This window comes from Pseudophryne corroboree, chromosome 5, assembly GCF_028390025.1.
Source record: "Pseudophryne corroboree isolate aPseCor3 chromosome 5, aPseCor3.hap2, whole genome shotgun sequence".
NCBI lineage: Eukaryota > Metazoa > Chordata > Amphibia > Anura > Myobatrachidae > Pseudophryne > Pseudophryne corroboree.
This window is the reverse complement of record NC_086448.1, coordinates 536,081,397-536,153,485: the sequence shown is the minus strand read 5'-3', so window position 1 is coordinate 536,153,485 and position 72,089 is coordinate 536,081,397. Positions and strand designations below refer to the sequence as shown.

Sequence of the window (72,089 nt, the reverse complement as noted above, 5' to 3'; positions counted from 1 at the left end):
AGAGACGGTCTCAGTGTGCTGTCGGCTCCTCTGCTATGACAGGAGCCGGGTGCTGTAGCGGAATTTCACACTGCAGCACCTGGCTCCTGTCACTACGGAGGAGCTGACATTTGGTGTCACCCCCTCCAGGTGTCACACCCGGGTGCGGGCCGCACCCCCCGCACCCGCCTTGTGACGCCACTGAGGTACAGCTCTTTATCTAGGCCTCACAGTTGTTAATTTTAACAGTCAATCAATCAGTCGATCAGTTTTGTATTCTTTATGGCATCTTCTCTCCTAGTTTGCTGCAGAACAGGTACATCTCTTGATCTAGGCCTCACACATGTTGATTTTAATTAATCAAGTTTTTAATTGTATTCTTTTATGGCCTTTTCTCTCCTAATTTTTGCAAAATAGATATCGATATAGTTCACATCTCAATTTTTCTTCTATTTGTTCAATACTTTTACCTGCCTTCCACTATGTACTCCACCTCCATTTTCCAATACTTTCATCTGGTCTCTGAGCTAGTTCTTGATTAATGAAAACATTCTTGGTTACTTTCTATGGGGTCATATAGTTTATTAAACTGTCAGCATCCTGTCTGCCACTGATGTGTAGCAATGTTTATAGATGTGCTATAAAATGCCATGTGTTTGTGCTCCCTTTGCTTAGTTTAGCCAACCAGGCTTTGGCCAATTTTGGTAAAAACAATATTGTGAGCTGTGAGGTGGTCAAAATTAACTGGAAATGTCCAAGAATACAGTTGTAACATTTTTCTGAATAAAATACAGATCCAAAACCAAAACATGTGAGGGCGGTTTTGTCAAATTAGAATCAAAACACAAACTTAATAGGGATCCAAAACCAAAACCAAAATATGGGGGTTTAACATCTCCAAATTCTGTGCTCCAAAAGCTGTTTCAGATGCATCTACTTTTAATATAAATAGTTGAAGTGATTCAGGATGCATTAAAATTGAGGCAGTTTGGAAGGCTTCATTTAATTCACTGAAAGCATAGTAAAAATCTTGAAAACCACACCTTTTTAAAACGCATTGCAAATAGTAAATTCTAAGAAGCAAAGAGCTGTTTTCATATTGTGAGAACTTGACACATTTCAATAGCTTCTATATTAACTAGAGATGTGCAGTCTCAGATCTCAAAGTTCAGAGCCCACCCGAATCTCCCCAATCCGAGTGAATCTGATCAGCGGTTTAGGTTTTCCTGCCATGCCCGGATTCTAAAACATGTGCAAAATGTCATCATCCTAGTGCCAGTATCTTGTAGTTTTAGATTCTATTATCCTGTAGCAGTGATTCTGTGCCATTTCTCACTGTCCATGCTGCTGTGTTGACTGCTAGGCTGTGCTGTTTCCATTGTATTGTGTCCATATACTCCAGTCAGTGGCTGTGGATTGTACTGTCTCCATTGTGCTTTGTCAACTGTCCATTCACTCCAGTCAGTGGTTTCTGAGCAGAACGGTGTCCATTGTGCTGTGTCCATTGTCTGCTGGGCTGTGCTGTCTCCATTGTACTGTGTCCATACACTCCATTTAGTGACAGCTGCTGTGTTTTGCTGTGTTCACTGTCCATCCAGTCCAGTCAGTGGCTGCTTTCTGTGCTGTGTCCACTGTCCATCCATTCCAGTCAGTGGCTGCTGTCTGCAATGTGCTATGTCCACAGTCCATCCACTCCAGTCAGTTACTGCTGGGCTTTGCTGTCTCAAATGTACTGTATCCATACACTCCAGTCAGAGGCTGCTAGGCTGTGCTGTTTCCATTGTGCTGTGTGCAATGTCCATCCACTCCAATCAGTGGCTGCTGCTGTGTTGTGCTGTGTGAAGTAATTAAAAATAAAAAAGTAGTAAAAAAAATATTGTTCTATTGTTTGCACTAATTCTGTGTATTGTACCCCACCACATTTGTTCATGCACATATAAGCGCTGTAATACCTCGCAATGTGAGCTGTCACAAAGTAGTAAAAATAAATAAATATTGCTCTATTGTTTGTACTTCTTCTGTGTGTTCATCTATATGGATAATGATTAGTTGAGAGAAGTGCAGGAGCAGCAACCATATACTAGTATTGCAGCTGCTGTCACAAGACATTACAATACTAGTCCTTCAATATCAGCTACTAAAACCTTATGCCAAGGCATTTGAAATAAAAAACAACAACAATATTTTAATGTGGTAAAGTCAAAAACACCTCTAATAAATGGAAAACTTTAGTGCAATCAGTCAATAATTTTTGAATCTGCTTTCACTGTATTTTTGCCGCCAGGCCTCACTTCACAGAGAATATGGACCATACAGTTGCTTACCACAGTCAATCAATCAATCAATCAATCAATCAAACATTTGTTGAATTTTCTTTTATTGTATTTTTGCCACTAGGCAGAGAGAGAGGCTTGCAGAGTATAAGGACCACACAGCTGCCAATGCCTACCCGAATTAATCAATCTTTTTGTAAATTCTTCTTTTATTGTTTTTTTTTTTGCCGCTAGGCCTCACCTCACTGTCACTTAGCTTACTCAGCCAGCTAGCTCTGTGCAACCTTTTGGCCTGAACTGGATGAAAACAATTTTGTGAGCTGTAAGGTGGTCAAAATTGAGTGGAAATTAGTGTTATTAAGGTTAATGTTATGAGTAGCTGCTGTGATTCTTTCCTGTCTTTATTCCAGCTGTCTTCTAGCAACTAGGATAAGCAGCTCACCTGATTGGAATACGTCATTGCCTGACCTCAGCCTGATGACTGGTCTGTCTCCCTTTCATTAGGGATTCTGGTCAGTTCCTGCCTGCCAGTGATGGAACCCATATTAATTCCACGAGCTGACACTATATCACCAATAAATACGATACTTTCTGTTTAAAATATACTTTTCTCTAATTTAACATATTGGTTCCCAAGCATTCTAATACTCACCTGACATTACTGTTGTGCTCTGAAGTTTTTTTATTAATCAATAAAAATATCTGATAAATTGTGGTTATGCAGAGATGGACGTAAATGCACTCTACAGTGTTCTTTTCTTGACTGCATCACAGACTGCATACAGTCTGAGATGTACAGTATGTCATTTTTAAGGCTCTTTGTATTTAGAAAGGCAGGAGGTGGGGCAGAAAGGGCAGGCTGACACAGATGTGGATTTAGACCTCATGGGGCCCTAACCAAATTAGACCCCCCAATCCATAGCACTATATTTTCTTTCCTGATTTATGCTGTTTATATTATTTGTTGTTTTTCCTCCTTATATTCTATTACAGTATATTACTTTCCCTCTTCACTGATTGCACCATGTCCCCGCACCTTTAATTTTTCATTATTACACCAATCAATTACTGTATTTTTAGTAGTGATGAGCGGGTTCGGTTCCTCGGAAACCGAACCCCCCCGAACTTCACCCTTTTTACACGGGTCCGAGCTATACTCTGATTCTCCCGTATGGCTCGGTTAACCCGAGCGCGCCCGAACGTCATCATCCCGCTGTCAGATTCTCGCGAGATTCGGATTCTATATAAGCAGCCGCGCGTCGCCGCCATTTTCACTCGTGCATTGGAAATGTTAGGGAGAGGACGTGGCTGGCGTCCTCTCCGTTTATTGTTGAACTTGATTGTGCTTTATTGCTTAATTGTGGGGAGGACTGGGGAGCAGCTGTATAATATAGGAGGAGTACAGTGCAGAGTTTTGCTGATCAGTGACCACCAGTTTTATCCGTTCTCTGCCTGAAAAAAATGCTCCTTATCTGTGCTCAGTGTGCTGCATATATCTGTGCTCACACTGCTAAATTGTGGGGACTGGGGAGCAGCTGTATTATATAGCAGGAGTACAGTGCAGAGTTTTGCTGACAGTGACCACCAGTATACGTTGTCTGCCTGAAAAACACTCCATATCTGTGCTCAGTGTGCTGCTTTATTGTGGGGACTGGGGACCACCAGTATAATATATATAGGAGGAGTACAGTGCAGAGTTTTGCTGACCAGTGACCACCAGTATACGTTGTCTGCCTGAAAAACACTCCATATCTGTGCTGCATTGTAGACAGTATATTGTAGGAGTACAGTGCATAATTTTGCTGACCACCAGTATATAATATATAGGAGTACGGTACAGAAGGCCACTGTTGTACCTACCTCTGTGTTGTCAAGTATACTATCCATCCATACCTGTGGTGCATTTCAGTTTTGCACAGTTTGCTGACCACCAGTATATAATATATAGCATAACGGTACAGTAGGCCACTGCTGTACCTACCTCTGTGTCGTCAAGTATACTATCCATCCATACCTGTGGTGCATTTCATTTTTGCACAGTTTGCTGACCACCAGTATATAATATATAGCATTACGGTACAGTAGGCCACTGCTGTACCTACCTCTGTGTCGTCAAGTATACTATCCATCCATACCTGTGGTGCATTTCAGTTTTGCACAGTTTGCTGACCACCAGTATATAATATATAGCAGTACAGTACAGTAGGCCACTGCTGTACCTACCTCTGTGTCGTCAAGTATAAAATCCATCCATACCTGTGGTGCATTTCATTTTTGCACAGTTTGCTGACCACCAGTATATAATATATAGCATTACGGTACAGTAGGCCACTGCTGTACCTACCTCTGTGTCGTCAAGAATACTATCCATCCATACCTGTGGTGCATTTCAGTTGTGCGCAGTATATATAGTAGTAAGCCATTGCTATTGATACTGGCATATAATTCCACACATGAAAAAATGGAGAACAAAAATGTGGAGGTTAAAATAGGGAAAGATCAAGATCCACTTCCACCTCGTGCTGAAGCTGCTGCCACTAGTCATGGCCGAGACGATGAAATGCCATCAACGTCGTCTGCCAAGGCCGATGCCCAATGTCATAGTAGAGAGCATGTAAAATCCAAAAAACAAAAGTTCAGTAAAATGACCCAAAAATCAAAATTGAAAGCGTCTGATGAGAAGCGTAAACTTGCCAATATGCCATTTACGACACGGAGTGGCAAGGAACGGCTGATGCCCTGGCCTATGTTCATGGCTAGTGGTTCAGATTCACATGAGGATGGAAGCACTCATCCTCTCGCTAGAAAAATGAAAAGACTTAAGCTGGCAAAAGCACAGCAAAGAACTGTGCGTTCTTCTAAATCACAAATCCCCAAGGAGAGTCCAATTGTGTTGGTTGCGATGCCTGACCTTCCCAACACTGGACGGGAAGAGCTTGCGCCTTCCACCATTTGCACGCCCCCCTGCAAGTGCTGGAAGGAGCACCCGCAGTCCAGTTCCTGATAGTCAAATTGAAGATGTCACTGTTGAAGTACACCAGGATGAGGATATGGGTGTTGCTTGCGCTGGGGAGGAAATTGACAAGGAGGATTCTGATGGTGAGGTGGTTTGTTTAAGTCAGGCACCCGGGGAGACACCTGTTGTCCGTGGGACGAATATGGCCATTGACATGCCTGGTCAAAAAACAAAAAAAATCAGCTGTTCGGTGTGGAATTATTTCAACACAAATGCGGACAACAGGTGTCAAGCCGTGTGTTGCCTTTGTCAAGCTGTAATAAGTAGGGGTAAGGACGTTAACCACCTAGGAATATCCTCCCTTATACGTCACCTGGAGCGCATTCATCAGAAGTCAGTGACAAGTTCAAAAACTTCCACTGACAACTAAATCCCTTCCTCTTGTAACCAAGCTCCTGCAAACCACACCACCAACTCCCTCAGTGTCAATTTCCTCCTTACCCAGGAAAGCCAATAGTCCTGCAGGCCATGTCACTGTCAAGTCTGACGAGTCCTCTCCTGCCTGGGATTCCTCCGATGCATCCTTGAGTGTAACGCCTACTGCTGCTGGCGCTGCTGTTGTTGCTGCTGGGAGTCGATCGTCATCCCAGAGGGGAATTCGGAAGACCACTTGTACTACTTCCAGTAAGCAATTGACTGTCCAACAGTCCTTTGCGAGGAAGATGAAATATCACAGCAGTCATCCTGCTGCAAAGCGGATAACTCAGGCCTTGGCAGCCTGGGCGGTGAGAAACGTAGTTCCGGTATCCACCGTTAATTCAGAGGCAACTAGAGACTTGATTGAGGTACTGTGTCCCCGGTACCAAATACCATCTAGGTTCCATTTCTCTAGGCAGGCGATACCGAAAAAGTACACAGACCTCAGAAAAAGAGTCACCAGTGTCCTAAAAAATGCAGTTTTACCCAATGTCCACTTAACCACGGACATGTGGACAAGTGGAGCAGGGCAGACTCAGGACTATATGACTGTGACAGCCCACTGGGTAGATGTATTGCCTCCCGCAGCAAGAACAGCAGCGGCGGCACCAGTAGCAGCATCTCGCAAACGCCAACTCGTTCCTAGGCAGGCTACGGTTTGTATCACCGCTTTCCAGAAGAGGCACACAGCTGACAACCTCTTACAGAAACTGAGGAACATCATCGCAGAATGGCTTACCCCAATTGGACTCTCCTGGGGATTTGTGACATCGGACAACGCCACCAATATTGTGCGTGCATTACATGTGGGCAAATTCCAGCACGTCCCATGTTTTGCACATACATTGAATTTGGTGGTGCAGAATTATTTAAAAAACGACAGGGGCGTGCAAGAGATGCTGTCGGTGGCCCGAAGAATTGCGGGCCACTTTCGGCATTCAGCCACCGTGTGCCGAAGACTGGAGCACCACCAAACATTCCTGAACCTGCCCTGCCATCATCTGAAGCAAGAGGTGGTAACGAGGTGGAATTCAACCCTCTATATGCTTCAGAGGATGGAGGAGCAGCAAAAGGCCATTCAAGCCTATACATCTGCCCACGATATAGGCAAAGGAGGGGGAATGCACCTGACTCAAGCGCAGTGGAGAATGATTTCAACGTTGTGCAAGGTTCTGCAACCCTTTGAACTTGTCACACGTGAAGTCAGTTCAGACACTGCCAGCCTGAGCCAGGTCATTCCCCTCATCAGGCTTTTGCAGAAGAAGCTGAGACATTGAAGGAGGAGCTAAAACAGAGCGATTCCGCTAGGCATGTGGGACTTGTGGATGGAGCCCTTCATTCGCTTAACCAGGATTCACGGGTGGTCAATCTGTTGAAATCAGAGCACTACATTTTGGCCACAGTGCTCGATCCTAGACTTAAAACCTACCTTGGATCTCTCTTTCCGGCAGACACAAGTCTGCAGAGGTTCAAAGACTTGCTGGTGAGAAAATTGTCAAGTCAAGCGGAACGTGACCCGTCAACATCTCCTCCTTCACATTCTCCCGCAACTGGGGGTGCGAGGAAAAGGCTAAGAATTCCGAGCCCACCCGCTGGCGGTAATGCAGGGCAGTCTGGAGCGAGTGCTGACATCTGGTCCGGACTGAAGGACCTGCCAACGATTACTGACATGTCATCTACTGTCACTGCATATGATTCTCTCACTATTGGAAGAATGGTGGAGGATTATATGAGTGACCGCATCCAAGTAGGCACGTCAGACAGTCCGTACGTATACTGGCAGGAAAAAGAGGCAATTTGGAGGCCCTTGCACAAACTGGCTTTATTCTACCTAAGTTGCCCTCCCTCCAGTGTGTACTCCGAAAGAGTGTTTAGTGCAGCCGCTCACCTTGTCAGCAATCGGCGTACGAGGTTACTTCCAGAAAATGTGGAGAAGATGATGTTCATCAAAATGAATTATAATCAATTCCTCCGTGGAGACATTCACCAGCAGCAATTGCCTCCAGAAAGTACACATGGACCTGAGATGGTGGATTCCAGTGGGGACGAATTAATAATCTGTGAGGAGGGGGATGTACACAGTGAAAGGGGTGAGGAATCGGAGGATGATGATGAGGTGGACATCTTGCCTCTGTAGAGCCAGTTTGTGCAAGGAGAGATTGATTGCTTCTTTTTTTGGTGGGGGCCCAAACCAACCAGTCATTTCAGTCACAGTCGTGTGGCAGACCCTGTCGCTGAAATGATGGGTTCGTTAAAGTGTGCATGTCCTGTTTATACAACATAAGGGTGGGTGGGAGGGCCCAAGGACAATTCCATTTTGCACCTCTTTTTTCTTTCATTTTTCTTTGCATCATGTGCTGTTTGGGGACAATTTTTTTGAAGTGCCATCCTGCCTGACACTGCAGTGCCACTCCTAGATGGGCCAGGTGTTTGTGTCGGCCACTTGGGTCGCTTAGCTTAGTCACACAGCGACCTTGGTGCGCCTCTTTTTTTCTTTGCATCATGTGCTGTTTGGGGACTATTTTTTAAATCTGCCATCCTGTCTGACACTGCATTGCCACTCCTAGATGGGCCAGGTGTTTGTGTCGGCCACTTGGGTCGCTTAGCTTAGTCACACAGCTACCTCATTGCGCCTCTTTTTTTCTTTGCATCATGTGCTGTTTGGGGACAATTTTTTTGAAGTGCCATCCTGCCTGACACTGCAGTGCCACTCCTAGATGGGCCAGGTGTTTGTGTCGGCCACTTGTGTCGCTTAGCTTAACCATCCAGCAACCTCGGTGCAAATTTTAGGACTAAAAATAATATTGTGAGGTGTGAGGTGTTCAGAATAGACTGAAAATGAGTGTAAATTATGGTTATTGAGGTTAATAATACTATGGGATCAAAATTACCCCCAAATTCTATGATTTAAGCTGTTTTTGAGGGTTTTTTGTAAAAAACACCCGAATCCAAAACACACCCGAATCCGACAAAAAAATTTCAGGGAGGTTTTGCCAAAACGCGTCCGAATCCAAAACACTGCCGCGGAACCGAATCCAAAACCAAAACACAAAACCCGAAAAATATCCGGTGCACATCACTAATTTTTAGATCAGTGCTCTCCTCACTGAATGTAGCAGTTTCCCATACCCCATTATTACACCCTTACTCACTGATTGCATTGTATATGAATGACCCAGGCTTCCTGATTGTAGCAAGCCCCATCACCTAAAATACTGATTATTATACCCCCTTACTTACTGGCCACATTTTATAACAGCATTATACAGTATAATATCCATTATTATACCCCTCAGTCAGTGACTGTATTTATTAGGGATAGGCGCCGGCCAAAATCTTGGGTTTTGGGTTTTGGGTCTGTATCTCCTTCGTGTTTTTGTAAATGCCAAATTGCTTTCTAACAATATTTAAAATGCCCGCTCTAATATATTCTGCGGACGCCACGCGCATCTTATTACCATATACAATTAAAGTGTGCTGTACATTGCAAAACACTACATCCCTTAAGAGAAAACAATACACCCACACATTGGGGTAAATTTACTAAGGTAGGAGATTTTTAGAACTGGTGATGTTGCCCATAGCAACCAATCAGATTATATCTATTATCTGCTAGAAGCAGCTAGATAAATGGTACGTAGAATCTGATTGGTTGCCATGGGCAACATCACCAGTTCTAAAAATCTCCCACCTTAGTAAATTTACCCCATTGTCTGAGTTCCAAAGCTCATTGATGTATATATTTGTTATTAAAAGGATATGTATTCAATATATCACAATGTACAGTATTTATATAGTTACATGGTTACAATTTATACAGTAAGCAGTTAATACAAACTAAATCAAATACATACAGTTACAGGCCAGCGATACAATTACCATATTTTGCTCAATGCTTTCTACACTCCAGTTCCTCCATCTTTAGCTCACATCTCCAGCTAACAGAAGCAAAATATTACCAACACTCCATCTTGCTCAGGACCCAGGGGAAAAAGAACAGAGAGTTCTGTGTGTCTCATCAGCAATGTACTATGTAGTTTGGGGGAGTGTACAGACTAGTATAAGGGAGGGAACTTTCTCATTCATGATGAGTCACTGGCCAATTCATATGCAAACGAGGTTCAGCCTTGATGGACAAATTACAGGAGATAGCCACTGGTCAAGCATGCTGTCTTCCAGGAAATCCATTGTTCTAATAAGAGTGACTTTAGCTTTCATACATTTAATCATATCTATTTGTTGCAATGAGCTACAACTTAATAACAGGCAACAAATTGATATACACATTAATCTGGTTGCTTTAATACCAAACATGACATGTCTATCTTGCTCTGCTCCAATAATACACATACATGACGTTACTCCATTAAATACATTTAAAACATTATGAAGTCTGGCGCTTGATATGTTAAAATTATGTGTCGAATCTATCTCTGTGGCATGTATGTGTAAATGCGTATGGTACCATATATTGCTGTGTTCACTGCACGTATTTGCAAGCATAGCGACTCATAATGTGTGGAGTCTGTATGTTCTCTCTATGTAATATTTTTGACTTCGACATTTTGAATCTGTATTGGATATTGACAAAACCGCCCTTGCGGGTTTTGGTTTTGAATCTGTATTTTTTTTAAATCATAAAAACAGCTAAAATTACAAAATTTAGCCTGTTTTTGTCCCTGCAGTATTGTTAACCTCAATAACATTCATTTTCACTTATTTCCATAAAATTTTGACCACCTCACAATATAGTTTATATCCAGCATCGGATCTTGCAGGTTTTGGATTCTATATAAGGGAGCCGCAGCCGGTACTTGGTGCAATTTCACTCCCTTTCTGCCAGGATGTTTGTAATAAAGTAGGAAATAGGTTAATTAATACAAAAATTAGTTCAGTATATTGGTCATAAACATGCATAATTATTTACATGGTGATGGTACATACCTTGTGTAAAGCTGGCTGAGGCAACCTAAGGTACTCCACCCATTGTTGTCAAACTACTCCAACAAGTAGATCCTTTTCCAGGTCAAACATGCCTTTCAGAAACTGATACTACATTGAGACTGAAATTAATCTGAACAGATTATTACAGCATCTAAAAATATGTATTGTACAATATATATTTTTCATTGTACTGTGGTAAAAATTGCCTTGAAATTTATGTTATTGGGGTTAATAATACTCTAAAAACAAAAAAAAAGTCAAATCATGTGATTTTGCCTTTTTTATAATATAAAAAAAAATGAAACCAAACTCAGCAAAAATCATCTGACACAGATCTTTATCAATAAATAGATCAGGGACCAAGGGATGTAGAGTATATGTGTAGTGAAAGGAAGGATTGATTAGTAATTTAATTTAAATTGTTTGATTGTAAAAATGTAAATTATTAATTTAGGGCATCGGTGACGGTCTTTATTGCATAGACAACAATTTTAATTGGTTATTGCACTAGTCTGACTTTTTTTTTTTTACATGCCCTGACTTAAACTGTCTATGCTCTTGGGCATCAGCCTTAGTAGATGATGTTGACGGACTTGTATCATCATGACTGGTGGCAACACCTGCACCTCCTCTCAATTGTTTGTCCTCCATATCTATTAACAAACACGAACCAAGTGGGGTACAGCACACACCACAATTTGTACAAAAAATGTACCACCTACAGTGGCACAATACGTGTATGAGTCAGAGCTAATAATCTAATTCTATGGTTTACTTTCACCTGCAGTGTCACACAATACATGTATAAGTCAGAAAAAGTAATCGAACACTGCAGTTTAATTTCACAAACAGTATCACACAATACATTTATGAGTATGAAAAAAATATATTAATGTGGTACCTCCTTCACCCACAGTGTTGTACAATATGTGTATGAGTATGAGAATATATTACTGTGGTACCACAGTCACCCACAGTGTCGTACAATGGGCCTAATTCAGCATAAGTTGTAGTTTTGCAAATATTCCACTATCGTGTGTGTGTGTGTGTGTGTGTGTGTGGGGGGGGGCTGCCCAGCACAGGGCAAGGCTGCCCCGCATTCCCCCCCCCCCTCCTGCTAAAATGTGAATGCTTTGCTAAACAGCGAAGCCCTCATATCTTTAGGGTATCCCACTGTGCTGCGAAGGCAGTTGCAGGGGTACCATGTTTTGGGTCACAGCAGCTGCGTGTGACGTCACACAGTATCCACGGGCCACCCCGCAAATGGTCTTGACACGCCTCCATTGTTGCTACTAGCTGTGGCTCTCAACATCCGGTCGTCACTAAGTGACCGAGATGCTTCTGAACTTCTGCTCCCCGGCCATCGGCTCCATGTCAACCATGATGCTGGGTTCTTTCGGCGGTTGGGGTTACTAGGCAGCGGGGTAGTTGGAGGCTTCTCTGTGATGGTGAAGGCTGCGGATGTGCTACACCACAACTGTAGAGAGTTTTTTTTTATTGAAGGGAAGGTTGGCTGTGCTTTAATTGGCTCCTATCTCCTATATAGGTGTTCTCTGCCTCTCACTCCTTGCTGGTTATAGTCACTGGTCGCAGCAGGAGCCCTGGTCTCTTGGTCCTGTCTGAGCCATTGGAATTATCCCTCTGTCTTGTCTGTTTCCACTACCTGACAGTGTTCCTGTATCCAGCCCGGGTTCAGCATGATAGTTGGTTATGCTGTTTTATTTCTGTCACTTCTTGCCCAATACTTCTATTATACACTTGTGCACTAGAGTCCAGTAGAAGTTTACTGCTCCTCCATAATCAAAGGTTACTTCCCCAGACTTGGCGTACTTTGTGTTATTGTCTCCATTATTTCTTCATCCTCTCTGCCGTGTCTGTTATTCCTTTTCTCACTTTTCCATTCCAACCTGATCTCCATTGTTTGCCTTCCCTTTGCCTCGCTCCTCTCTGCTCTTCTTCTTTAGTGTTTTTGTGTTCTTTCCTTTACCAGCACTGATTCGGGTCATTCCAGGTTAAGCTTGTACTACCTCCAGTGGCTTAAATCCTGGTGGCATCCCAGTATCGGTAGGCATATAAAGCCTTAAGGGAAAAGTGGCTATTATAGGCTAGAAGACCTGCTGGAGAGTTCTACAAGCCTTAACCTGGGTGTGTACAATGGTCACTGCCCAGGAGATCTCGATGAGCTTTGCATGTCTTGGAAAAAGAACCAATGCCAGCTGTAACAGTTGTCCGGACCGCACCCCCCCAATGCAGCATCAATGCCCAAGAAACACCACAATGCTGCCTCATCACTGCCCACCACTGGCACTTAGTCTGCAATTGCAATCTAATTCCTCATGCATGCATGCATGATTAGTGATTTCCACACTTCAGCGATCCAAACTGAATCAGGGCCAATATGTGTATGAAAATATATTTTTGTGGTACCACCTTCACCTACAGTGTCGCACAATATGTGTTTGAGTACGAAATAATAATTTACTATGGTCTGACCGGTAGTGTCACAGTACTTATGAAAATAAAAATTGTATAGTACACTGGGGTACAGCACACTATTTTTTTTTTTTAAATAATTATATTTTAGGCTTTTTAGTTTTAATTGTTTTAATTTTCACACTGGGGCAGAGCCCCTGGATGGACAGAGCACCCCTTGTCAGATACACCAGCCCTACAGCAGCCCGCAGCCCCATGCCCACACAATTCAGCACTGAGATGGGCATGTCCATTCAGTGCACTCTCCACAGCCGGAGTGAAAATGGTGCTGATCACCAGGACCTTTATAAAATCCAAAACCCTGTGAGAATCCAACAGCGGGATGATGATGTTTTGCCCCTTTTGGGATCCGAGTCTGGCGGGAAACCACGAGCCGGATTTGGATCCGGACTCAGAGCATGAAGATCGGGTGGGTCTCTATTAGGAACTAATGCAGATTGGCATAAAACACATATACACACACCTGTCAAAGCCATATTATTGATGAGTGCTTGATGCAGGTGCAAATACATAGTGGTAATGATGATGAAAGTTGCCATTAACACCTAACATCTAATGATTAACTGATTGTAAAATCAATATCCATGCTGGCAGGTGCTTTCTTTGTTGCTTGTGCATATGTTATGTTTTTGAGTCTGTATTTAACAAGAAAAGTAACACGAGAGAATATTTGTGTCTGACATATTAGAAATGTTTTTTTTAAAGTTTTATTGAAGCTGATGCTGAATGTGCATTTCACAAGCAAAACAAATCGCTAAAAACATAGATGTAAGCAGAGGTGTAGCTAGGTGCCGTGGTGCCCGGAGCAAGGGTATTTTTTTGTGCCCCGTCCCCTGTACTGAATTGGGGGCCTGGCCAACATGTGATGGCATGTTATATTTGAAAATAAAAAATATTTAACAATTCTAAATTGGTGACAGGGCTGGTTCTAGATGCTCACTCTGCATCAATGGTCTAACCACATGCGGAGAAGCAGCTTACATCTGAGGGAATTGGTGCTCTTTATTTACTTTGCCGACACTATACCAATTTCCACCCCTTTTTTCATTGCTCTCTCATTGTTCATGATAACTCAGAGGACCCACTGCTCTGATTCATCAGGGTACCCGGGGTGATCTTGGAAAAAGCAGAAGCAATTTATCTTTTTCCAACCCTTAGATGCAGACGGGGCACGCTCATTTGCTGTATTAATGCATGTCACACAGCAAACAGCAGCCACCCCGCTGCACCAATGATAGGAGTGCCTTCTCACCTTCCTTTCTATTATATTGAATATATTAAACAGTCATTTTAGATCCTCTTTATTTTGTTGATCCAGGGGAGAATTATACACCTATCATATGATGTGCCAGGATGAATTACATTTTGTTACATTGAGCCTGTAACACTAACACAAGGTCGCTCCTAGAGATACTGAATATCTCTGCTCACATAATTTAGGAGAGCAATCTGTTAGTACCTGAGAGCTGAGTCAGGGTGCCTCCCTGTTCCCCGCACGGCGCCTAGCAATGCCAGGACGCCGTGCACACTTAGCCGCTGGGTCCCTGGCAATGCCAGGACGCCGTGCGTGCTGAAGCCGCTGGGTCCATAGCAACGGGTACGCCACAGGCGGACTGCGTTCCCCGTTGCCATGTAATTTATCAATCACCTGTCAGCTCCAGGTCGTGCAGCAGAGCAGTTGCACGACATTATCAATTAATTGGGTCTCTGCTGTTATTGGAGGAATTCCCTGTTATATTCTCCCTCAGTGCTTGACACAGATGCCGGTGATAGCTTCTGTCTAGCTGCTTCCTGCCTTGAAGCGTTCCTGTCCAGAAGTCCAGTGGCTTTGTCTGTTCCTGATCCCGTATCCTGTTCCTTGGTGTCCACTGGTCTGTCATTGGAACTCTGCCTGTCCTCCGGTCCTGAGAGCCTGTGTCAGCTACTTCGGGGGTTCCTGTCCATTTGCCAGTATTTGTTCCGGTTTAGTGAGTAGCGGCTTTGCCGCCTCCATCGGCCTAGGCCGTAGCTACTTGTTATTTTACTTTGGATTTATCTGCAGAGGGTTCTGCATATGCTGTCCTCGCCGGTACGCAACGGTGTTGTGTCGGCGTGTGGACAGCACTGCCTGAGTTGTAGTTTTTGTCTTGGCGGCTGCGCCGCACATACTTTATTTAAGTTCTGTAGCACCCCTAACTGGGTACTTCCTTCTTTAGTTAGAGGTTCCCCTTGTCATCACCCCGTCTCAGTCTACGCCTTGTCTCCAGCTAAGACCGGGGGGCATCGGAGTTGGGCAGACATAATCCGCCCTTCAAACGCGGCTGCCGTGGGCCCAAAAAACCATAGTCACGCAGGTGTAGGCTGACAACGAGGGTGAGACAACGGAGTTAGGGTTCCTTGGGGGTGCTTCTGAGCTCCGTTTATATTGCAGCTTGCGTTCCAGTGCTTGGGGCTTGTCCACCCTGAGTACCGAGCACTGCGAATGTAACACACTGGGCAAATTAATAGTATTTGTACTAAGATAATTTAGGAATATATTTTTTGACCTATTTTATGGATACTTATATCCGATAGATTAATAATACAATACGATTACATTATTTCGCTACTACCTCTTTAAAAGAATATATGACACGTAATCTTTGAGGAGATTGGCTGTGCTACGAAGTCTGGTGATATATTTAATACCGATGTATGATTTATATACTTTATGATAGTGGCATGAATTACAATTGGCTGAGGTATTGACAGTAGATTGATTTATGTGTATGTCCTTTTGCTAGCCAGCTGGACTGCCCCACAGTTCATTTTGTATCCTCGGGGACTGGGAAGCCAGTTGTTATTGTTGTGACCACTGTCAGTGTTGACACCATTGGCTTTGATATAATAACGCTCCCAACGTGATATTGTGCCACACGAAAATTTAGGTGTGGCTTTCTTGGTCATTTGTGTGTATATGTTTATGTCTTTCTCTTGTGGTATAATATTTTAAAGATAAGAATAAAAGTTATATTTTATGTAATAATTTTTAATGAGTGCCTCACAAAAACAAGAGTTTCTTTTTTCTCTTTTTGGTACATTATTAATCGTCTACTCAAAAGAAAGAAGGAAAGGGCTGTATTATCGGTGCACATAAGGAAGATTAGATCTGGTTATCACATCTGCCTGTATTTGATTAAAATGTAACTTTTATTGATATCTGTTTAAAAATCGTGTACATTACTTACACATAACCATGAGTATAAGCGAAACATAGAGGTTAAAATTGTGACATAGACAAAACTACATACTAATAATCTAACATAGTGCAAATGAAATAAAGGTGATTTAGAGATTAAAATGTGTGTCCACGTGTCTTATTCCAATATCCAGAAGTGTGTATCCTATTATTCCATAATGGGATCAATATTCATTCGTATGTTTAGTTATTATTAAGCTCTTAGACGAGGCATTTAGGCAAAAAAAGATGTTAATTATGATGATATCTTAAATATTGTTGCAATATGAGCTGTTGGTACCAACTTATTTGTGACAGAACAGCTGTCGCAATATCTGACTGAGTCAGATGTATAATGGAGTGTAAAATACACAGGTGGTGCTATAAATTCAATATAGATATATGATATATTCTGGGGGGATGGATGTCTTCCTCAGTTGTTTATAATCAATAACATATATGATATTATATAGGGATATATCTTTCCTTTGGTTGTTCAGACTAAACTGCACATGTTATGATCCATTGAATATTCATATTAGTATGTCCTCAGAAGGAAGGTTCTTCATTTATTGAGGACTGTGTTGCTGAAAATATGATATATGTCAATCAGCTCCAGTAGTTAGATATTCAGAGTGTTGTTATCTCTAGAAGGAAAATACCTTATTTTTTAGGAATCAATGACACCTATTTAGGTGTCAGTATATAACTTCCCAGATTATACACCACCATTAAACATCTGATATAATTATTAAACAGGAGAAGCCTTCATTAAATATATATAGGTAGCAACGTATTAAATGAAGATTTTCCTGATATGTGCCACCTAATAGAGATGGATTCCTCAGAAGGAAAGCTTCTTCATTTATTGAGGTCTATGTTGCTGATAATATGATATATGTCAATCAGCTCCAGTAGTTAGATATTCATAGTGTTGTTATCTCTAGAAGGAAACACCTTATATTTTAGGAATTAATGATACCTAATAGCTAGTGCTGCATTACTTGTATATTGACAGTCTTGTTATCCACTAATAGGAATGTAACTCTCTAAGATTCACTGTTCATGTACTCGCTGCCTCATACTAATAATCTAATTAGATTATTAGTATGAGGCAGCGAGTACATGAACAGTAAATCTTAGAGAGTTACATTCCTATTATTGGATAACAAGACTGTCAATATACAAGTAATGCAGCACTAGCTATTAGACTCATTCGGATATATAAATACTGAATTTTAGAGAGTTACACTCCTGCTCAGTGGATAGCAAAAATTGGTAATATATAATGAATGCAGCATTAGTTGTTAGATTTAGTTGAAAATATATAGGAAGCTATAAGCACTGCTCCAAGTTAAGATAAACCTACCAGGTTTTTATACCAGAAGTGTCAGTGTTATTAAGCACCTGTGATATAATTGCAACAAATGTTCATGAATTAATGACTAATCAGCGCCACCCAGTCACCATATGCAGTGATTATCACAACCACTATTAAGAGATTATGAACAGATGATTACTGAAATATAGAAAACTACATACCTGCTGATAAGATAACAATACAGTTAATTAATGAACAACGCAGCAGTGGCTGTTAAAATCCTTCAATATACATAGAGAGCAGAAGGCACTGCTTCAAGTTCAAATAGATACATTCTATCCTTTTATGTTAAATGTGACACAATAGAGCAGACTCAATTGCAACAAATGTTTCTAAATGAACTCTTCAAGTCATTGTGGCAGCTGTGAATAAAATAATGTGTTAACACTAATATCTAATGCTGTTTGGGTAATCCATCCCTATTAGGTGGTATATATCTGGATAATAAAATCTTCATTTAATACATTGCTACCTATACATATTTAATGAAGGCTTCTCCTGTTTAACAATTATGTCAGATGTTTAATGGTGGTGCATAATCTGGGAAGTTGTATACTGACACCTAAATAGGTATCATTAATTCCTAAAAAATAAGGTGTTTCCTTCTAGAGATAACAACACTATGAATATCTAACTACTGGAGCTGATTGACATATATCATATTATCAGCAACATAGACCTCAATAAATGAAGAAGCTTTCCTTCTGAGGAATCCATCTCTATTAGGTGGCACATATCAGGAAAATCTTCATTTAATACGTTGCTACCTATATATATTTAATGAAGGCTTCTCCTGTTTAATAATTATATCAGATGTTTAATGGTAGTGTATAATCTGGGAAGTTGTATACTGACACCTAAATAGGTGTCATTGATTCCTAAAAAATAAGGTATTTTCCTTCTAGAGATAACAACACTCTGAATATCTAACTACTGGAGCGGATTGACATATATCATATTATCAGCAACACAGTCCTTAATAAATGAAGAAGCTTCCTTCTGAGGACATACTAATATGAATATTCAATGGATCATAACATGTGCAGTTTAGTCTGAACAACCAAAGGAAAGATATATCCCTATATAATATCATATATGTTATTGATTATAAACAACTGAGGAAGACATCCATCCCCCCAGAATATATCATATATCTATATTGAATTTATAGCACCACCTGTGTATTTTACACTCCATTATACATCTGACTCAATCAGATATTGCGACAGCTGTTCTGTCACAAATAAGTTGGTACCAACAGCTCATATTGCAACAATATTTAAGATATCATCATAATTAACATCTTTTTTTGCCTAAATGCCTCGTCTAAGAGCTTAATAATAACTAAACATACGAATGAATATTGATCCCATTATGGAATAATAGGATACACACTTCTGGATATTGGAATAAGACACGTGGACACACATTTTAATCTCTAAATCACCTTTATTTCATTTGCACTATGTATGTTTTGTCTATGTCACAATTTTAACCTCTATGTTTCGCTTATACTCATGGTTATGTGTAAGTAATGTACACTATTTTTAAACAGATATCAATAAAAGTTAAATTTTAATCAAATACAGGCAGATGTGATAACCAGATCTAATCTTCCTTATGTGCACCGATAATACAGCCCTTTCCTTCTTTCTTTTGTGTATCTATGATAGCTGTAGTTGGTAGCACCCCCACAATAGATGGTTACTACCACAAATTTAAATAGGGGTCTGTGATGGAACTTATGTTTCAAACGTAGATTAAGAAAATACAGTGTGTGTGCAGATACAATTTTTGTTAATCGTCTACTCTCAGGGGTGCACCTCCACATGAGTTATTGTAAAAATCCTTCTCTAAAGGATACCATTTCAAATTACTGTAATTAATCAATTTACTGGTTGTTATAATCATAATATTTATATCTTACCACCTGTGCTCAAGTTTTCCCTTCCTTTCCCCTGATCCTACCCTTTACTTACATAATCAAAAAATAAACAGTAATGGCAATAATGAAATCAGATGAAGCAAACGGAACTCTGGTATACAATAAATAGCAATTAAAGCGCACAGTCTCTGTAGAAGCACACTTTCTTTAAGCCAAGCAAGGCCCAAGCAGGAGACGGCTTTAACACAGCAAGTTGTTAAGTGCTAAATGCAATGCACAATGCTGAATGCTGGTAATTAGGTGCACAGGCTGAGTAATGAAAAAACACCTGGAGAAAGTCTCTTACTGCAAGTTGTTGTGGCAGACTGTGGCTGGAGTTCGTAGCAAGCTGGAAGACTGAAGACTGAAGATGAAATGATGGAATGACAACAAGGAAACCACTGGAAACAGGAACACAGGAAACAGGAGAATTTGTACACTGAATGTGACTCGTTGTCCGAGGCAATGAGACTGAGCCACGGACTGGAACTTATACCCCTTGCTCTGCGGTGATTGGTTGCTGGGCTTTGTGTGCAAACACCTTGCAGGATTGGATGTCCAGATCAGCTGACTGCAGGTGTCATGGCGGCGCCCATGCTGGACAGACGCTGGCACACAGTGGGGCACATACTGGATGCGGTTCAGGGGTACTTAGCGACACTGAACATGATGCTCGCGGACAGTGCATTCATGCAGCCGCGACTGGGGCGTTACCTCCGGAGGCCTGCACACCAGCGTGCTTCCTGACAGCTTCACCCCTATGTGATGTGATACATTGTGACGTTACATATAGGTGGAATGTTGCGGACCTTCAGAACAGTTTACAGAGAGCTGATGCACAGATACGGCTTGTTTTAAGAAGTTCTCCTTGTGCATCAGACTACTGTTGACTCACAGACTGGTGCAGCTCTACAGGTATTGACAGTAGGAGCCAAGGGTGGGCCCCCCTCTCTGTAAGGGCCCGGGACTCCAGTCCCCACAGTCCCTCCCTGATGGCTGCCCTGTCCTAACCACTTTGACCGGTGAGATCCACACAGCAGACTGCAGCATTTTTAACTGGACTCTTTCCATCTATGGTCCCCCAGAGATGACTGCGAAATAAAGGATAAAAGCACCAGCAGCCGGGGAGGACAACTTGCAGATGAACAGTGTGGAGAGTGGTGAGATTACCTGCAGTTAAGGGCCCCATACACTAGAACGATAATGGCCGATTTCCTGCGATTTCAACCTTTCGGACCGATATATCTTATCAAAAGTGTCACATCGTATGTGTTTTCAATCCGATCTGATACAACACGCGTTCCCATGAATGTCGTGTCGGATCACCTAGGTCGCTAGTGCTGCACTTGTGATATATCGTAATCGCATGGAATCGTATGGAAAAAGGTGTGTTCTTTTGTGCCTACAATATATCACCTGCAATATATCGTAGGAACTTTGACTGGCATTCTCAGGACACTCCCATCAGCAGCAGCAGCAGCATCATCATCATCATCATCATCAGCGACGCAGCAGGAGGAGAGCTACAGATATATCCGATTTGATTGGATTTCGCATTGCCCCATGTATGTATTTAATCCACACTGACCACTAGTATCACTGTCCACCTAGCACACTGTCCACCAATGTAATCACACTGACCACCAATGTATTCTATTGTTCACATTTTATTAATTTCTGTGGGCCCAAAGCCATTTTAAAACCCCCTAATGGCCATGTGTTTTCCCCGCCATTGTACCCCAATGCTGAACCTTGGGTTTCTTTGTCCCCAAAGTCATTTTAACCCCTATATGGCCATGTGTTTTCACCGCCACTGTACCCCAATGCTGCACCTTGTGTTTCTGTGTCCCCAAAGACATTTTAACCCCCTAAAGGCCATGTGTTTTCACCACCACTGTACCCCAATGCTGCACCTTGTGCTTCTCTGGCCCCAAAGTCTTTTTAACACCCCAATGGCCATGTGTTTTGACCGCCACTGTACCCCAATGCTGCACCTTGTGTTTCTCTGGCCGGGTTCACTACGGCTGGCCGGCGGTCGGGCTCCCGGCGACCAGCATACCGGCGCCGGGAGGCCGACCGCCGGCTTACCGACAGTGTGGCGAGCGAAATGAGCCCCTTGCGGGCTCGCTGCGCTCGCCACGCTATGGGCACGGTGGCGCGCTACGCGCGCCACACTATTTTATTCTCCCTCTATGGGGGTCGTGGACCCCTACGAGGGAAAATAAGCGTCGGTATGCCGGCTGTCGGGCTCCCGGCGCCGGTATACTGAGCGCCGGGAGCCCGACCGCCGGCATACAGAAGACCACCCCTCTGGCCCCAAAGTCTTTTTAACCCCCGAATGGCCATGTGTTTTGACTGCCACTGTACCCCAATGTTTCACCTTGTGTTTCTCTGTCCCCAAAGTCTTTTTAACCCCCGAATGGTCATGTGTTTTGACTACCACTGTACCCCAATGCTGCACCTTGTGTTTCTCTGGCCCCAAAGTATTTTTAACCCCCGAATGGCCATGTGTTTTCACCGCCACTGTACCCCAATGCTGCACCTTGTGTTTCTCTGGCCCCAAAGTCTTTTTAACCCCCGAATGGCCATGTGTTCTGACCGCCACTGTACCCCAATGCTGCACCTTATGTTTCACTGGTCCCAAAGTCTTTTTAACCCCCGAATGGCCATGTGTTTTGATGGCCACTGTTCCCCAATACTGCGCCTTGTGTTTCTTTGGACCCAAAGTCTTTTTAACACGCTAATGACCATGTGTTTTCCCTGCCACTGTACCCCAATGCTGCACCTTGTGTTTCTCTGTCCCCAAAGTTATTTTAACCCCCTAATGGCCATGTGTTTTGACCGCCACTGTTCCCCAATGATGCACCTTCTGTTTCTCTGGCCCTAAAGTCTTTTTTACACCCTAATGGCCATGTGTTTTCACCACCACTGTACCCCAATGCTGCACCTTGTGTTTCTGTGTCCCCAAAGTAATTTTAACCCCCTAATGGCCATGTGTTTTCACCGCCACTGTACCCCAATGCTGCACCTTGTGTTTCTGTCCCCAAAGTAATTTTAACCCCCTAATGGCTATGTGTTTTCACCGCCACTGTACCCCAATGCTGCACCTTGTGTTTCTGTGGCCCCAAAGTCATTTTAACCCCCCTAAAGGCCATGTGTTTTCACCACCACTGTTCTCCAATGCTGCACCTTGTGCTTCTCTGGCCCCAAAGTCTTTTTAACCCCCGAATGGCCATGTGTTTTCACCGCCACTGTACCCCAATGCTGCACCTTGTGCTTCTCTGGCCCCAAAGTCTTTTTAACCCCTGAATGGCCATGTGTTTTGACCGCCACTGTACCCCAATGCTGCACCTTGTGTTTCTCTGGTCCCAAAGTCTTTTTAACCCCCGAATGGCCATGTGTTTTGACCACCACTGTACCCCAATGCTGCGCCTTGTGTTTCTCTGGACCCAAAGTCTTTTTAACCCCTAAATGGCCATGTGTTTTCACCACCACTGTACCCCAATGCTGCACCTTGTGTTTCTCTGGTCCCAAAGTCTTTTTAACACGCTAATGACCATGTGTTTTCACTGCCACTGTACCCCAATGCTGTGCCTTGTGTTTCTGTGTCCCAAAAGTCATATTAACACCCTAATGGCCATGTATTTTGACCGCTAATGTTCCCCAATGATGCACCTTGTGTTTCTCTGGCCCTCAAGTCTTTTTTACACCCTAATGGCCATGTGTTTTCATCGCCACTGTACCCCAATGCTGCACCTTGTGTTTGTGTCCCAAAGTTATTTTAACCCCCTAATGGCCATGTGTATTCACCGACACTGTACCCCTATGCTGCACCGTGTGTTTCTCTGGCCCCAAAGTCTTTTTAACACCCTAATGACCATGTGTTTTCACTGCCACTGTACCCCAATGCTGCACCATTGATGTTTGGATAATGAGGGAACTATTTTCAAAAACAACTTTATTTTAAAACCATATATTATCCAAATTGAACCATATATCAAAACATTTTGAAAGTATATTTTTAAACTTAAGTAAAACCATTTTGAAATTGAAAAAATAAATAAATTTAAAACCATATCTTAATCAAATTTAACCATATAACCATTTAACCATTTAATCATATAACCATTTAACCATATACCTTAAGTAAAACTATTTTTAAATACAAAATATATAACAGTTTGTGCACCACTTTCTTTTCATTATAGATATATCTCTGGATCAAGATATAGACTTCATCACTGGCCTACTCGAAATGTACCGTGGCCATGAATGTCTGTGGAGGATCAAAGCCAAGGGGTATTCAGATCAAAAACAGTGGAATGCGGCCTTGGAGGCGCTAGTGGAGTACAGCAGGCCCTTTGTGTCCAGTGCTGACAAGGACTGGGTAAAGAAAAAGATACAGAACCTGCGTAGGGTGTTCCTCAAAGAACACAAAAAAATGGAACAGTCCAAAAGATCTGGAGCAGGTTCCTCCTAGGTTTACAAGACCTCGCTCTGGTACTACCACATGCTGGAGTTTGTCCTGGACCAGGAGGCTACCCGGACAGGTTTCACCTCCCTCCCTCGAACTGCCACACCAGAACCTGAAGAGGGTGAACTATCTTTGTCTGTATCTGTAAGTATATTTTTTAATAAGATTTTAAAAGTTTTTACAAGTTCCATCATCAACACAGCACACTTAAATGTGGACCTCCTGCCAATCGACTGCACCCACTCCATTAAAATAGGCCAGGTACTCGTCCCTGACCTGTTTCACCCGTAGACTTGCCCTAGAATGGAGTGGAGGTGGTTCTACAGAGGGAAATGGGGAAATATCCTCTGGGTGTTCAGGGTCTGGGTCTACTGGCGCTGCTCTGGGCAGTGTCCTATGCTGGGTGGTTTTGCTGTGCAAATAGTTATGCAGGACACAGCATGCAGTCAACACCCAATCTATCTTTTCCACCTGCAAATTGATAGCCTTTAGGAATATGCGGACGCGGCTAGACAGGATGCCAAAAGTGTTCTCTACAATTCGTCATGCCCGGGATAGTCTATAATTGCAGATGCGCTTTTCCCTTGTCAGGTGCCTTTGGTGGTATGGCTTCATAATGTTCTCATGGAGTGCGAATGCCTCATCAGCCACGAAAACAAAATTGAGGCCGTGCTGGGTTTGCTCCCTAGATGACAAGTTCAGGGTCTTTGTGGTGAGCCACTCGTAGAAGGTGGTATTCTTCAGCGACCCACCATCTGATGCATGGCCATTTTTGTCAACACCAATGAAGATGATTTCATAGTTGGCATTCACCACTGCCATCAGCACGATGCTGAAATACCCTTTATAATTAAAATAAAGAGACCCCCTGTTTGCAGGAGGGTTGATGTGGACGTGTTTGCCATCTATCGCTGCCCCACAGTTAGGGAATTGCCAGGTGGTGGCAAACTCCTCTGCCACGGCTTGCCATTCAGATGTACTTGCAGGGAGCTATAAAAAATGAAAACATGTATTTATACAGTGTATTTAAAAAAAATCTACTACACAGTGGAAGTGTGGAGATTCCCACCACCTCAAACCTCAGTCTCCTGGGTACAGAGGAATCCCACACCCAAGATATGACCCCTGAAGCACCAGCTACCCCTGACACCTCTGCAGCACCAGCTCCTCCGCCGTGCCCCCGGAAGAGAAACCCCCCCAAAAAAACACCGGCCAGGAGGGCCAAGACCTCATCTTTGAGGAAATCAAATCAAGACTTGCCCAGCCCCCCGACCACTACACAAGATTTGGGGAATTCTTGGCCTCTGCCATGCGAACCTGCCAGCTGGACATGCCGAGCAGATTGAGCGTTTACATTTAAAGATGATTAACAATGCCCGAAAAGCGAAACTCCACGACAATGTCGTACTATTCAACCACCTTCCTCTCACTGGTTCTCCCACCCAACCCCATCCTATTCCGCTCACCCAACCCCATCCTATTCCGCTAACCCAACAACAGTCTACTCCCCCACCCACCTGCTCCTCAGCCATATACTCTGCTATGCCGGAGGCAGAGGAGGACATGCCCCAGTTTGAAAATTTGTATGCATCTTATAATTCCCAATAAATATGGTGCGGTATAAGATATATGGTGTTTTTGGGGAGGATACATGCATGCTGTAGGTGCATAATAGTGGGGCCGGGCCCATTCATTCTGCACTTTACAGCATGTGTGTATTCTCCCAATCAAATCTGTGCCCAAAACACCATATAGCCCTCCATCTTTTAGGAGTGAAAGTACCGCACCATATTTATTGGGAATTCAAAGTAAAATAAACTGTTAATCATTTTAATTATTTGATTACATATATATATATATATATATATCCAAATTGTGATGTCATGTTTTATATTTATATGTGTCATATTGGCAAATCATTGCATAGTTTTTGCACAGTTGTTTACAAAAAAAAACTTTTTTTCTATAAACAGTTTAAAAGTAACTAAACAGGTGTGGTGTGTATTTTATTTACTATTAAATACTGGTCCTGCAGCACCTTCACAATGGCCTTGGAGGTGTCAGGGATTATCTGACCCAAAGTCTGGGGGAAGATGAGGGTCCCGAACCTCAGATCCTCTAATGACCGCCATGTAGTCAGGAACCTCATAGTAGCAGTCAACCTTTCCTCAGCAGGGATGGCCCTCCGCATCTTGGTGTCCTGCCTCTCAATGTAGGGAGTCACAAGGCCCAGCAACTCCTGGAAGGTATCTTCATCCATTCGAAGGTAGTTGCGATAATCTTCAAGGTTATTATCCCTAATCTCGGTCAGGAACGACATGTGAGAGAGAGTCCCCCTCTTCATCATCCACTCCTTGCTCCAAACAGACCTCAGCCTCTTCCGTTTCAGATCTCTGTCACGTTTCAGCTTCAGATAGCTATAGGCTAACAGAAGTTGATACCTGTAGGAATCCATCACAGAACAGGATAAAGAGCACTTTGTTCAGAAAAACCAAACAAAGCAAAGCACAGTATCAATGTGGAATGGTCAGAAGGTGTAAACCAGCCTCATTATTCACAGAGCAGCAGTGTGCACATGGCTAAAATGGCTGCTGCTATTTATATGCCTATTTGGCCCAGCCTCCCCAGCACCCTAATCCAGCCCATCATCCAGCCCATTAGATATATCTTATGGTACATGTGAATGCATTGCGATAAATCACATGCGATATGTCGCCACGTGACATATCACATGTGATAGATCACATGCAAAAAAAGCCACACATGTACTAAATCGTATGGAATCATATGGAACCACTCCCGGGAAGCTCCCGGGAGAATTCAAGGGAAATCGCCTCCGACTTCAGCCTCAGACATATCGTTGTAGTGTATGGGGCCCTTTAAACTGTCTGGCCAGACAAAACAAACAGTATATTTTAATACAGCAGATTTCACCTTGCTTAAAGAATTTGAATGGCCTCTGGCTTGTGTATATGAACAGCACAGTAATCCAGTGGTTCCCAAACTTTTTTAGTCCAAGGCACCCTTTGGGTCTCCCTGACTTTTTCAAGGCACCCTTTCGCCAAAATAATTACTGAAGTGTCCCTTTTTTAAAGTAGTTGGGTCAAAACAATGCTATCAGCATTTAGATGATTTAATTCAGTCCCGGAATTGACGTCAGACACCTGCCCTGCGTTTGCCTGGACACGCCTGCGTTTGCCCAATCACTCCTGGAAAATGGTCAGTTGACACCCATAAACGCCTTCTTCCTGTCAATCTCCGTGCGAACAGATTCGTCGTAGAACCCTTCGCTGTGCAATGACCCGCTGTGTACTCGTACGACGCACCTGCGCATTGCGGTGCAACCATAGATCTGCCCCATTCTTACTTGATCGCTGCGAAAATCCGCAGCGTGCGATCAGGTCGGAATGACCCCACATGTTTTTTTGCAGTGCAATACTGGTCACCTACATCCATAAAAAAACACACAAAAAAAAACACAGGCTTTATATAAAATAACAGGTTCTTTTTGCAGTCAAATAAATCAATCTAAAAAGGTTCCTGTGCATCCATGCACCAAGACCAGCCCCCCACCTGCTTACCAGCTTGTCCTCATATACAGGGCCCTACATACACACTTAAAGATTTTACTGAACGATATGAATGTTCTCGTTCATTAATAAATGAGAACTCGTTCATATCTTTCAGTGTGGAGGCACCACCAATGAACGATGCGCGACCCCGCGCTCGTTCATCGTTTGTGCTGGCTTGTTCATACATGCAGGCCAATATGGACAATCTCGTCCATATTAGCATGCAGGGCTATGGAGCCGAGTGACGGGGGGGAGTGAAGAAACTTCACTCCTCCCGTCCCCCATCTCCGCCGTCAGGTCGTTTGACGGCCGTATCGGGCGTCGGGCAGCTCGGCGGTGGGTCGCCTAGTGTGTAGGGCCCTTAAGTCACAGCAGGCACCCCTCTCCTATAAACTTCCCTATGCGGCATCTCACATACTTAATATTTCAATACTCACTTTTTAAGCCAGCTCCTATGTCACGGCGGCCAGGACTTCAATAAGCCGTCAGGATCCTTGCCCAGCGCACTCCTTGGCCACTCCAGCCTGCTTACACCTGCACCCTCCACTGATTCCAGTCACAGGTTCCCCCACCCCCACACATCCCGCACAGCACCATCCCTTCCCTGCCAGGTGACTCCAGTCACCGGTTACTACCCCCCCACCCCTGCACCTGAGCCGAGCAAAACATCCCACCTCCGCCAGGTGACTACATGGCAAGTGACATCCCGAGCCGCTGGCTGACTTTGGGCACAGCCGCCAGCAGCTCTTACACATCCCGCACTCTTTCTCCCCCGCACCGCTGGCCGCACTCTCCCCCCCAGCTACTCACTGCGTGTCCGCTCCTGTCCCGTTCCGTCCCCCCGGATAACCACACACTGGTGGCCGCTCCTGCTGCCCGCACTCTCCCCCCCAGGATAGTCTCTACCTTGCTGCTCCGGCCGCCCGCACTCCCCCCCCACCCTCCCAGCTACACACAGGTGGCTGCTCCGGGCGGCCGCACTCCCCCCCCCCAGCTACACACTGGTGGCTGCTCCGGCCACCCGCACTCCCCCCAGCTAACCACACACTGGTGGCCGCTCCTGCTGCCCTCACTCCCCCCCCCCATCCCAGCTACTCACTGCCTGGCTGCTCCGGCCGCCCGCACTCCCCCCCTTCCCCAGCTACTCACTCAGCCCGGCTGCTCCTCCCGCACACACTTACCCTCCGTACCCCACCCCCTTCCCTGGCGCCGGCTAGCTTCACACTGCCCTTGCGCTCAGGTCACTCCAGTCCGCACTCCACATCCTCCCGGCGCCGGACGCTCACACACACAATAAAAAAAAAAAAGACATGAAGATGTGGCTACTAGGCTGCGGCACCCCTGTGACAGCGCTGCGGCACCCCAGCGAGCCGCGGCGCACAGTTTGGGAACCGCTGCAGTAATCCATATCAGCTTTATTAAACTGACATCAAATTGATACATTGGGGTATATTTACTAAAATTCGTATTTTTCAGAATGAGATTAAAGTTCAAACACGAATGACATCGAATGTGTAAAGTTGCAACTTTTTGAATTTATTACGACTCATTTACTAAGCTGTTGTATTTTTCAATTTCGTGTTTTCCGATGTCGATGTCATTCGTGTTTTTCAAAGTTAGCATGCGGACGATTTTGTGGATTTGCGGCCGTGTTATGAGGTTTTTTCCTGACTGCATCATTTTCCGTTTACGGCAGTGTTTATCCGTTCCCGGACGCGTTTTTTTTCTAAGTTTCGTTTTTTGTCACTCGTCCGTGATTGGTTTGATTCGTGATGGAGGAGTGTCTGTTCTCATTACTATAAAAACGCCCCAAACCGTACGAACCTCGTGGGTTTAGCTAGTGGAGAGGTGAGAGGAAGGTGTGTTAGAAGTTGGTGAGTTGTTAGGAGTTTTTTGCGGTTTTGAGGAGGTTCTTTGCGATTGTTGAGTGCTGTACCGTGTGTGTAAGTAGTCTTGTCATACTTGTTGTGTAGTTATTTAAAAGTCTGTCTAGTTTTTTGTCTTTGGTTTTTTTTTAACGTCTATTGTCATTGTTTGTGAGTGAGTGTGTGTGTGTGTGTGTGTGTGTGTGTGTGTTTGGTGTGTGGTGTGTAGTGGTAGTGGAGGAGTGTGTTTACTGTTTTTTTTTTCTCAGTGTTATTTGTTGTTTGTCCTGATTATGTCCCAGTCAGAGGTGAGTGTGGTGGAGGAGGTGAGTGAGAGGGAGGAGGTGAGTGAGAGGGAGGAGGTGAGTGAGGTGGAGGAGGTGAGTGTGGCGGAGGAGGTGAGTGAGAGGGAGGAGGTGAGTGAGGTGGAGGAGGTTAGTGAGGAGGAGGGGGAGGTTGCTGCTTTGGCCTCCAGTAATAGTGACAGTGATGGTGCTGTGGCTCCGCAGCCACGCACCACTACAAAGATGGGCCGCAATGTTAAATTCAGCTACGCTGAGAATATGGCATTGGTGCGGGAGCTGATGAGGCATCATCGACAGCTGTTTGGCCATGATGCTACAAAGGTTTCATCACGCAGGAAAACTGTTCTGTGGGGGAAGGTCGTTGCGGCTGTTAATAGTGAGGGTGTGGTGAGGCGGACCGAGGACACGTGTCGTAAGCGATTCTACGACATCAAGCGCCGTGTCAAGGCTAAGATGTCTAAGGAGGCTAAATCAGCCCGCCAAACAGGGGGTGGACACCCCTTCCGAGCGTCATATCGGGATTGGGAGGAGCCTGTGCGTACTCTGATTCCGCCAGAAGTGGTTGGTGCGACTCATGTCTGGGATTAGGATCGCCCAAGGCAGGATGGTGAGTTTTGTTTTTTTCATTTAAACATCTGTGCTTTGTCCTTAGTTGTCTGAAATGTCTTGTAGCTAATTGTGATTGTAAGTTGGTTCATTCTTCTAATGTGTTAGTGATGTAGTTTTAATCACAATTAGTTATGTTTTTATTCTTTCTATTGTAAATTTAGCAGGTTGCCTTGGGCTTTTTCTGGTGTTTTAATTCAAAAGTAAATTGTTGTAGGTGTATTTTAAAGAAGTGTGATTCATGTGTTTTATGAACAGTTTTTTTTTAACGATTTTCAATGGACTTATGGTTATTGTGTGTTGTTCTGGGTTGTCCTTTGTGTGGTTGATGTGATTTTTCATGCATATTTGGATTTGATGCTTACAATTTTGTGCAGATATTTGGGGGTAGTGTTTTTTTGTTAGCAGCAAAAATTTGAAAAATAGCGAGCAATATTCTGGTTGTGTCAAGCTACCACGTTTGGGTTTTAAGTAGTATAATATTGTGCATTATGCACCTTTGTGTATGGATTGGTTGGTGAAATTGTTTCTGATTTAAACTATACACACCCAATGAAGTCAGGCAGAAAAGCATAAGCATAGTTTAGTTTACTTCTCATCTGGTTCCACATATGTGTAACCCTGATTTAGGGTTTAAACAACACTTATACTGAGGTAGTTATAATATGGTGACTAATATGGAGTATAAGCATATATATTATTCATATATAAAAGTTAATGGATGTTGTAATACTGTATGCATGTTGTGAGGTAAATAATACAGTTCACAGATATGTAATTGTATGTACATTGATGTAAATGTAGTGGTGAATACAATTAAGGCTTATTTTATGGTTTCACAGTGTATCTAAAGGGTTAATGTCCTTGTGCTCCTAACTGTCAATCACCTAGTGGGGTGATTGCCAGTGGGCGGAGCATCACCTCAGAGTGGGTCATGTGACTACTAGAGAGGGGTGGAGAGGTGCTGTGAGTGTAGCTGAGGGAGAGACTGCATATCCCTTGGTGAGAGGACATAGTTTTTTGCTGCTCCGGCCGTCGCTCGCATTAGAGCTGAGCGGTATACATTGCGGCGGCCGGAGGGGGCTTAGTGTGTGTAGCCAGAACAGGGCTTCCTTACTGTAAAGGTGGTGACAGCAGCATTGAGACTCAGCACTGTTCACAGAACCCGGCATCAGCGCTAGTCAACTCACCCAGCAGTATTGGAAGGGCGCACCTATGACAGGGAGACAGAGAGGGTTCCTCCTATTACCGGCACAGACTCTGACAGCCACAACAAAGAAGCCAGGACCAGCAGCAGAGGCTCCATTCTGTATGGCTGTCAGTGTAAGGGAGGAGTCGGGGGAGCATCCTGCAGCAGCATCACTAGATCGTAGAAGTGTGAGTGCATAATCCAGCCATTTATATTACCCCTACACTAAGCACAGCAAGCCATAGGTGACTATTGTACATAGGCCCTCATTCCGAGTTGATCGGTCGCAAGGCGAATTTAGCAGAGTTACACACGCTAAGCCGCCGCCTACTGGGAGTGAATCTTAGCTTCTTAAAATTGCGACCGATGTATTCGCAATATTGCGATTACTAACTACTTAGCAGTTTCTGAGTAGCTCCAGACTTACTCTGCCTGTGCGATCAGTTCAGTGCTTGTCGTTCCTGGTTGACGTCACAAACACACCCAGCGTTCGCCCAGGCACTCCCACCGTTTATCCGGCCACTCCTGCGTTTTTTCCGGAAACGGTAGCGTTTTCAGCCACACGCCCCTGAAACGCCGTGTTTCCGCCCAGTAACACCCATTTCCTGTCAATCACATTACGATCGCCGGAGCGAAGAAAAAGCCGTGAGTAAAAATACTTTCTTCATAGTAAAGTTACTTGGCGCAGTCGCAGTGCGAACATTGCGCATGCGTACTAAGCGGATTTTCACTGCGATGCGATGAAAAATACCGAGCGAACAACTCGGAATGAGGGCCATAGTCAATTTCATATTGGGACTAAGGACTCCAGGGCTAGGCCGCAATAATGGCTATTAAGTCGGAGGATAGTAATGGGTCACAGTAGTCAGAGTGACCTATAATTACAGTTCCATGTATGGCTTAATCATAGTGCTAAGGAGAAGGTAGAAAGCACTGGGTATATATATGTAACAGGAGGAGTGGAGTGAAACTTGAACTGTTTAACGCTTCATAAATAGTTTTAAAGCTCCCCCATATATCAGCATCACATCAGTCAAAGGAGAGCCAGAGACATTGTTCCGCAGCGCTAAATAGAAAGTAACACCCTAAAGCTGCCACCTAATGTGTGTATTTATGCCCCTGAATTAGCAGAATTAGAGTCAAGGACATTAAAGGTAGCCATACTACAGTGACATTGGATGGATGTTAAAGCCTCTTAGCCACAAAGGATTAGAATATCATCCCGATTCAAGGACTAGCTTGTGGCACTTTAATACAACTGTGTTATATGTATATTCGTGAACCCGTAAGAAGGACTGACACGTAAGAGACTATTAGTTATAAAGTTAAAGGATTTGAGCTCGCTGTGACTATGATAAGAGAAACCATCTCTTGCAGATATATTTAATATAGACTCATCCTAAGAGACAACAATAATTTGAGGCATACAGGAATCGAAAAGCTATATATGCTCTGAAATATAGAAAGCATCAGCTACTTCAAATGGACACAAGGACGCAGCATAACAAAGGTTTATCATACCAGCTTCTTAGGAGTTTAGTTTAATACTGGACAACTATGGTAACATTTTTACTGAGGAAAGGATACAGATTCCTTGGTAATCAACTGTTGATGTTACTATCTATGAGCTAAATAGATACTTTCTGTTATCTGCCAAGGAGGAACTATAAGTAACCTTATAGGAGAAAGTAATCGCTACCATAAGTAGACTGAGCCAAACATCTTTCTCTTTAACTGAAGGGAGAACTGATAGTTGATACTAAAACATAGTGTCAAACATTCTGTATTAACTGCTGTTATTTTTAGGAAGTTTATGGGCCCTTATAGTGCACTATCATATTAAGAGTACCCGGGTCACTCTAACACCTAAGGGTGTCTTGAAAAGAAAAAGGATTTGTTGTATTGCATGCAGGTACTGTGTATAGGCCTAATTGACAGGGGGTTAGCATGGATTAATGACTTAAAGGGGAATGTGTAATTGATGAAATGTTAATGTATACTTAATCCATTTGGTACTGGTCATTAAAGTGTTATACTTTCCATGTGTGTGTGGTCCGTCTGGAAGTTGATCTGAAGATCCTGGAAGAAAGAGACAGGTATATTAGATAATATATCTATGATATAAGGGAATCATCCCCTAAGGATAGAGATCAGGCTTACTCAAGCAAGCCTTAACGGTAGTTAAATACTACACATAGCTTGAGTGGAGGCACAGCTATTAGGTAACCATCCCTTAATAGAATACATAGACAGCTCTCATTCAAGGTATTGAGGGTAGGGTTACATTTGGAGGCACCGCGTGAGATAGAAGTTACACTCAGGCCCTGTTACACCACAGGTGTCAGCTGCCATTAATTATTATTGATAAAGTCCTCACATCCCTAAAAATAAAATACAAATATGGGAAAGAAGCAAAGGAACAGGGAGAAGGTTGGACATAAAGCCATTGCTGTATCAGTTGGGAGAGTTGAAGCCATTAGAGAATGTAAAAGTATGGACAAACAAGAGTACCATAAGGGACCAGGCTTAAAGGAAGAGGTGACATGCAAGTTTGTGGGAACTTTTGTAAATAACCTAGGTGTGGAAAATGAAAAAATATTAGATGTCCCTGTAGAGTTGGAGAAGAGAAAGAAAAAATCAAAGGACAAGAAAGTCAGACTTGATCCCCACCTAAAGGATAGTGAGGGAGGTGTTAGTGACAACCTTGCTCATACTTTGGTCGCTAACATGGATTATGGAATGAAAGGAGATAAGAATGTTCTACCACTGAAAGAGAGAGTTCCAGGGGAAGTGAAGATAGATGTAGGTATACAGAAATTAGAAACTGTGCTAAAGCAAATAGCTGAGGATTATAAGAAACATGGACAATTAGTATTAGCTCTGCCAAAAGATCAACAGAAGGACCTGCTTTCCCTGTTTCTAACTTCCATTGAGGAACCAACAAGAAGAGATAGCCCAGTGGATCTACAGACCCCGATAGAGGTGATAAGACATATAGCACTGGACAGGTCTAAACATATTTATCAGTTGTTGGAGGTTCTAGATGAAACCCGATGGAAGCTAAAAGAAGAACAGATGTTTAACACCAAAATTGATGAGAGGAACGAAGAGCTTGAAAGAGAACTTTGGTTTATACAGAGAGAGATGGAAACCATGGCATCTGATGAAAGACAAACCAGAGTGGATCAGGAGCAACAAAAGTTGATAATGTACCAGCAGCAGGAAGACAATATTCATTCTCTGGAATCAAAAATAACTGAGTTGTCTGAATTATTGGAAGTGGGTAAAGAAACTGAAAAGGAGGATCATATTCGTCTGAATGAAATGAAAGAAAGACTGTCTCAGCTAGAATCTGAGAATAAAATACTCAAGGATGCCAACTTCCTAAACAACTGTCCTGAAGACCGTATCCATGAATTTTCTATGCGACCGGATACTAAGGACATAGCATTACAGACTGAGGTAGTGGATGGTATATTGCTGAGACAATCTTCTATGAATAAAGTTGATAGTAAATGGACACAGTATATGTCTCTCAAAATGACTGGCACAGTAATATGGTTCCATGTGAAGAAAGGCTATGGCTTCATTAAAAGGCATGACACCGGAGAAGACATATTTGTACATTGGACATCCATAACGAAGAATAACCCCCTAAAACTGTTGTACAGTGTAGGAGATGGAGAGAAAGTAGAATTTGAAGTGTTGGAAGGGGAAAAGGGTGTACATGCAGCAAATGTGACTGGCATAGGTGGAGTACCAGTGAAAGGGAGTCGATTTGCTCCAAACCGACGAGGATCATACAGCTATTGTTATCAACCACGAGAAAAAGCGGTTGATGAAGGAAGTGCATATTCAGAACAAAGGCAAGGGAGAGATCCAGCTCCATGTCATCCTTCTACAACCTTACATTACCGACCTCTCTCGAGATTCAATGGTAGATTAAATCAGTCCCAGGATCAAGAAACGGAAAATTCAGATGCTAAAGACTCGATAACTTTAGAAGCTTCGTTAGAGAAAGAAACTAGTCTCAGTGACAATCGTAGTGAGGTACATGATAACTTTACCCTAGCACAATCTCTTAAATCTTCCATCCGAAGTCCAGTACTAAAAGAAGTCAATAAATCAGGTGTAGAAGAGCTAGGGAAACCAGCACGATCAGAGAACACTATCCCAGGGAGGCATGAAGGCTATGTAGTTCCATCCCTCCCTATTTGGCCAACAGTTAAAATGGTTGAGATGAGGTGGCTTGCTAATGGATGTGAATGAATATATACTATTTTAGCATAGTGAGTAAGGTAGATGGTGCATTGGCACCTAAAGATGTTAAACAGTGACAATGCACCAGGGGGAGAAATGTAACCCTGATTTAGGGTTTAAACAACACTTATACTGAGGTAGTTATAATATGGTGACTAATATGGAGTATAAGCATATATATTATTCATATATAAAAGTTAATGGATGTTGTAATACTGTATGCATGTTGTGAGGTAAATAATACAGTTCACAGATATGTAATTGTATGTACATTGATGTAAATGTAGTGGTGAATACAATTAAGGCTTATTTTATGGTTTCACAGTGTATCTAAAGGGTTAATGTCCTTGTGCTCCTAACTGTCAATCACCTAGTGGGGTGATTGCCAGTGGGCGGAGCATCACCTCAGAGTTGGTCATGTGACTACTAGAGAGGGGTGGAGAGGTGCTGTGAGTGTAGCTGAGGGAGAGACTGCATATCCCTTGGTGAGAGGACATAGTTTTTTGCTGCTCCGGCCGTCGCTCGCATTAGAGCTGAGCGGTATACATTGCGGCGGCCGGAGGGGGCTTAGTGTGTGTAGCCAGAACAGGGCTTCCTTACTGTAAAGGTGGTGACAGCAGCATTGAGACTCAGCACTGTTCACAGAACCCGGCATCAGCGCTAGTCAACTCACCCAGCAGTATTGGAAGGGCGCACCTATGACAGGGAGACAGAGAGGGTTCCTCCTATTACCGGCACAGACTCTGACAGCCACAACAAAGAAGCCAGGACCAGCAGCAGAGGCTCCATTCTGTATGGCTGTCAGTGTAAGGGAGGAGTCGGGGGAGCATCCTGCAGCAGCATCACTAGATCGTAGAAGTGTGAGTGCATAATCCAGCCATTTATATTACCCCTACACTAAGCACAGCAAGCCATAGGTGACTATTGTACATAGTCAATTTCATATTGGGACTAAGGACTCCAGGGCTAGGCCGCAATAATGGCTATTAAGTCGGAGGATAGTAATGGGTCACAGTAGTCAGAGTGACCTATAATTACAGTTCCATGTATGGCTTAATCATAGTGCTAAGGAGAAGGTAGAAAGCACTGGGTATATATATGTAACAGGAGGAGTGGAGTGAAACTTGAACTGTTTAACGCTTCATAAATAGTTTTAAAGCTCCCCCATATATCAGCATCACATCAGTCAAAGGAGAGCCAGAGACATTGTTCCGCAGCGCTAAATAGAAAGTAACACCCTAAAGCTGCCACCTAATGTGTGTATTTATGCCCCTGAATTAGCAGAATTAGAGTCAAGGACATTAAAGGTAGCCATACTACAGTGACATTGGATGGATGTTAAAGCCTCTTAGCCACAAAGGATTAGAATATCATCCCGATTCAAGGACTAGCTTGTGGCACTTTAATACAACTGTGTTATATGTATATTCGTGAACCCGTAAGAAGGACTGACACGTAAGAGACTATTAGTTATAAAGTTAAAGGATTTGAGCTCGCTGTGACTATGATAAGAGAAACCATCTCTTGCAGATATATTTAATATAGACTCATCCTAAGAGACAACAATAATTTGAGGCATACAGGAATCGAAAAGCTATATATGCTCTGAAATATAGAAAGCATCAGCTACTTCAAATGGACACAAGGACGCAGCATAACAAAGGTTTATCATACCAGCTTCTTAGGAGTTTAGTTTAATACTGGACAACTACGGTAACATTTTTACTGAGGAAAGGATACAGATTCCTTGGTAATCAACTGTTGATGTTACTATCTATGAGCTAAATAGATACTTTCTGTTATCTGCCAAGGAGGAACTATAAGTAACCTTATAGGAGAAAGTAATCGCTACCATAAGTAGACTGAGCCAAACATCTTTCTCTTTAACTGAAGGGAGAACTGATAGTTGATACTAAAACATAGTGTCAAACATTCTGTATTAACTGCTGTTATTTTTAGGAAGTTTATGGGCCCTTATAGTGCACTATCATATTAAGAGTACCCGGGTCACTCTAACACCTAAGGGTGTCTTGAAAAGAAAAAGGATTTGTTGTATTGCATGCAGGTACTGTGTATAGGCCTAATTGACAGGGGGTTAGCATGGATTAATGACTTAAAGGGGAATGTGTAATTGATGAAATGTTAATGTATACTTAATCCATTTGGTACTGGTCATTAAAGTGTTATACTTTCCATGTGTGTGTGGTCCGTCTGGAAGTTGATCTGAAGATCCTGGAAGAAAGAGACAGGTATATTAGATAATATATCTATGATATAAGGGAATCATCCCCTAAGGATAGAGATCAGGCTTACTCAAGCAAGCCTTAACGGTAGTTAAATACTACACATAGCTTAAGTGGAGGCACAGCTATTAGGTAACCATCCCTTAATAGAATACATAGACAGCTCTCATTCAAGGTATTGAGGGTAGGGTTACATTTGGAGGCACCGCGTGAGATAGAAGTTACACTCAGGCCCTGTTACACCACAGGTGTCAGCTGCCATTAATTATTATTGATAAAGTCCTCACATCCCTAAAAATAAAATACAAATATGGGAAAGAAGCAAAGGAACAGGGAGAAGGTTGGACATAAAGCCATTGCTGTATCAGTTGGGAGAGTTGAAGCCATTAGAGAATGTAAAAGTATGGACAAACAAGAGTACCATAAGGGACCAGGCTTAAAGGAAGAGGTGACATGCAAGTTTGTGGGAACTTTTGTAAATAACCTAGGTGTGGAAAATGAAAAAATATTAGATGTCCCTGTAGAGTTGAAGAAGAGAAAGAAAAAATCAAAGGACAAGAAAGTCAGACTTGATCCCCACCTAAAGGATAGTGAGGGAGGTGTTAGTGACAACCTTGCTCATACTTTGGTCGCTAACATGGATTATGGAATGAAAGGAGATAAGAATGTTCTACCACTGAAAGAGAGAGTTCCAGGGGAAGTGAAGATAGATGTAGGTATACAGAAATTAGAAACTGTGCTAAAGCAAATAGCTGAGGATTATAAGAAACATGGACAATTAGTATTAGCTCTGCCAAAAGATCAACAGAAGGACCTGCTTTCCCTGTTTCTAACTTCCATTGAGGAACCAACAAGAAGAGATAGCCCAGTGGATCTACAGACCCCGATAGAGGTGATAAGACATATAGCACTGGACAGGTCTAAACATATTTATCAGTTGTTGGAGGTTCTAGATGAAACCCGATGGAAGCTAAAAGAAGAACAGATGTTTAACACCAAAATTGATGAGAGGAACGAAGAGCTTGAAAGAGAACTTTGGTTTATACAGAGAGAGATGGAAACCATGGCATCTGATGAAAGACAAACCAGAGTGGATCAGGAGCAACAAAAGTTGATAATGTACCAGCAGCAGGAAGACAATATTCATTCTCTGGAATCAAAAATAACTGAGTTGTCTGAATTATTGGAAGTGGGTAAAGAAACTGAAAAGGAGGATCATATTCGTCTGAATGAAATGAAAGAAAGACTGTCTCAGCTAGAATCTGAGAATAAAATACTCAAGGATGCCAACTTCCTAAACAACTGTCCTGAAGACCGTATCCATGAATTTTCTATGCGACCGGATACTAAGGACATAGCATTACAGACTGAGGTAGTGGATGGTATATTGCTGAGACAATCTTCTATGAATAAAGTTGATAGTAAAGGGACACAGTATATGTCTCTCAAAATGACTGGCACAGTAATATGGTTCCATGTGAAGAAAGGCTATGGCTTCATTAAAAGGCATGACACCGGAGAAGACATATTTGTACATTGGACATCCATAACGAAGAATAACCCCCTAAAACTGTTGTACAGTGTAGGAGATGGAGAGAAAGTAGAATTTGAAGTGTTGGAAGGGGAAAAGGGTGTACATGCAGCAAATGTGACTGGCATAGGTGGAGTACCAGTGAAAGGGAGTCGATTTGCTCCAAACCGACGAGGATCATACAGCTATTGTTATCAACCACGAGAAAAAGCGGTTGATGAAGGAAGTGCATATTCAGAACAAAGGCAAGGGAGAGATCCAGCTCCATGTCATCCTTCTACAACCTTACATTACCGACCTCTCTCGAGATTCAATGGTAGATTAAATCAGTCCCAGGATCAAGAAACGGAAAATTCAGATGCTAAAGACTCGATAACTTTAGAAGCTTCGTTAGAGAAAGAAACTAGTCTCAGTGACAATCGTAGTGAGGTACATGATAACTTTACCCTAGCACAATCTCTTAAATCTTCCATCCGAAGTCCAGTACTAAAAGAAGTCAATAAATCAGGTGTAGAAGAGCTAGGGAAACCAGCACGATCAGAGAACACTATCCCAGGGAGGCATGAAGGCTATGTAGTTCCATCCCTCCCTATTTGGCCAACAGTTAAAATGGTTGAGATGAGGTGGCTTGCTAATGGATGTGAATGAATATATACTATTTTAGCATAGTGAGTAAGGTAGATGGTGCATTGGCACCTAAAGATGTTAAACAGTGACAATGCACCAGGGGGAGAAATGTAACCCTGATTTAGGGTTTAAACAACACTTATACTGAGGTAGTTATAATATGGTGACTAATATGGAGTATAAGCATATATATTATTCATATATAAAAGTTAATGGATGTTGTAATACTGTATGCATGTTGTGAGGTAAATAATACAGTTCACAGATATGTAATTGTATGTACATTGATGTAAATGTAGTGGTGAATACAATTAAGGCTTATTTTATGGTTTCACAGTGTATCTAAAGGGTTAATGTCCTTGTGCTCCTAACTGTCAATCACCTAGTGGGGTGATTGCCAGTGGGCGGAGCATCACCTCAGAGTGGGTCATGTGACTACTAGAGAGGGGTGGAGAGGTGCTGTGAGTGTAGCTGAGGGAGAGACTGCATATCCCTTGGTGAGAGGACATAGTTTTTTGCTGCTCCGGCCGCCGCTCGCATTAGAGCTGAGCGGTATACATTGCGGCGGCCGGAGGGGGCTTAGTGTGTGTAGCCAGAACAGGGCTTCCTTACTGTAAAGGTGGTGACAGCAGCATTGAGACTCAGCACTGTTCACAGAACCCGGCATCAGCGCTAGTCAACTCACCCAGCAGTATTGGAAGGGCGCACCTATGACAGGGAGACAGAGAGGGTTCCTCCTATTACCGGCACAGACTCTGACAGCCACAACAAAGAAGCCAGGACCAGCAGCAGAGGCTCCATTCTGTATGGCTGTCAGTGTAAGGGAGGAGTCGGGGGAGCATCCTGCAGCAGCATCACTAGATCGTAGAAGTGTGAGTGCATAATCCAGCCATTTATATTACCCCTACACTAAGCACAGCAAGCCATAGGTGACTATTGTACATAGTCAATTTCATATTGGGACTAAGGACTCCAGGGCTAGGCCGCAATAATGGCTATTAAGTCGGAGGATAGTAATGGGTCACAGTAGTCAGAGTGACCTATAATTACAGTTCCATGTATGGCTTAATCATAGTGCTAAGGAGAAGGTAGAAAGCACTGGGTATATATATGTAACAGGAGGAGTGGAGTGAAACTTGAACTGTTTAACGCTTCATAAATAGTTTTAAAGCTCCCCCATATATCAGCATCACATCAGTCAAAGGAGAGCCAGAGACATTGTTCCGCAGCGCTAAATAGAAAGTAACACCCTAAAGCTGCCACCTAATGTGTGTATTTATGCCCCTGAATTAGCAGAATTAGAGTCAAGGACATTAAAGGTAGCCATACTACAGTGACATTGGATGGATGTTAAAGCCTCTTAGCCACAAAGGATTAGAATATCATCCCGATTCAAGGACTAGCTTGTGGCACTTTAATACAACTGTGTTATATGTATATTCGTGAACCCGTAAGAAGGACTGACACGTAAGAGACTATTAGTTATAAAGTTAAAGGATTTGAGCTCGCTGTGACTATGATAAGAGAAACCATCTCTTGCAGATATATTTAATATAGACTCATCCTAAGAGACAACAATAATTTGAGGCATACAGGAATCGAAAAGCTATATATGCTCTGAAATATAGAAAGCATCAGCTACTTCAAATGGACACAAGGACGCAGCATAACAAAGGTTTATCATACCAGCTTCTTAGGAGTTTAGTTTAATACTGGACAACTACGGTAACATTTTTACTGAGGAAAGGATACAGATTCCTTGGTAATCAACTGTTGATGTTACTATCTATGAGCTAAATAGATACTTTCTGTTATCTGCCAAGGAGGAACTATAAGTAACCTTATAGGAGAAAGTAATCGCTACCATAAGTAGACTGAGCCAAACATCTTTCTCTTTAACTGAAGGGAGAACTGATAGTTGATACTAAAACATAGTGTCAAACATTCTGTATTAACTGCTGTTATTTTTAGGAAGTTTATGGGCCCTTATAGTGCACTATCATATTAAGAGTACCCGGGTCACTCTAACACCTAAGGGTGTCTTGAAAAGAAAAAGGATTTGTTGTATTGCATGCAGGTACTGTGTATAGGCCTAATTGACAGGGGGTTAGCATGGATTAATGACTTAAAGGGGAATGTGTAATTGATGAAATGTTAATGTATACTTAATCCATTTGGTACTGGTCATTAAAGTGTTATACTTTCCATGTGTGTGTGGTCCGTCTGGAAGTTGATCTGAAGATCCTGGAAGAAAGAGACAGGTATATTAGATAATATATCTATGATATAAGGGAATCATCCCCTAAGGATAGAGATCAGGCTTACTCAAGCAAGCCTTAACGGTAGTTAAATACTACACATAGCTTGAGTGGAGGCACAGCTATTAGGTAACCATCCCTTAATAGAATACATAGACAGCTCTCATTCAAGGTATTGAGGGTAGGGTTACATTTGGAGGCACCGCGTGAGATAGAAGTTACACTCAGGCCCTGTTACACCACAGGTGTCAGCTGCCATTAATTATTATTGATAAAGTCCTCACATCCCTAAAAATAAAATACAAATATGGGAAAGAAGCAAAGGAACAGGGAGAAGGTTGGACATAAAGCCATTGCTGTATCAGTTGGGAGAGTTGAAGCCATTAGAGAATGTAAAAGTATGGACAAACAAGAGTACCATAAGGGACCAGGCTTAAAGGAAGAGGTGACATGCAAGTTTGTGGGAACTTTTGTAAATAACCTAGGTGTGGAAAATGAAAAAATATTAGATGTCCCTGTAGAGTTGAAGAAGAGAAAGAAAAAATCAAAGGACAAGAAAGTCAGACTTGATCCCCACCTAAAGGATAGTGAGGGAGGTGTTAGTGACAACCTTGCTCATACTTTGGTCGCTAACATGGATTATGGAATGAAAGGAGATAAGAATGTTCTACCACTGAAAGAGAGAGTTCCAGGGGAAGTGAAGATAGATGTAGGTATACAGAAATTAGAAACTGTGCTAAAGCAAATAGCTGAGGATTATAAGAAACATGGACAATTAGTATTAGCTCTGCCAAAAGATCAACAGAAGGACCTGCTTTCCCTGTTTCTAACTTCCATTGAGGAACCAACAAGAAGAGATAGCCCAGTGGATCTACAGACCCCGATAGAGGTGATAAGACATATAGCACTGGACAGGTCTAAACATATTTATCAGTTGTTGGAGGTTCTAGATGAAACCCGATGGAAGCTAAAAGAAGAACAGATGTTTAACACCAAAATTGATGAGAGGAACGAAGAGCTTGAAAGAGAACTTTGGTTTATACAGAGAGAGATGGAAACCATGGCATCTGATGAAAGACAAACCAGAGTGGATCAGGAGCAACAAAAGTTGATAATGTACCAGCAGCAGGAAGACAATATTCATTCTCTGGAATCAAAAATAACTGAGTTGTCTGAATTATTGGAAGTGGGTAAAGAAACTGAAAAGGAGGATCATATTCGTCTGAATGAAATGAAAGAAAGACTGTCTCAGCTAGAATCTGAGAATAAAATACTCAAGGATGCCAACTTCCTAAACAACTGTCCTGAAGACCGTATCCATGAATTTTCTATGCGACCGGATACTAAGGACATAGCATTACAGACTGAGGTAGTGGATGGTATATTGCTGAGACAATCTTCTATGAATAAAGTTGATAGTAAAGGGACACAGTATATGTCTCTCAAAATGACTGGCACAGTAATATGGTTCCATGTGAAGAAAGGCTATGGCTTCATTAAAAGGCATGACACCGGAGAAGACATATTTGTACATTGGACATCCATAACGAAGAATAACCCCCTAAAACTGTTGTACAGTGTAGGAGATGGAGAGAAAGTAGAATTTGAAGTGTTGGAAGGGGAAAAGGGTGTACATGCAGCAAATGTGACTGGCATAGGTGGAGTACCAGTGAAAGGGAGTCGATTTGCTCCAAACCGACGAGGATCATACAGCTATTGTTATCAACCACGAGAAAAAGCGGTTGATGAAGGAAGTGCATATTCAGAACAAAGGCAAGGGAGAGATCCAGCTCCATGTCATCCTTCTACAACCTTACATTACCGACCTCTCTCGAGATTCAATGGTAGATTAAATCAGTCCCAGGATCAAGAAACGGAAAATTCAGATGCTAAAGACTCGATAACTTTAGAAGCTTCGTTAGAGAAAGAAACTAGTCTCAGTGACAATCGTAGTGAGGTACATGATAACTTTACCCTAGCACAATCTCTTAAATCTTCCATCCGAAGTCCAGTACTAAAAGAAGTCAATAAATCAGGTGTAGAAGAGCTAGGGAAACCAGCACGATCAGAGAACACTATCACAGGGAGGCATGAAGGCTATGTAGTTCCATCCCTCCCTATTTGGCCAACAGTTAAAATGGTTGAGATGAGGTGGCTTGCTAATGGATGTGAATGAATATATACTATTTTAGCATAGTGAGTAAGGTAGATGGTGCATTGGCACCTAAAGATGTTAAACAGTGACAATGCACCAGGGGGAGAAATGTAACCCTGATTTAGGGTTTAAACAACACTTATACTGAGGTAGTTATAATATGGTGACTAATATGGAGTATAAGCATATATATTATTCATATATAAAAGTTAATGGATGTTGTAATACTGTATGCATGTTGTGAGGTAAATAATACAGTTCACAGATATGTAATTGTATGTACATTGATGTAAATGTAGTGGTGAATACAATTAAGGCTTATTTTATGGTTTCACAGTGTATCTAAAGGGTTAATGTCCTTGTGCTCCTAACTGTCAATCACCTAGTGGGGTGATTGCCAGTGGGCGGAGCATCACCTCAGAGTGGGTCATGTGACTACTAGAGAGGGGTGGAGAGGTGCTGTGAGTGTAGCTGAGGGAGAGACTGCATATCCCTTGGTGAGAGGACATAGTTTTTTGCTGCTCCGGCCGCCGCTCGCATTAGAGCTGAGCGGTATACATTGCGGCGGCCGGAGGGGGCTTAGTGTGTGTAGCCAGAACAGGGCTTCCTTACTGTAAAGGTGGTGACAGCAGCATTGAGACTCAGCACTGTTCACAGAACCCGGCATCAGCGCTAGTCAACTCACCCAGCAGTATTGGAAGGGCGCACCTATGACAGGGAGACAGAGAGGGTTCCTCCTATTACCGGCACAGACTCTGACAGCCACAACAAAGAAGCCAGGACCAGCAGCAGAGGCTCCATTCTGTATGGCTGTCAGTGTAAGGGAGGAGTCGGGGGAGCATCCTGCAGCAGCATCACTAGATCGTAGAAGTGTGAGTGCATAATCCAGCCATTTATATTACCCCTACACTAAGCACAGCAAGCCATAGGTGACTATTGTACATAGTCAATTTCATATTGGGACTAAGGACTCCAGGGCTAGGCCGCAATAATGGCTATTAAGTCGGAGGATAGTAATGGGTCACAGTAGTCAGAGTGACCTATAATTACAGTTCCATGTATGGCTTAATCATAGTGCTAAGGAGAAGGTAGAAAGCACTGGGTATATATATGTAACAGGAGGAGTGGAGTGAAACTTGAACTGTTTAACGCTTCATAAATAGTTTTAAAGCTCCCCCATATATCAGCATCACATCAGTCAAAGGAGAGCCAGAGACATTGTTCCGCAGCGCTAAATAGAAAGTAACACCCTAAAGCTGCCACCTAATGTGTGTATTTATGCCCCTGAATTAGCAGAATTAGAGTCAAGGACATTAAAGGTAGCCATACTACAGTGACATTGGATGGATGTTAAAGCCTCTTAGCCACAAAGGATTAGAATATCATCCCGATTCAAGGACTAGCTTGTGGCACTTTAATACAACTGTGTTATATGTATATTCGTGAACCCGTAAGAAGGTCTGACACGTAAGAGACTATTAGTTATAAAGTTAAAGGATTTGAGCTCGCTGTGACTATGATAAGAGAAACCATCTCTTGCAGATATATTTAATATAGACTCATCCTAAGAGACAACAATAATTTGAGGCATACAGGAATCGAAAAGCTATATATGCTCTGAAATATAGAAAGCATCAGCTACTTCAAATGGACACAAGGACGCAGCATAACAAAGGTTTATCATACCAGCTTCTTAGGAGTTTAGTTTAATACTGGACAACTACGGTAACATTTTTACTGAGGAAAGGATACAGATTCCTTGGTAATCAACTGTTGATGTTACTATCTATGAGCTAAATAGATACTTTCTGTTATCTGCCAAGGAGGAACTATAAGTAACCTTATAGGAGAAAGTAATCGCTACCATAAGTAGACTGAGCCAAACATCTTTCTCTTTAACTGAAGGGAGAACTGATAGTTGATACTAAAACATAGTGTCAAACATTCTGTATTAACTGCTGTTATTTTTAGGAAGTTTATGGGCCCTTATAGTGCACTATCATATTAAGAGTACCCGGGTCACTCTAACACCTAAGGGTGTCTTGAAAAGAAAAAGGATTTGTTGTATTGCATGCAGGTACTGTGTATAGGCCTAATTGACAGGGGGTTAGCATGGATTAATGACTTAAAGGGGAATGTGTAATTGATGAAATGTTAATGTATACTTAATCCATTTGGTACTGGTCATTAAAGTGTTATACTTTCCATGTGTGTGTGGTCCGTCTGGAAGTTGATCTGAAGATCCTGGAAGAAAGAGACAGGTATATTAGATAATATATCTATGATATAAGGGAATCATCCCCTAAGGATAGAGATCAGGCTTACTCAAGCAAGCCTTAACGGTAGTTAAATACTACACATAGCTTGAGTGGAGGCACAGCTATTAGGTAACCATCCCTTAATAGAATACATAGACAGCTCTCGTTCAAGGTATTGAGGGTAGGGTTACATATGTTTACATCACAATAAGGAATTTGCATAAACATATAAACATACTAGTATGTTCATAAGGACATTCTTCATATTTCTACAGTACGAAAGAGAAGCAGCACAGCCAGGCCACATCCCACACTGCCAAGAGATGCAGATGCTGGCAATGCAGGTAAGCTTTTAGTGTAAACACATATTCTGAAAACACATAGAAAAGCAGAATGTTAATGTTTATCTTATCACATAGGTTCTTCTTCAGCAAACCCCCCTCCACTAAGGCGCACATCACAGGGCTCGGATACTCAACATAGGAGGCCAACCAAGAGACGCCGTCTTGAGGCTGAATCACCAGTAGCATCCTCACCACGCCAACGGCGCATCTCCACAGTGTCGGCCCTGCCACCACAAGCCATTTTGGCCAGCCCACAAAGCGAGGATCCACAATCCCCTCAGCTGTCTGGTGAGTAAACATAACAATTACTTGTAAAGAAGTTAAAAAAACAGTGGGGTATTAACCTGGAGAAGGCATAAGGAAGTGATAAACCAGTGCTATGTGCAAGGTGATAAAGGCAGCAGCCAAACAGATCCTAACTGTTAATTTACATATTGGAGCTGTTTGGTTTGTGCCTTTATCACCTTGCACATATCACTGGTTTATCACTTCCTTATGTCTTCTCCAGGTTAATTCATCTGCCCCACTGTTTGTGCACAGCAAAAAAACTGTGTCACAAATAAACAGTCATCCTTGTAATAATCACCAACAGCAAGCACATGTGGGTAAGGTATTTTTTTTTGGTTAATTTTCAGATGTGATGTTGGGCATAGCAACAAAAAATTTTGTTTTTAAACTTTGCTAGAAACAGCTACATAAATTTTAAGTCTCATCCAATTGTTTTGCATGCCCAACATCACCAGTTCTAAACATAGGCCACCTTAAGACTTTTTCCCCCATTGTTAATGTATTCATTTTTTAACACTATATTTGTTTAAGTTTTGGCCAGACCACTGACTGCCTTGAACAATGTATGAGTGTATTGCTCAACACATTTATTGTATTGTGTGTGTTGTACAAAAGGAAGCTTCATACACAATATGTAAATGTAGTAATTTGTATTTGTTAGAGTTCTTCGTGTTCGCACATTAATTATGGCTCAGAGTCCAACAATTCCCTCAAACATTTTTCAACTGAGTAGTGAACGTTAGAAGCCACATATTTATACAAAAAGGTGAGCAACATAGTTAAGTTTAGGCCACAATCTATTTATCAATTCCAACATGAACATTAAGAAGTAATGCATGTTGACGTAAAGCTATAAAAAGACCAATGCAAAATATTGACTAAATAGTGGCTGTCTTGAACCCCATACAGAACCACCCATCATGGCCGAGGATGCCCAGCAGGAAAGTGACCAGCAGGATACGTACACACTACACTTGCAAGCGATAGATCCTACCCAGCCAACCACGCCACAGGACATACCCCAATCACCCCAAACATCCCACAGCCCCCAATTGAGCCCAATACCAACCCAGCAACAAATGGCCCCAGAGTTTTGGAGCAGTTGGGCCACACAACAGGTGCAACACTATGTGTGCCTGAACACCCATACCCAATACCTTGCCAGTCTGCCCCATCATCTGCCTAGACTCAGTCGAAACTCAGGCAGACTGATAGTTCAGGTTGGCAGAATTGCCAATTCAATGGAGCAGATGAGGGCAGACAACAGCCAAATGCAAGCCAATCTGCAACGCATCATGGATGAGCAACAGCTGCAGCAACAAGCCCTCATTCAACTGATTCAACACAACCAAATGATTAACGAAAACCTGTCCAGAATTATTGCAAACAACACTGCCGCTAATAGCCAACTCACTGCAAGCCTAAATAACCTCAGCCAAAGCCTTAATGTGTTGGCATCACACCAACTAAGCTCTAGCTCGGGAACAACTACACCAAGTCAGACCCCACTTAACTCCCCAGTTAGACGCTCCAGCAGAACCCGGACCAACGAACCAGGGCAATCCTCTGCACCCAGCACACACAAAAAAAATAATAATGACGGCTGCAGCAAATAGTTTGTTACAAATAATGTTTTTGGTTTTGTTTCACGGCCGCACATGCATTTTCACGGTAGAGATTTCAAATACAAATGCATAGTAAATGACCGAGTTCTATACCTAAACAGCCGCGTTTGACCGATGGTGTATTCATTTGTATTTTTACTACACAGCCGTAAAAAAAATACGAATGCCCTCATCACTGCCGAGATTTGAGTTTAGTAAATTCCCGAGATGACACTTTGAAGAAAAAACACCATCTCAGTCAAAATCGTGAGCTTAGTAAATATACCCCACTGTGTGTATGTATCCTAATGAGTTATAAACAAGCAAACTCAGAGGAAATTGTTGCCAAGCTGGGAGATCTATTGCCAGACAGAAACTTTGCTACATTGTATGTTTTTTTAGGATTGTGCATGCTATGAAGCTTTAAAAAGTTGTGATTTATTGATATTTAATACATTTTATATGTTTTAACAAACTGTTTGTATCCATTTCCTGTGCGCTGTAATACCAGTCGTTCTTTCTTTGATTTTGTCTAAACTAATAGGGTTGAGTAGCCCTATATTACTGGCTACACAGAAATTGAAGTAATAAAGTGCTGGGTCAATCTTTTTTTCTATATTCAGGTTCTGTATCAGCAGGAGCAGAGAGGGGTCTTGCAACAGCAGGGGCAGAGAGAGGCGCTACAGCATCCAGGGCAGAGAGATGTGCTGCAGCATCCAGGGCAGAGAGATGTGCTGCAGCAGCCAGGGCAGAAGGTGGTGCTGCAGCAGCCGGGGCAGAGAGAGGCGCTACAGCATCCAGGGCAGAGAGATGTGCTGCAGCATCCAGGGCAGAGAGATGTGCTGCAGCAGCCAGGGCAGAAACAGGTGCTGCAGCAGTGAGGGCTGCAGGACAAAAGTAACCCCGGCTGCACAGCTACAAGCAGTGAGAATATAAAGAGGGCGGGCAGAGCTCCGGCATCTGCTGGATGTCAGTGTCTCCTGCTGTCACCACTAGCCTGACCTGTTCAACACCTAGTCTCTGAATCTGAGTCAGTGTGCGCCCCATCTGCGCCCTCTAAGTTTTTTGGTGCCCGGAGCACGCACTCCACTGGAGCCACCCTCGCTACACCCCTGGGTGTAAGCACTGCTTTTTCTCTGATGGCACAGAAACAGCAAGTTCTACTGTTGTTGCTGGTATATTCTAACACTGTTATCTGGAACTTTCTCCATTCCACCTACTTTATTGACCAGGATAACACTTACCTGGCTACCTTCAGCAGTTTATGTAAGTTCCTGTACGTTTTTGTTCCTGCACTAGTACCTATTTACATAGAAAAAAAAAAAGTGTTTAAGTGCTACTGGTACCAACCCGCATGCATCTTGTGATATTTGCAACTTTGCATGTGTCCACACACATTTTACAGCTGTGATTTGTTGTGCAATTGTGGCCATCTGTATACCTGTTTTCTTCCGGTTGCGTTGGTCTCCTGTAGATTCTCTGGTTTCCTCCTGTAGTTCAAAACATACTAGTAGATTATTTTGCTTCTAACAAAATCAATACCCTACCTCACAACTGTCCTGGTTGAGATGGGACAGTTCTGAATTTGGAAGCTCAAACTAGAAATTGAAGAAGTCAGAAAGGACAGCTTGTTTTTTTCTTTATAAAAATATATACAGTCAATGTTACAAATTCACATCCACAGAGTGCTGTGTTGGAACTATGGGAGGTGCATGTGGGATGTGACAACTATGGGTCCTGGAGTTGAAGACTAACAATATCAAGTCACATCCCACTTTCAGGCCTTTGCTCTCACAAGACTACTGTTCTGTTCAACAAAAAAGTAGAGTGGGAGGCTAGGAAGCTAAATAGTCACCTGCACAAATCTGCTATGAGAGGCCTTGGAATGCCGGTTCTGTCCTCAAATGCATTTCAGTAGGTCCACTTCCTAGAGTATACACTACTTTATTCAATATTTTCCAGATAACATTATTCAGATATAGTATTTTGTAATTTAATTTTGATACAGAATATAAACATTTTAAGCCTAATGCTGAGCTGAATGCAAAACAGTTGGTTGATGATCCCATCAGTTTGTATAGGTTACTTGAAGAACAGAGCATGGTTGTTTCAGTGCACTATTAAAAAATAAATACATTTGAGAGTTTTATATCAACCTTCTGACACTCCAGATAGGTACTCTCTTTATTTCTATCTTGAGCATGTACAGTACAGTATTTACTATATGGGGTTTGTAATTTGAAAGTATTGACTTTAGCATTGGCACAATCTGGGGTCTCAGACTTGGGAACTTAGCCTTCTAAAAAAGCCCAAGGAAACAAACAAGTTGGATTGGATTTTTAAAAAGTTATTTCAGAAATATTCTCTCTGCTTTATAGTAAATGCTACAGTTAAAACAGGTTGGTTGAATTGTTTAACTAGCCATAATGAACATCTAGAACTGTAGGTACTGTATGTGGTTCACTAGGGCAGCAGTTAGAAGTAGGCAGCGCTAAAACTAGACAATTTAGGTGTGTACAGAAAACCACTTATCTCTTTGCAATTACTGTAGATGACAGTTATAAAAGATATTATATTAGTATACAATGAAAGTAAATTTGTACCCATGGATAAGAGAACAATTATATTTTTGTACAATACCTGTTATAGAGATAAAAACTCCATTACTGACGGGGAAAACGTATTCTGTACACCAGCACAAATTGCAATCTGATACGGTACCACTGGAGCTGAGAACACAACTACAGTGGCTGGATTCAAATGTAACAGCATATTACAAGACAGAGCTTTTAAAGCAGACTGACACAAATGATTGTGGCTCATCAAGTACACATTTGTTTAAATGTTAAAAGTCTCCAATATCACACATTACGTCCATGTCACGTCTTTTTAAAGAAATTCAGTCATCTTCCTGTATGACCACATTGTAGTTCTCGTTGCCAGACAGTATGAGGTTGTCTCATCCTGCTAATGCAAAAAAAAACTTCTATCAGAAAACACTCAATTGTAGTCAGTTTTATCAGTCAGTCAAGTCCACTTGTCAACTGTGTTATCTGTAGTTTACACTTGCATATTTACTACCAAATTATCTATATGATCCCATTTCTTCTTAAAACCGATTCAGCTTATTTGGTATTAGAAACAGAATGTTTTGATTTATCAGTTCTATCTAATGGGCCTTACACACTAGCAGATCTCACTGCACGATATGAACGTTCTCGTTCATTAATGAACGAGAACTTGTTCATATCGTGCAGTGTGTAGGCACCAGCGATGAATGATGCGCGGCTCCGCGCTCATTAATTGTTGGTGCCCCATCGCATGCAGGCCAATATGGACAATCTCGTCCATATTAGCATGCACTGCTATGGAGCCGAGTGATGGGGGGAGTGAAGAAACTTCACTCCCCCCGTCACCCCCCCTGCGCCGCCGGGTCACCTGTCAGCTGTATCCGCCATTGGGCAACTCGTCGGCGGATTGCCGAGTGTGTAGGGCCCATAACAGTAGCTTGTATTAGTAGATTTTAGAAAATAAATGTGTGTGTGTTGCATACAGTATTGTTTATTATCTTGTTATCCTTTGTGACCACTGTGCTGTAATATACAGTATTATTGTATTCACAGTTGTCAAACTGTACGTGAAAATTAATTTTTTAGCAAATGCCAGTGACTTAGACATACTAACGGGCATATATAGCAATATTATTTTGATCAAAATAATCTGGAAAAGGATGTTTTCACATTATTTTAGCATTGCTTAAATGTACTAAAGGGTATTTGGAGGAGAATTCATTACATTCTCCCCCAAGCCCTTAATATCAATTTTTTTAAAGTACTCAAATCAAAGTAATTGGAACCGTACCGTGTTTATTCCTAGTAAGGAGAAATGGAGCGAGTTCTAATAGGAAGTTCCGGATACCTTCCTTCCTCCCTCTATGCACATCACCAGCATCCAAGCACGACAGTCCAAAGAGGATGCAGGTAGATATAGCCAAAAGCCGCCAATGCGTTACGAGTTTATAACTCTTCCTCAGGGCTGTATCCCTGAGGAAGAGTTACAAAACTTGAAAAGCGTAGAGTCTAATTGAAATGATACAATTGCATGTATGACTTTTGGCACATCTTCAGAGATAATTAAGTGGTTGATTCTGGCTATGTTCCTCAGATGATTGTGACTGATACCTGATGTTTAAGAGTCAAGCCACCATTCAAGATAACACAAAGATTCCACACATGATCAGTGTTTTGTATTTATGAACCCCCATGTGTGAGTCTAGTAGGTTGGCTATGATGCACTCTTGTCCTTTGATGCTGAGGTCCTATCAGAAGGACCTCTGTTTTGTAAGGATTTAGTCGCAGCCAACTGGCACTCATCCACTTCTGGAGCTCAGCTAGACAGCCATTTAGGTTTGTTAACGGTGAGAAATGATTTGACTCAGCTAAGGACTGTGCCATCCAGTCCACAGAAATTGTTCAGCTACTCAATCAATCCCATGGTCCACAGTATCAAGTGCAGAGAGAGATCCAGAAGGATTACGATTGAACAGTCACCTCTATCACTTGCCATCAGAAGATCATTTAGCTTACATACCAAGGCTGTTTCAGTGCTATGTCTTCTGAATCCTGACTGCAATGGATCATAAATATCATGGGTTGTCACATGGGCTTTCAGTTGAGTTGCAACCACTTTCTCAATAACCTTTACTAGATTTTTGATACCAGTCTGTAGTTAATCATGCAGTCAGGATTCTACATTAGTTTAATTGTGAAATTTCACAGTGATGAATCACCACCATGATCCAGTAGTTTCCTCAGAAGGGTATTTATTAACTTGTTCAATCTGGAATTATTAAGTTTTCTGACAACCATTGAAATCCATGTATTAATAAATCTGTTATATTGTGTATACTTTATATTAGAAAAGAAACACTATTCAAGAGCAAAGACACACTGTCATGTACAAAGTAACACTATCATGGTCCGAAACAAAGTAACCATGAGATGTGGTCTGTCAAAATGCCCTAAAAATTTAGCAAAACAGTGTATGGTCCCTGATCTTTTTTGAAGCCCTCCACAAGTAAGGAAGTGAGATAATGATCTCAGGCCAGTCATAAAAGATTGTATGTGTAATGTATCTACCAGAATAATGTCCCATGGGGCCGAGGAGCAGTCTGCTACAAGGGAAAAATGGCTAAGGAATCTGTAAGAGGTGAGGATTTCTTAGAAGGTTACGTTCTTTGTGCTCTGAACGAAAAGATATGGAGTGGTAAGTCCTGAGCACAAGAACGTGACGCTGAAATGATGACTAGGTATAAATAATAACCCCTAGCAACCTAACTCCGTTATTTCACCCGCGTGGTCTGTCTACGCCTGCGAGACTATGTGTTCTTGGGCCCACAGCAGCCGCGTTTGAAGGGCGGATTAGGTCTGCCCAACTCCGATGCCCCCCTGGTCTTAGTATGAGACAAGGTGTAAACGGAGACGGGATGATAACAAGGGGACCTATAACTAAACACAATAACTGAGCTAGGCGCTACGACAGAACTACAAACTAATAGTATGTGCAGCACAGCCGCCAAAGGAAAAAGGAAACCAAGGTACGCTATCCAAACCCTACACTGCACCGCCGTATACCAGGTAGGACAGCTATGGCAGAACACCTCCGCAAAAACACTTAAAGGAACAAGAATAAATGGAATTCCACGGCCAAGGCCGCAAGGCATGGCTGAAGGCCGCTACTCACAACACCGGGAACCACCGTAAGCGAACCGGAATCTTCGGATCTCAAACGCAGGTAACTACCGACAGGAAGGCAGGGAGAAGTACAAAGATTAGCTTTCGACACCAGGAGTCAGGACCACCGGAACAAGATGACTGGATTCAGAACACTGGACAGGGAATTTTCTCCAGAGCAGGAACAGCTCACAGGAAGCTATCACCGGCGTCTGTTTAATGCACTGGGACAGAATATAACAGGGAGCCCTCCAATGGCTATAGAGGACCTAATAAGTGATGTCGTACAGCTGCCTTGCTGCATGACTCAGAGTTAAGCAGGTGTATTTAATATTAACATGGCAATGGGGAACGCAGTCCGCCTGTGGCGTCCCTGTTGCCATGGACCCGGCGGCTCAGAGCGCACGGCATCCTGGCATTGCCAGGGACCCGGCGGCTCAGCGTGCATGGCATCCTGCCGTTGCTAGGCGCCGTGCGGGGGAACAGGGAGGTGCGGCGGCCGTGACTGTTGCTCGGCAACGGTCGGGGCACCGGACAGAGCCACTGCACCTAACAGTACCCCCACCTTGAGGAGAGGTTAAAGAAACCCCTAGATCCGGGTTTCTGAGGAAATTCCTGAAAGAACAATCTCTTAAGTTTAGGGGCATGTAAATCCTTGTCCAGGACCCAAGACCTTTCCTCCAGGCCATACCCCTTCCAATGAACCAAAAAATAGAGCCTACCACGAGAAAACTTAGAATCTAAGACTTTCTCCACAAGGAACTCTTGTTGACCCTGAACATCCACCGGTGGTCTACCCTGAAAAGTCTTCAGAGGGAATCTCTTGGAAAAAATATATTGCTTCAAAAGAGAACAGTGGAAAGTGTTGCCGATTTTAAGTGATTTAGGCAACCGTAGCCGAAAAGCCACTGGATTGACTTTCTTGACAATAAGAAATGGTCCAATAAATCTGGGTCCCAATCTAGCCGAGGGTTGTTGGAGCTTGATGTTGTGGGTTGACAACCACACCTTATCCCCCACCTTAAATGTGCACGGGCGTCGGGACCTATCAGAAAAAACTTTCTCTCGGAAAGCAGCCTTCTCAAGGGCAAGGTGTACCTTTCTCCAAATAACTCTGAGACGGGAAGTTAAGGTCAATGAAGAGGCTGGACAATGAGGAGTAAAGGAATTGGCCCTAGAATGAAAGCCCAGGACCGAAAAGAATGGAGACTCCTTGGTGGAAGAATGGCAAGAGTTATTATAGGCAAACTCGGCCAGAGGAAGAAAACTTGACCAATCGTTCTGAAGTTTGGCAGAATAAAGACGTAAGTATTGTTTTAGTGACTGATTAACGCGTTCAGTCTGTCCGTCAGACTGTGGAGGGTATCCAGATGTTAAAGAGAGTTTCATGTTTAATGAGGCACAAAAACGTTTCCAAAAATGGGCAATGAATTGTGGCCCCCGGTCTGAGACTATATCCACGGGTAAACCATGAAGCCTGAAGACATGGCGGAGAAACAGAACTGCCAAAACTTGAGCGGAGGGTAATCGGGGAAGAGCAATGAAACGGTCCACCACTACACAAATGACCCAGAATCCAGATGAAAGAGGAAGATCCACCACGAAATCCATGGAAATGTGTGACCATGGCCTGAGTGGAATTGCCAGAGGCATGAGTTGCTCGACCGGAAGACATCGGGATATCTTGTGCTGAGCACAAACCTGACAGGAAAGGACAAATTCCCTTACATCCTTGGAAAGATTAGGCCACCACACCGAGCGAGAGATTAAGTCCAAGGTTTTAGCAATACCCGGATGACCAGAAACCTTACTATCATGAAACTCAGCAAGGACAGTGCCTCTCAAGAACTCAGGGACGAAGAGACGATCAACAGGAGTAACACTGGGAGCCTGCTGCTGAAGCTGAACTAGTTGTGTGAATAAATCCTGTGTGAGGCCGGCCCGGATGACGGACGATGAGACAATGGGAGTTGCGGAAGAAAGGTTATCGTGAGCAGGAAGAAAACAACGTGACAGGGCATCGGCTTTGGTATTCTTAGAACCGGGCCTGAAGGTGATGATGAACTTAAATCGAGTAAAAAACAGCGCCCAACGTGCCTGCCGGGCATTTAGCCGTTTTGCTGATTCAATATACTGTAGATTCTTGTGGTCAGTGAACACAGTAATGGTATGCTTCGCTCCTTCAAGCCAGTGCCTCCACTCCTCGAAAGCCCATTTAACTGCCAGCAACTCTCGATTACCAACATCATAGTAGGATTCAGCGGAGGAGAATCTCCTGGACATGAAGGCACACGGGTGTAACTCCAGAGACTCGGGGTCTTCCTGAGAAAGGATGGCTTCCACTCCAACCTCAGGGGCGTTCACCTCGACAATAAAGGGAAGATCTGGGTTAGGGTGTCTGAGTACTGGAGCTGAGACAAAGGCCTGTTTTAGGGCCAGGAAGGCAGACTTGGCTTGAGGCGACCAATTGGAAGGATCAGCTCCTTTCTTTATCAAAGCAACAATAGGAGCAACTAAATCTGAAAAGGCATGAATAAAATGCCTATAATAGTTCACAAAACCTAAGAATCGCTGGATAGCCTTTAAGTTAGTGGGTTGCGTCCAGCTTAGGATTGCCTGGAGTTTCTTTGGTTCCATGTAAAACCCCTTTGGAGAAATAATATATCCTAAAAAGGACACCTCCGTGATGTGGAAATCACATTTCTCCAGTTTAGCGTACAAATGATTCTCCCGTAACCTCTGAAGTACTAGTCGCACATGGGCCACATGCTGATCGGAAGACTCAGAATAAATCAAAATGTCGTCTAAATAAATTACCACAAACTTTCCTAGAAAGTCACGAAGGACATCGTTAATAAGATCCTGAAACACCGCAGGAGCATTAGACAGACCGAATGGCATTACAAGATATTCGTAATGTCCAGACTGTGTACTGAAAGCCGTCTTCCATTCATCCCCAGATCTTATTCGGATGAGGTTGTAGGCCCCTCTGAGATCGATTTTGGAGAAAATAACCGCAGTACGGAGCTGATCAAACAGTACCGAAGTCAACGGCAAGGGTTAGGTGTTTTTAATAGAAATCTTATTCAAGGCCCGATAATCAATACACGGTCTAAGAGATCCATCTTTTTTCTCAACAACCCCCCCCCCCCGCACTTAACGGAGATTTCGAGGTCCTAATAAACCCCTTCTTCAGGCTCTCCTGTACATAATCATCCATAGCCTTAGTCTCATGGCCAGATAATGCATATAGTCTTCCTTTTGGCAGAGTGGCACCAGGGACTAAGTCAATGGCGCAGTCATATGACTGATGAGGAGGCAGAATATCCGCATTACCCTTAGAGAAAACGTCAGCAAAATCCTGATATTCCGAAGGTATAAGTTCCGAAGTGAGAGCCGCGACCCGGACTGGACAAGAAATACATTCTTTAACACAAAAAAAACTCCACCGGGAAATTTCCCCAGACCGCTAATCTATGGTGGGATTATGAAAGGCAAGCCAGGGGTGACCTAAAACAACAGGCACAGCCGGACAATGGGTAAGATAAAACTCAATTTTCTCAGAATGTAAGGCCCCTACTATCAGTTGTACTGGGGGGGGGGGGCGATGAGTAATTACCCCATTAGAGAGTGGACCACCGTCTAACCCATGCATGGTGATAGGTCTATCTAAAGGAGACTGCTGAATTCCCAAAGCCTGAGCCCAGGCAAGATCCATAAAATTCCCCACAGCCCCGCTGTCAATAAAGGCTGACACAAACGAACTGAGACTTCCAGAAGAAATTTTTACAGGAATTAACAGGGAATCATTTGAGGAGATTAACTGCAGACCCAAGTGAACCCCCTCACAATTCACTTGGTCAGAGCGTTTCCCTACTTATTTGGACAGTTACTCGCCATTTGTCCCTTACCACAATATAAGCAGAGTCCCGACTTTAGCCTTCTGGCTCTTTCTTCTGGAGACAGCTGGGAGAGACCCACTTGCATAGGCTCCTCGACGTCCTCAGGGAAAGCATATACACCTGGACTAGACCTGAAACTAGCCCCTCTTTCAGCCCTCCGTTCTCGGAGACGATGGTCAATCTTAATAGCAAGCTCCATGAGCTTATCTAAAGTCTCCGGAGCTGGATACTGAAGAAGGCTATCCTTAATAACTTCAGACAAACCGAGGCAAAACTGACTGCGCAGGGCCGGACCATTCCAGCCACAGTCGTTCGACCAACGGCGAAATTCCGTACAATAGGCCTCGGCGGGACTTTTACCCTGTTTAAGTGCACGTAAGTGGCTTTCGGCCGATGCTTCCCTATCTGGATCATCATACAATAAGCCTAACGATTTAAAGAAGGCATCTACTGTTTGTAAGGCTGCATCATCAGATTATAACCCAAAAGCCCAGGTTTGGGGATCACCTTGAAGCAAAGACATCACAATGCCCACCCGCTGAGACTCTGTACCTGAAGACCGGGGCCTTAAGCGAAAATACAGTTTACAGGCTTCCTTAAAATTAAAGAAATCTTTTTGGTTACCTGAAAAGCGATCAGGAAGGTGCATTTTTAGTTCAGGAGTCACACTCGGGGAAGCCCGCAGGAGATCTTCCTGCGACCTTACCCGAAGGGTAAGATCCTGCACCATCTGAGTGAGTTCCTGAATCTGATTGGCCAAAAGCTGATTGGGATTCATGAGGACAGAACTCCAACACCTCCCCAGTTAGACTATTGGATTAATTTTGCTTATGTAAAGTTTTGTTTGTTTTTTTATGGCCGGTGATAATGTTACGTTCTTTGTGCTCTGAACGAAAAGATATGGAGTGGTAAGTCCTGAGCACAAGAACGTGGCGCTGAAATGATGACTAGGTATAAATAATAACCCCTAGCAACCTAACTCCGTTGTTTTACCCGCGTGGTCCGTCTACGCCTGCGAGACTATGTGTTCTTGGGCCCACGGCATCCGCGTTTGAAGGGCGGATTAGGTCTGCCCAACTCCGATGCCCCCCGGTCTTAGTATGAGACAAGGCGTAAATGGAGACGGGTTGATAACAAGGGGACTTCTTACTAAACACAACGACTGAGCTAGGGGCTACGACAGAACTACAAACTAATAGTATGTGCAGCACAGCCGCCAAAGGAAAAAGGAAACCAAGGTACGCTATCCAAACCCTACACGGCACCGCCGTATACCAGGTAGGACAGCTATGGCAGAACACCTCCGCAAAAACACCCAAAGGAACAAGAATAAACAGAATTCCACGGCCAAGGCCGCAAGGCGTGGCTGAAGGCCGCTACTCACAACACCGGGAACCACCGTAAGCGAACCGGAATCTTCAGATCTCAAACGCAGGTAACTACCGACGGGAAGGCAGGGAGAAGTACAAAGATTAGCTTCCGACACCAGGAGTCAGGACCACCGGAACAAGATGACTGGATACAGATCACCAGACCGGCGGCTCCGAGTGCACGGCGTCCTGGCGTTGCCAGGTACCCATCGGCTCAGCGCGCACGGCGTCCTGGCATTGCTAGGCGCCGTGCGGGGGAACAGGGAGGCGCGGCGGCTGTGACCGTTGCTCGGCAACGGTCGGGGTGCCGGACAAAGCCGCAGCGCCGAACAAGAAGGGCTTTGCCATGCTGACTTGCTCCATGAAACTTCTTGTGACCTTCTACATGTCAATGGCATTTCATATTCGGTGCAAGTGACATTTTCATTTTTTTTCTATTATTTTAGCTGAAATTGAACAACTAATAATCATTTTTTGCATTTGTAAGCCTTGGAAGTCTTTTCTGGATTAATCCCAAATCTCCAAATTACATGCAGTTTAAGACAAACTAAATATGGATTTTGAAAGACTATCCCTATTCTAGCTATGCCACTGTAATTATAGTAGCAATGGCCCAATCCTGGTATCTCTGGCTGGTTAATACAAGAATACATATAAGGAAAATGTTCATTAAAATGGCATTCACTGAGAGAATAAATATGTTGTTTGACTGGTGGAATCTCATTTTGATGTGCAAATCTTCCCAGTTTATTATTACAGGTTGAGTATCCCATATCCAAATATTCCGAAATACGGAATATTCCAAAATACGGACATTTTGGATTGAGAGTGAGATAGTGAAACCTTTGTTTTTTGATGGCTCAATGTACACAAACTTTGTTTAATACACAAAGTTATTAAACATATTGTATTAAATGACCTTCAGGCTGTGTGTATAAGGTGTATGTGAAACATAAATGAATTGTGTGAATGTACACACACTTTGTTTAATGCACAAAGTTATAAAAAATATTGGCTAAAACTACCTTCAGGCTGTGTGTATAAGGTGTATATGTAACATAGATGCATTCTGTGCTTAGACTTAGGTCCCATCACCATGATATCTCATTATGGTATGCATTTATTCCAAAATACGGAAAAATCCGATATCCAAAATACCTCTGGTCCCAAGCATTTTGGATAAGGGATACTCAACCTGTATTATTATTATTATTATTATTATTATAATAATAATAATAATAATAATAATGAAATAAACTTAATTTATAGGCTACCCATGTGGTCTGCAGCACTGTACAGATGGCAAACAATAAGACAAGACAAAGTGTAACAGGATGATACAGTAATACTACAACTAAACACAGCCACTGCTGGGTTATGTTATACTAGGTCAACAATGAAAAGGTCAGCAGTGTCTAGGTCGACCCTAAATGGCCGACACGCACAAGATTGACATGGGTAAAAGGTCAACACAAGCAAAAGGTTGGCATGGAAATGGTTATAATGTAATGGAAAAAACTTCATTAACAGGAAAAAATAGGGTAGTACATTCAATATATAATTACAGTGGCAAGCAATGAGAAGTAATTAAGTGGTAAGTTCATTAACTTTTGACAACATTTTCTGGGTGATGCTGTTGGACCACTCATTAGTATTGCACTAACAGAAATCACAGTTTAGTTGGCTTATCAAAAAGTCTTTCACTCTTGGGTCACACTTCAAGTTCTAAGTCTTCCGTCACAAACTTATCTCACAGGATATGAAGCCAAAATGCAATAGGCATGTGATAGTGTAATATAGTTTTAATAAAAAATGATGTTGTACTTGGAAACTGAACACTTACAGATCATAAATCTAAAATAGTGAAGCAGGACTTCCAAAAGATATGAATGGAAAATGATCACATAACATATAGATGGATAAAAATGGGTAAGAGATTGGTGCATCTATCGGATGGCCAGCTCACAATCATGATACGGTTGTCACTGCACCTGGATGATAGACATTCCCCTCCACCAATGCTTTTTTATCTGCAAAGGATCTTTTTCAAGGTACAGATGGAGCCTCCCTCATCTTTGCCATTTCTCAGCCTAATCGGAGGTTTAGTTGCACCTAGGCGGTAGCACGGACATGCGCATTGAGGCACGACTACATACTCAGCATGCAATACACATCTCCATCACTGGGTGGCTAATGCTCCACTAATCCAGTACTTTAGAGTGAATAGCGACAGAATGATCTACAAGCTCTGGCAAATGGTCAGTGACGAATGTAATGTTAATGTACTGTATACTGTACACACAGAGCAATGGTCAGACGGGGAGAGTCAGTAAAAAAATAGCTTATACAGACACAAACGAATGTGTTAAAACACTTGTCCATTGCCGTGTTACTGCATGTGAGCATCCAAGTCCAGTAGACAAAGCAATAGATTAAAATTAAAATAGTGTATACAGACGCAGCTAATGTGTTAAAGCAATAATGTAATTCACTGACATTAAAGTATGTACAGTATACTGTATGTTTTGTACAATATGAGCATCCAAGTCCCGTGACAACATAAACAAACACCAATGGGAAGGGATCACTGCTTACAGTAGATTTACACATGAGCATGCACATCTTCCATGAAGCATCATGAGCAAGCGGTGAAGTCTTCCGCATCCCATGCTTAGAGTCTTGGGTTCGATTCCCAAAGTGCGAGTGCATGATTTTTTTTCCTGACACTTTATTGATTTTTTTTTAATCTATTGTAATATACCTTCACATTCAATAGAAGTGTGCACACAGGTTTTACATAAATCAGGGTAAATCTGTAGAAGCATCTCATTCTGCTATTTAAAATAAACAGTGGCAATGAGGTCCCATAGACATATCAATAAATATAATTAGTGTTTCCTACAACAATATCTGTCGAGCAAAACAGTACTGTAGTTCATCGACGTTAGAGAATATGTTATACTGTATGAGAAGGGATCACTACTGCCATTTACAGAAGAGTTTGTGTCTCTATCAAAGCGACTGCAGTTCTCTATCTGATCTTCATTTACATACAGTTGTTAATTTATTGTAACCTGACTTCCCTCCCTGTCTGTGAAATTAGCAGGCTCCCAGGGAGGAAGGGGAAAGTGGGATGGAGGTGGGCGGAGGTGGTGGCTAAATACCATGTTTTGCAATATGATCGTCCAAGTCCTGTAATGGCATAAAAAAACACCAATGGGAAGGGATCATTGCTTACAGTACATTTACACATGAGCTTGTGTATCTTCTATGAAGCATCGTGGCCAAGCAGTGAAGTCTTCCGCATCCCATGCTTAGAGTTCCTGGTGCGATTCACAAAGTGTGAGTGCATATTTATTTTTTCTGACACTTTATTAATTTTTTTTAATCTATCGTAATATACCTTCACATTCAATAGAAGTGTGTACACAGGTTTCACAAAAATCAGGGTAAACTGCAGGAGCGTCTTATTCCGCTATCTAAAATACACAGTGGCAATGAGGTCCTGTAGACATATCAATAAATACAATTAGTGTATCCTGATGCAACTGTTTGAGCAACACAGTACTATAGTTTTGACCTTTGAGAAATCTCCTGCTAATTTGCTCTCTGTGTTCCAGCTGTTGAAATTTTTGCTGGCCTCACCTGATCCAGCTCATTTCTACAGTTTCTTCATACAGTACTTGCTCAGTAATTCTTTCATTTACTGTTTTCATTTATTTATATATTCAAATTCATAGCCTTCCTGTGCAATACTGTATGTGTGTGTATATTTTAGCTAGGGGATTCAGACGCTCCTTCAGAATTGCCATGTAGCCTGCAAAACCTATGCCGTCGCTTGCTCCATAGCTGAGGGACACAGGTGTCAGACGTTTTGTCAGTTTGATATGTGGTCGAGTCTGGTGTATCGTACGGTGCATAGAGCTTGCTTATCCCTATCGCCCCTGTGTATTTTAGCTATGGGATTCAGACGCTCCTTCAGCATTGCCCTGTAACCTGCAAAACCTATGCTGTTACTTGCTCCATAGCTGAGGGCTTCCACGAGGCAAGGGGTCATGGGCAGCAGCCATTTTGTCAACTTTCCATGCGACCGAGTCTGGTGTATCGTAATGTGCATAGAGCTTGCTTATCCCTATTACCAGGGTACTGAGACGCTCCTTCAGCATTGCCCAGAATTTTGCGAAACCAATGTCGTCACTCACTCCATAGCTGAGGGCTTCCAAGAGGCGCAGGGTCACGGGTGGAAGCCATGTCAATCGAGTCTTGCTTGCTACAGTATTGTATGTGTACCGTACATAGAGCAGTGCATAGAGCTCACTTATCTTCATAGCCGCTGTGTATTTTAGATATGCTCCTGCAGCTTTGCCCTGCTTTATGTAAAACTTGTGTGCACACTTCTATTGAATATGAATGTATATTACAATAGATACAAAAATAAAAAATTAATAGTGTCAAGAAAAATTAACATGGATTCGCACTTTGTGAATCGAACTCGGGACTCTAAGCATGGGAATCGGCACACTTCACCACTCGGACACGTTGCCACATGACAGATACAGATGGAGCCATGCTCATCTTGGCTTCTCTGCTGTGCCTAGGCACACCATGGTTTATTAGCATAAGCCCTTCATCTATTGTTCTCAGATGCAATAGAGCACAATACATAAGGGGATTAAGTCATTACAGTAGGGGATTAAGTCCGACTGCCTTGGCTCAATTAATCTTATTAAAGGCCAAGATGAAGATGGCTCCATCTGTACATAAGACCATTGGATTTGATTATGCTGTAATGGCTATGGGATTTGGATGCTCATATACTGTATCTCTAACATCAAAAGACCATACCTGTAACACGCTCGTTTGCATCTGTATACAATACTATTTTTATTTGTTGATTTGTCTGCGGGACTTGGACACTCACATACCCCTAATGTCAAAAGATAATACTGTGGCTTTATCACGTTTGTTTGCATCTGTATATACTGTACTATTTGCATCTCTATATACTGTACTAAATGCAGTACTATATACTATATTTGACATACTGTAGCATACTGTAGAGCAATGAGACGCACCAGTAAAGTACTTTTTATGCTGTAGTTCAGTATTGTATTTTAATGGAGACCACACGCATGCACAATGGTGAGTTTAGAAAGCGACATCGGGTGGACGATCGCAGGTATTACACTCAAAGGTAATGCCAAATGCTCTGTGCATCTCCCTACGACTAGGAAAGCCTCCTTGAGCCCAGGCATGATGCGTATGCCTGATCGCGACTAATGCCTCAGCCAGCAAACATACAGTAACGGAGACTCCATCTCTAGGAGGGGATGTATTGATTTTTATATTCTGGTAAGTGTCAAAGTCAGAAAAATATCTCTATGCACACTACCATATTTGCACCTCACACAGGTCCGTGCTGCGCATGCGTACGCTCTCCCATACGTGCGCATACTCACAGTTGCGGGCACCCGCAGGCGCACGGTATGCGTATTTATGGTAGAGTTTATGTGATCGTAGCGTGCGACTCAATCGTTACATATTTTCACTATATAATGTATTTTGTAGATCATGGTCCCTTTGATAGATTCTGAAAGTTTAGTTAATATAGCATGTTCCTGGACAGAGGGATCCCTCTTTGTATTGTACGAAGGGTCTAACAGGGGTCATACAGTGGTGTTTGGTACCCATCGGAAGAGTATTTAAATAGCAATATTCCGGTGTTGGTTTGGAGCGGATTAATCGCTCGTGCGAATAGTTATGGACATAAGAAGTTTAGGTCCATTTACTATTATTTGCTCTTACTTAGTCATGCGGCGGGAAACCCAGTATCCCACCCACCTGAGCTGTTGGAAATAGTCACAGCCCACCTGTATGAATCAACCTATGACCTTTTGTTATAGTGCGAGGAGGAATTCCTGTGTCCAATGAACAATGAGATTGTAGGGACCATTGAATTGTATTGTGTGTGGGGCATAAATAGACAAGCCGATCACATCCAGCTCTCACTCTTCAACGGTTATCATTGCTGAAAATCGGGAGCTGGATGTCCAGAGGCGCATGCGATCGTTTCCCCTTGTGCGTAAGTGTTTCTCCGCAATCATATTGTCTTTCCTTGTTGTTATGGGCCATATCTCTCTCTCTCTCTTCTCCTCTTTCTCTCGTAATCCCTTGAACGTAATAGTATTGTATTGTATTTCATGTATAGTTATCTGGTTAGGTAGTCTATGTTATATTGTAGTGTATGACTTGTATTGTGTTAATTCTTTTGCAAGTATATCATTCATAATATATATTTATTAGGCGTTGGACCCTAAGCACGGTATCTGTGTATTTCTTATAGTGCTAAGTATTCTCAGAGCGTCGGTGATGCTCAAACAGCTTTTAAGTTAATAAGGTTACACTAGGTTGCATCTACACCCTATTTCTACACTAAGGTTTTACTGCATAATATACTGTTTATGGTTTAGAGATAAAGGTTTAACATTGTGAGCGTCAGCGCCGCTGGTGATCTCCTCGCTATAGCGAATCATTACGTTAGACGGCAGCCAATAGCGTGCCTGCCTGTGATCTCTTGGCCGTGAGCGAACGTGACGCTTGAGCGTCTCGACTACGGCTAAGCGATTGCTACGCAACGAGCGTACCCTTACGGTACTCCATACGTGAATAGCGTACAGTGTTCTTAGACCTCATAAAGGGTTTTATATAAGATAAATATTTAGCTTTATCATAAGCCAATCAAAAGTCAGGTATAACAGTTGTTCAAAACCTACCCAAAAAAATCATATAATGAAAAAACAAAACAGTTATGGACATGCCCCCTGACCAAATAGTAAAATAATACTATGTGTGTGTGTGTGTGTATGTATGTGTATATATATATATATATATATATATATTAGAGATGTGCGGGTGGACACTTTTCAGGTTTTGGTTTTGGATCTGGATCCCCGTTTGTGTTTTGGATATGGATTGGTTTTGCCAAAACTACCCTTTCGGATTTTGGTTTTGGATCTGGATGATTTGAAAAAGAATCCAAAAAAACATAAAAACAGCTAAAATCACAGAATTTGTGGGTCATTTTGATCCTACAGTGTTATTAGCCTCAATAACATTTATTTCCACTCATTTCGAGTCTATTCTGAACACCAAGTATATTGTTTTGAGGCCAAAAGGTTGCACCGAGGTTGCTGGATGACTAAGCTAAGTGACACAAGTGGGCGGTACAAACACCTGGCCCATCTAGGAGTGACACTGTAGTGGCAGACAGGATGGCAGTTGTAAAAAATGGGCCGCAAAGAGTACATCATGCAAAAAAAAAAAAAAAAAAAAAAGGAGATTCACCGAAGTAGCTGTATGACTAAGCTAAGTGACACAACTGGGCGGCACAAACACCTGGCCCATCTAGGAGTGACACTGCAGTGACAGACAGGATGGTAGTTTTAAAAACTAGGCTCCAAAGAGCATATCATGCAAAGAAAAAAAAGAGGGGCACCAAGATCTCTGGATGACTAAACTAAGCGACACAAGTGGGCAGCACAAACACCTGGCCCATCTAGTTGTGGCACTGCAGTGTCAGACAGGATGGCAGTTTTAAAAACTGGGCCCCAAAGAGCACATAATTCAAAGAAAACAAAGAGGTGCAAGATGGAAATGTCTTGGGCCCTCCCACCCACCCATATATTGTATAAACAGGGCATGCACAGTTTAATAAACCCATAATTTCAGTGACAGGTGGTCCCCATGGAAAAAGCTTGCCAAGTTCTCTGAATCATAGCTAGCTACAAACATACTACCTCCTTCTTTGATGACTTTTCACATTATGAGAAGAGGCAAGAGGAAGAGGACAGTGTCATGAAGGTGATTAAAAATTAGAGAGGCACACGCAATCAGGAACAACACACAGGCTTTCACCTCAACTCCTATATTGGTGTGAAATAGAAAGGACTTCAACCAAGCAAATATATAATAATTAATTACCACGTTAAAGGACAAACTGAAAAACTATGGGCAAAAGTTTCCAAAATTGTACCCCATTTTCAGGGATTAAGATAATCTCGGATTTAATGCTGGGATGCAAATAAACTGGTGTATACCACAGGATCAAGATTGAATATTTTCTTCTCCATGGAGTCTGGAGACTTATTTTGTGAAAATCTTGTGGGTTTCTTTCCCCCCCCTTTTTTTATGCATTTTTATTTACATATTTTGTGGCAGATGCCTTATTTTTGTTTTTCACAGATCCCAGTTACACGCATGTGAGCATACCTGTGTGTCTTGTTTATTTTATTCATATTTTATTTTTAAATAAAAGCAGGCCCTTAGATGTTTTAGCAGGCCCTCCTGAGCCCCCACAGCAGCCCCGGATGGGGCAAGTTGAGTTCGGGTGGGTTCGGTAAAGTACTAAGCACGACTGTACAGTGAATTTTTTGGTTATTGAGCCCCTGCCCTAGTTGAGCTCACCACTCTACAGTCGAAACTCATTTCATACTATAAGTAGGACTGTGGGAGGAAGCAATGCTAACATCTGTGCCCACAGCATGCCTCGGCCTCACAAGACAGACATCTTTCTGGCTGTAAGCCACCATGAGACTCCATACTGGGCCTTATTCAGTAACTGTGCCTCACAAGAGCTCCTGGCCCATCTAGTGCTGCAGTGCAATGGGAAGCTGATGCAATGCAAGATCACTGAAACTCTGTTCTTCTAACACCGCAAGGTCTTGCAATAACCCTACACAGCTCTTAGGAAAAGAAGATCTCTGTACAACAAATGCGCATCTTCTAAGTAAATAATCCCAAAATGTGGAACATCAATAATAAATCAAAATTAAGGTTGACTAATTGGAGCCATTCATTTGAGTGAGTCCCTAACATGAAATAATTGAGAAGAACCTCTCTCTAATGCTCTGGCACAAAATCTCTCTTTTACCTCTCCAGCAGTTGCGCTGGATTAGGATTCAGTCTCTTCTGAGTCACACGGACTTTGGACACAAATGTGGTCTCTCCTTACTTCATTTAAAAACACTGTCAAAATAGCAATTTCTATTTCCACCTTTGCGGCTATGTTTTCACAAATCTGTTTGTGATGTTGAAGCTTGTTCCATATCTGCTTTAGGCTTTCATTTAAACCTAGGATCAAGTACAGCAGCACCCCAGGAATTATACGTCAGCACCCCTGGATTTATACAGCATAGGTAGCATCCATGGAGAATTACACAGCACAGCAGACAGGCAAAAGCACCCCTGGACTTAAACAGCAGTGGGGTAGCACCCCTGGACTGGTAGGGCAAAGAGGCAGCACCCCATATAGGGGTGCACCCCTGAATGATGTGGCAAAGAAAGACATGCAAGATGGAATTGTCCTTTGGCCCTCCCACCCACCCTTATGTTGTAAAAACAGGACATGCACACTTTAACAAACCAATCATTTCAGCATCAGGGTCTAAAACATGACTGTGGCTGAAATGATTGGTTTGTTTGGGCCCCCACGAAAAAAAAAAGCAATAAATCTCTCTTTGCACATACTGGCTATACAGTGGCAAGATGCCATCCTCATCCTCAGATTCCCCCTCTTAGTCTTTATATCCTTATCCTCACAGATAAATAATATTCAAACAAAACCACATCATTTAGGTGTCAGTGGACTGCTTACACTATTACACAAAGTTTCTGAACTTGACAATCACATAATGAATGTGCTGCAGGTGACGTATGAGGGAGGATGTTCCTAGGTGCAGGGCCGTAACTAGGGGCGGGCTAAGGGGGCATGCACCCCAGGTGCAGGATTTGAGGGGGGCACAAAGGATTTACAGAGGAGCAGGTTTTTTTTTTACTGGAAGTGTTGTGCTGCTCCAGTGAAACGGCAGACAGCTCCCGGGGTAATGTCTCTGACCCACCTGGCTCCAATGCTGTGCAGGTGAACTCCAGTACCTGGGATCTCTCCTATGTTGGCTACTGTCTTAAACTCTCTTCTTTGCCATGCAGTGCTGCGACTAGCGTGCGGTGCACTGTACAAGCTATAGAAGCGCACTGTGCTACCAGTTAGCAGTATCAACCTCCGCTTTGCCTCCCAGATAGAGGGATTTGGTGTAGCTTATAGGTGTATGTAGTGTAGTGATGTAGTGTACTTGATAGGGTATGTAGTGTAGTTATGTATTGCAGTATATAGGGGCATGTAGTGCAGCATATAAGGGGATGTAGTGTAGTGATGTAGTGAAGCAAATAGGGTATGTAGTGCAGTGCATAGGGGCATGTAGTGCAGTGATGTAGTTCAGCGTGTAGGGGATGTAGTATAGTGAGTGATGTGCAGTGATTAGGAGAATGTAGTGCAGTGATGTAGTGTTATGATACGGGGGGTCATTCCGAGTTGTTCGCTCGTTGCCGATTTTCGCTATTCTGCGATCAGCCGCTAACTGCGCATGCGCAAGGTACGCAGAGCGCATGCGCTTAGTAATTTTACTAAAAACTTAGCTGTTTTGCTGTAGTGTCTGCGGCACTTTTCAGTCGCACTGGTGTTCGGTAAATGATTGACAGGAAAGGGGCGTTTCTGGGTGGTAACTCAGCGTTTTCCCGGCGTTGGCTAAAAAATGCAGGCGTGTCATGGAAAAACGCGGGAGTGTCTGGAGAAACGGGGGAGTGGCTGGCCGAACGCAGGGCATGTTTGTGATTTCAAACCAGGAACGAAACGGCCTGAGCTGATCGCAGTGTAGGAGTAAGTCTCGAGCTACTCAGAAACTGCTAAGAATTTTCTATTCGCTATTCTGCTAATCTTTCGTTCGCAATTCTGCTATGCTAAAATACACTCCCAGAGGGCGGCGGCCTAGCGTGTGCAATGCTGCTAAAATCTAGCTAGTGAACGAACAACTCGGAATGAGGGCTATAGTGCAATGTATGGGGACACACAGAGGAGCATGTAGTTGAACACGCTGGTGGGGCATGTAACGCATAGGGCATTTGAGGCACATAGGGTAATATTGTCCAATAGTATCTCCTTTTTTTATTTTTTTTTGATAACCTGATTATTTTAGTCTGACAGGGAAGGGGGGGGGGGGGGGGGCGCGCCAAATTACTGCCTTGCCCCGAATGATGAAAATCCTAGTTTTGGCCCTGCCCAGGTGGTTAACGTCCTTACCCCTACTTATTATGGCTTGACAAAGGCAACAGATGGCTGTTGTACGGTTTTGTGCTGAAATAATTCCACACCGAAGAGGTGGCTTTTTTGAAATTTTGCCCAGGCATGACAATGGGCTTTTTCATCCCATGGCCAACAACTGTCTCCACTGGTGCCTTATTCAAACAAACCACTGTCACGATCCGGGTATCTGGACGCCATTACCTGCCTTTCAGATGTCTCCTGAGGCTCGCTCAGCGTTCCAAGGCCGGATCTCATCTGTGTCCACATACTGCACATTCCTCCTATTACGCTGAGATGCTGTCACAGCGGCGCTATGTTTGAATCCTGCATGGCGTCTCCCGTTCTCCGCGGCCTCTGCCGCCGTTCCTGTGTTATAGGTGCAGGTTGTCAGTGTGGTGTTCCATGCCTGCCGCGGCCTCCGTTGTCATCCACGAGTCTCAGCATACATTTGTCAGTCTGGCGTCTCCTGTCCTCTGTGGTCGGCGCCGCCATTACAGTTATGTTTCCACATGGTTTCCCAAGCCAGTTTTCCCTCCAAGTTCTAACATGGGCGCAGCCATGTTGGATCTAATCACATGTCTCAGTTCCTCCAATCCACTGCCTCTGGAAATCTGCATAATTGCCCAGCCAATGCCTACATTGCTGCAGGTATAAGTATCCTGTGCCTGGGCCAGGAAATCGTCAATGCTTTGTTTGTCATACCTTGTTCCAGTCTCTCTCCTGTGGTTGTGTTTCCAGGTTCCAGCTCC

General features: G+C 42.9%; 1 protein-coding gene across 1 annotated transcript; it reads left to right on the top strand.

Annotated features, from left to right (window-relative positions):
- The first annotated feature begins 47,244 nt into the window (after positions 1-47,244).
- LOC134927991 (uncharacterized) lies at positions 47,245-49,677 on the top strand. Its single transcript, XM_063923179.1, has 3 exons — positions 47,245-47,310; positions 47,386-47,598; positions 48,508-49,677. The coding sequence occupies exon 3, from the start codon at positions 48,519-48,521 to the stop codon at positions 49,212-49,214; it is 696 nt and encodes a 231-aa protein (XP_063779249.1). The 5' UTR covers positions 47,245-47,310; positions 47,386-47,598; positions 48,508-48,518; the 3' UTR covers positions 49,215-49,677.
- Positions 49,678-72,089: the final 22,412 nt, after the last annotated feature.

Excerpts from the sequence above, each read along its gene's own strand:
- LOC134927991 (XM_063923179.1), top strand. The coding sequence starts at position 48,519 with ATGGCCGAGGATGCCCAGCAGGAAAGTGACCAGCAGGATACGTACACA.